This window comes from Lichenostomus cassidix, chromosome 1Ab (genome assembly GCF_008360975.1).
Source record: "Lichenostomus cassidix isolate B80296 chromosome 1Ab, HeHo_3.0, whole genome shotgun sequence".
Taxonomy (NCBI): Eukaryota; Metazoa; Chordata; class Aves; order Passeriformes; family Meliphagidae; genus Lichenostomus; species Lichenostomus cassidix.
The window spans coordinates 8186072-8244880 of record NC_139481.1 but is presented as its reverse complement, the minus strand read 5'-3'; the positions used below and the strand labels follow the sequence as shown (position 1 = coordinate 8244880).

At 42.1% G+C, this 58809-nt stretch overlaps 3 protein-coding genes and 1 pseudogene across 5 annotated transcripts; 3 read left to right on the top strand and 1 right to left on the bottom strand.

Annotated features, from left to right (window-relative positions):
- Positions 1-1541: 1541 nt before the first annotated feature.
- On the top strand, positions 1542-16072 carry LOC146442882 (bactericidal permeability-increasing protein-like; annotated as a pseudogene). The gene is made up of 12 exons (XR_014849515.1): positions 1542-1612; positions 2626-2769; positions 4597-4725; positions 5636-5791; positions 6504-6567; positions 6648-6708; positions 8174-8367; positions 9321-9374; positions 10314-10484; positions 12044-12107; positions 13143-13219; positions 13743-16072. The product of XR_014849515.1 is annotated as a bactericidal permeability-increasing protein-like (transcript).
- A 344-nt stretch (positions 16073-16416) lies between these two features.
- On the top strand, positions 16417-32138 carry BPIFC (BPI fold containing family C). The gene is made up of 16 exons (XM_085049698.1): positions 16417-16579; positions 17731-17857; positions 18249-18360; positions 18485-18613; positions 19381-19536; positions 20300-20363; positions 21219-21279; positions 22205-22296; positions 24145-24318; positions 24989-25042; positions 26372-26542; positions 27074-27141; positions 28392-28434; positions 29289-29352; positions 30111-30187; positions 31775-32138. Exons 2-16 carry the CDS (start codon positions 17752-17754, stop codon positions 31814-31816), a joined length of 1413 nt encoding a protein of 470 aa, XP_084905824.1. The 5' UTR covers positions 16417-16579; positions 17731-17751; the 3' UTR covers positions 31817-32138.
- A 1212-nt stretch (positions 32139-33350) lies between these two features.
- RTCB (RNA 2',3'-cyclic phosphate and 5'-OH ligase) lies at positions 33351-43310 on the top strand. Of its 2 annotated transcripts, XM_085049696.1 has the most exons (12): positions 33351-33565; positions 33665-33743; positions 34236-34303; positions 35451-35550; positions 36654-36810; positions 37419-37575; positions 38668-38827; positions 39133-39308; positions 39799-39987; positions 40467-40577; positions 41269-41388; positions 42258-43310. In XM_085049696.1, the coding sequence occupies exons 1-12, from the start codon at positions 33473-33475 to the stop codon at positions 42363-42365; spliced, it is 1518 nt and encodes a 505-aa protein (XP_084905822.1). In that variant the 5' UTR covers positions 33351-33472; the 3' UTR covers positions 42366-43310. The 2 variants fall into 2 exon arrangements, with proteins under 2 accessions (XP_084905822.1, XP_084905823.1); XM_085049697.1 differs by lacking the exon at positions 33665-33743 and having other exon boundaries at positions 33428-33565.
- Positions 43311-55564: 12254 nt separating this feature from the next.
- Positions 55565-58602, bottom strand: ASCL4 (achaete-scute family bHLH transcription factor 4). Its single transcript, XM_085049231.1, has 2 exons — positions 56211-58602; positions 55565-56057 (listed from the first exon to the last, which is right to left on the bottom strand). The coding sequence occupies exons 1-2, from the start codon at positions 56291-56293 to the stop codon at positions 55565-55567; spliced, it is 576 nt and encodes a 191-aa protein (XP_084905357.1). The 5' UTR covers positions 56294-58602.
- Positions 58603-58809: the final 207 nt, after the last annotated feature.

The following is a 58809-nucleotide window of genomic DNA, read 5'->3' as shown; positions in this document are numbered from 1 at the left end:
ACAACATTGCTACCTTAAAGTATTTATTTTGAGTTGCTTAAAATAGAGAAACCAAAAAGGCATGTGAACTAGAGATATCCCAATTAAAGGGCACATTTTCAGAAACTGTCACAATGTGGATTATGTTTTCAGAATGCTTTTTTCCCTGAAATTATTTTTTCATGGGTAGCATCTAGGGATAACTTTGTAAGGATTCCTCAAAGAACCAATATCAGGGCAACATTGATAATGCATTTTGTCTGTCTTATAGTGGGAAATCTACCAAAATGCAGTTTTTTATGAGGTGCTGGGTAGAACATTGATTTGCAACCACTTGGAGTCTGACCCGATAATACTAATTTCAGTACAGAAATAAGACTACCAAAGGGTGATGGGGTGTGGGGTGGAGAGGAGGGTTTGTGCTTGTTTTAAATGCATTTATGTATTTTCTGGCAGATTATGGAATAGATTGTCCAAGACAATGTGATACTTATCAGAAATCCAGGAATGACTTTAGAGACTCCAAATTACTGCGGAACTAGCAAGACCTGTTGCTACTGATTAATTGGCATGGTTTTATACACAGGCAATTATCATGATCACAGTCAGACATGTTAGAAAAGGATGTGCCACTCCCCTCCATGGTAAACCTAGTATAAAGTTACTATAGATCCCTAATAAACAATTTTCTAATGCAGCACTGGGAAGACTTGAGGTTGTCTTGAGAAACAGTGTTGTTACTTCTAGGAAATTGAGCAGTGGCTGTCTTGGTAGTGAAAATCAGGATGAATACAAGAATTTCGATTGAAGAATCTTTACTTTTGTGCTAGGAATGTGTCACAGAAAGAAACAATTTGTCTCAGCTTTTGTGAGTCTGCGTTGTGTGGTTATATCCCACCATGCAGAGACTCAGAGCCTTGCTTTGCACTCAGCCACAGCACTGCAGGTTCATGCCAGGACAGCGTTCCCTACTCCTTTGGGATCACTGTGTAATTCTCACACACACTTTGAATTTACCCTTGCATTCTCTTCTCATGTGACTTTATTTAGTCAATCTCATGTAGCAGTGTCTAAGCTACCTTATTTTACTAGACCAACAAATTTAGTTGAAAAACTTTGGGACTCTCCAATCTGGTACATCTTAGGGAGGCTGTGTGTACAAAAAGAAAGTGGTGTTATAGAGCAAGCCAGACCTGCTCCTCCTTGACTGGGATTGCTTTGTGATGCTCACTCTGCAGAGGTAGGACAGATGGTAGAATAAAACAGCCAAGACATGAGTGTGAGGAAAGGATAGAGTAGTAGAGCAGAACCATTCAGTCTCACCGACAGCTAGTGATATACTGCCAAAGTGATATCCAAGGAATCAGAAATCTGTGCCTGCTCCCACAATGATGGCTTTGTGCAATAAAATAATTAACTAAAGCTCCCTTGCCTATCCATCCTTGTCCAAATTTCATTGAGGGAAGTCATGGGTACAGATTTTTGCAACTCGTGGTATGCATAGTTTATGAAAGCATTTCTGTCATACATGTTGTTAACAGATCCGTGACAAATGTGAGAAGATGCTAAAGATATGGTATTTTTTCCTGCCGTGTTGGCTGTCCTTGAGGCTTGAGGCTAATCCTGGTCTTTTGCTTTGGAGACAGAAATTCCCAGGGAATCATAACTTACTTCTCCTTCATAAAAGATGCATTTTATAAGAAGAAAGTCCAGCATTAGTTATCACAAATTTCAATTCTTTGCTTTTTTAATACTATGGAGCCCGGTGATGAAAAAAACCAGGTATTTTGTATTCAATACAAATTGTGAGCAATTGTGAGGTCAAAAGCTAAAGACACTTGTGGTAAAAACATCTGAAAGCAGGACATCATTCAGTATTAAAGTTTTAGTTAAGCCTTAATCAAAGATAAGCAGAAAGAAGGAAGGCATGAAGAATTTGGAATTGAAAGATGCTCTGTTTGTTTTCAATAGGATCTGTGTATATTATCAATGCACAAATAGCATTGAAACATTCAGGAAAGCAGGGATTCCTTAAAGCAAGGAAAGAAGGTAAGGAAATAAGTCAGACATCTGCAGCAGGCTGTAATGGTTGAGGCGCAGCGGCAAAACATGTACTGTGAAAGAAATGGGAAGAAAACATTTTAAAGGATTGTCTTTAAAACTCAAACAACTTCCTGTACACAAGCAACAATTCAGATAGTTCTGCATTTGACATATCAGCACTTCAGATGCATATATCACACTTTTTCCATAAGTGACCACATAGAGAAGTTGCCTTGCTACTTCATAATTAGCTTTTTCATCCAACAGATAGGAGGCAGTCTGAGGTAAAGGTGATGATCAAGTGTTTCCCAAGGCCACCCACATTATGTGTGAAGTAAAGGGAGTATAAAAGAGTTGCAGAAACCTGACACAAGCTCTAGAATATGAAATACAACTCAGGGGTAAAATGATCCTGACAGATCATCTTGGTCTTGGATTAAATGGCTTATATGTGAGGCTAAGAGAAGTTGTAAATGGGTGTGTATGTAGTTGGAAGGAGATCTACGGTAAGGGTTATGGAATCAGAATGTTGCAAGAACTATGTTAAAAATTATGATTCAATTATTCAGCAGTATACCTGGACCTTCAGGTGCCTGAATCCAGTCTGCAATGTGCTTTCCTGTGTCCCCTTGTAGGCAGGAGGATTGGGATGGAGCTCCTGAAGCAAGCAGCATTGAAAGAGACCTTCCCAAGCTGGAGTGGGCAGGAGAGTTTCTCTGTTGTAAAGGTCAATTATGTCATTTCAAGGTAAGTAAAGGAAATAAATGTCAAAGTTTTAGGATGAAACAGATTATTTTTACCACCTTCTAATAATTACACAGCCACTGTTCTGTTCAGTGTAAAATTTTAGTGGTTCATCTAACTCTGCTTCCACTGCCCAAACACTGATTTGTTTTAAAAGTACTTGTTCTGCTACACTCAGAGATGATCTTTACAAAGCTTCTGGAGGAGTACCTTGCCTGTTTGGTTTTTTTTTTCAGTTGGTTTGTAACAGAGTTTGGGGAAGACAAGTATAAGCATGGCTATGATCCAGCAGGGGAAATGGGTGGGACAGAGGGCAGAATTGGTGTTGGTAACAGTCTGCTACTATGAAGGACCTGTAGCAGTGAAAATAATCTGTTTATGTTTGATGAAAAAAAGCCAGAAAAGGGATAAGATGAAAATGTGTGTGCAGGGGATGATGTATCTTGGCTGATGTGGCAGGAAGATGTTTTTGCAGAATATTTTGGATGCATTTACAATGACGAATTCAATTTGGACTGTAAAGGGCTCATCACGTGTTAACTGAAGACGAAAATCTTTGTATCAGGAGCAGCCAGTAAAAAAACAGTTTTACAGAGTTTCCTACAAGTTCTCCAAATATGGAGGCTAATATAAAAGCAGATCTTTCCACAGCCTTCAATCCCACCTTCTAATAGGCTATAAATAAAAAAACCAAGAGGATAAGGAGCCAGATTCTTTCAAGGGTACACAGTGAAACAATGATGAACAAAAAGCATAAGTCACATCAAGAAAAGCAGTAAGGTTAGGAAAAAATTCTAGGGAGCAGCAGAACAAGGGCTGAAAAGGATGGGGAGTCTGCATTCTTGGATGAGTTCAGGACTCAGGTAAGCAGAGTCTCTGAGTTGTTCCAGCTTTGAGTAGGAGGTTAAACCAGAAAACCCTCCTGAGGTCCTGTTTCAATCTAAATTAGTGCACGATTTTCACAACCCCAATTCATTCCCCCAACCACAGTTCTTGAGATTGGCAATCTTCCCAGTGTGTAATCTGATTTTAGATTCACAGTAAACAAGATACCTAAAGGCAGTTTTACCTCCTGAAACGTTATTGTAAAGTTGTGGTCATTTTAACTAAAAGTAGCTGGTGCCTTCTGCCCCAAGGAAAGCAGATTAAAGGCAATTGTTTCAAAGATCTGTGCCAGATAGCAGGGAACAATGAGGAATTTGTACTGCATGATAAGATGACATCTGATATCTTTACAATGTTCAGCGCAATTCAACACACCCATTGGCAAGACAACATCCTTGAGTTTCAAAGATTTGTTTTGGCAGGGAAATATTCAAGCAAGATTTAATTTAGAAAAGTGGATCCTCTCCAGAGCTCTCTGCTTAGGCGAGGAAGCAGAATGGGAAGACAAAAACTTGGATGGTCTTTGGCAAATGCTAGCATTCAGACAACCTGGATTTATTTATAGATGCAGCATCTGGGATTAAACATGGATTCATTCTTTCCCTGGCAAAAGGTTTCATTCTAAGGAGTACATTCTTCTCCCAATGGAAGGGTTTTGTTTTGTTTCATTTTGTTTAAAATAAATAAATAAATTTTTTAAAAAATTTTAAACCCACCCAAAAAAACCCTGGCCAAATATCAAGGACTCTTTTTCCAAGGATTCTACAAGGTGTAATGGTACAAGTGTCTTTCATTCCCAAAATATAGAAGCATCAGTAATTTATGAGAAATTCTCTTACTGAAGCATAGGCTTTGCCTTTGACAGCAGAAGGGTTTTCCGTGATCAGAGGTCCTTCTTAGTCTTTTGATGTAGACTCTAATAATTCTCCTTTCTGTATTCTGTAGGCTCAGAATTATTGCTGTAGGTTTCCCAGAAACTTCTGCTTCCTTTGTTGCTGGCACTGGCATTTCTGTGTCAGTGGCACAGGCTTCTGCTACAGTCAGTGCAGACTGAAGAGTACAGGCATGGCTGCTGTAAATATTGTGCAGAGTGCAGCTGGGAGACTCTGCAAAGATTCCAAATGAAGTTAAAAATATACTGGGAAGTCATTTTTAAGGTCAGATATGCTTCATCATTTAACAACAATCCAACAACAATCTATTTGAATAAACTTCTTAAGAAGGAAACATCTCCTGATAACTAATGTTGTTTTGTGGGGTTTCTGATTATTCTACCCCACAAGTCTCTTGGGGAAGGATCAGGTCAGACATCTGTTAGCCCAATGTGCCCAGAGTGTATATTACATGATATTGCATGAATATTCAGGACCACAGAGTCTGCAGTGGTCATATTGTTACTTTCTTTGTATAGTATAGCTGGAAGGTTGACTTTGTAGCCAATTATCTATGTGCTGGAATTTAGGTAGAAAGAGATTTCTGTTGGGATCCTAGTAGGGATTTTTACAGAAAGGAGAATGAATGGGTTTGGGGCTGGACAAAAAAAATGGAGTAATGTAAAGATTTAAAAGAGTTATTGAAAACTTTCTTACAGGAAAGAGCAAAGTGGAATCATTACAAAGTTGATAAAACTTGGGTTATATATTTATTAGCTAACTGGCTTCTGCTGTTGCAGTCCCAGAGACTTTCAGGTTGATCTGTCATGAACAACTGGAATGTCTTGTGTTTCTGTGAAATTGTGACATTTTTGTAAACTTGTCAAATCCTGCTCAACACTGGAAAATTCATGTCCTGGAAATGTCTGCATATAATCTGTTTTTGAATACCAGGCATGTCCCTAAAATACTTTAATCCCTAGAAAACCCATTCTTCATTCTAGATAATAGAAGCAAGAAGTCCTTTCAAACTTGATTTACAGGCTGTTTCTTAAATTCTTCCCTTACAGCAGATGTTTTCTTGACTGAGTTTGGGTTTTTTTCCCAAGCAGCAAAGACCAAGGAGAACTTACTGTGTCCATCTCAGGGCTGTTTATTGCAGTTATCTCTCAAGTGTCATAGGACAGCACTGGCCACTTGTCCACAATGCTACACAGTTGCCAGCTTATCATTGATAGTGTGAAAGTCAAGTTAAGTGGAGGATCTAGGTATGTATAGCAAATTTTCTAATCACTCTGCGGGAAGTGGCAGGGTTTGTACCTTAAAGGATGCTTCTCAAATGTTTATGCCTAAGGATCTAGCTACAGGATATCATGAACTACTGAAGGCTCTGGAAACAGATTTTTAGTGATCTGTTTTCAAAACCAGACTCCTTTGCTGAGTGTGTGAAGTGCAGTTAATCTACATTTCTTCCTGCAAGTGCCAGCAAATGAGCTGCCTGGATTACTGCACATGCAAGCATTGGCATTTGACCACAAGTACAAGATTGCAAATGGGGGTTGAACATATAAAGGTGATCTAGACTGATTAAGCCTTTTGACAAGCTGACCTACATTTTAAGAATAAAGCTTTCAGAAGAGAATATGAAACAATGCTTACAGCTCTTACTACGATTTTCTAGAATGTTTTTTCTTACTCATAGACAAAATGTGGCGAATTGAGCATTGATTATCAACACATTAACACAAACACTCACAACTTTGCAGATTGCCTTCTATATAGCTCTTCTGAGACTCAGACCCCCTGGATTTGTCTGAGACTCTCAAATTAATAAAATCAGTCAACTCTTCAGTCCACCATATTGCTACAATTGCTTCTTGTTAATATAAATGACACTGATATCCCAGTCTGCCAGATTTAACATTTCAAATGTTTCAATCCATGGTAGGAAAGCCACTGTGTTCATTTCCTTTCCTCCAGCTGGATCTACAGCTTTCTATCTGGTTATCTTGAGATGTCCATTCATACCAAATTGGATAAAAGTGTAAGTTTGCAAAGATGGTTTCAGTTAGCCAAGGGAGGAGTTAAAACACATTTCTGAGTTGTCTCTCTTTTTTTATATAGCTATGCCTAAATGTCAAATATAAAATCCAAATGATGGATGCACAGCTTAGAAAGCATAAGGGTGAGTTGGTGATGGCAGCTTTTTGTTAAGTAATTTTCACAGTGCCCAAATTGTAGCCATTTTTATTAGATGCCAAAAGTGCTCCTGTGGTCATGGTACCAAAAAAAGTGAAGGAAGAAAAATACAGCCATTGTTCTGTACCTTAACATATTCCATACTTCACCATAGAAATCTCTTTCATGCATCTTATATACAATATTCAAATTTCTTCTGTGCCCATAGCAAGTCACCTGCATTCTTTCAGTCTGTTATAGTTGTCCTGTGTTATTTCTTTACATTTTGGAGATGAGCACTTTCCTGCCGATCCTTTATGCTCTTGACGTGTGGACATAAGACTTGTGTTCAGTGAGGGATCAATGCTGCAGGCAGACAGAGTCACACTGCTTCTTTTCCAACCAGTAACAATTCCTGTGTCACTCTTGTAGAGACATGAATACCATAGTTGTCTATGTTGGAAAACATAGTTGAAACCCTTCAGAAGTGCTTTACAAACAGCATAAAAGTGTTTTTTAGATACACAGCTCTTGCACTGCTGCTTGTTCTTCACCTGTTGGCAGTGATATATAATCTGTAATGGCTGCTGATGGGATTGCAGTCCTAAACTGTTTGTTCTGAGATGATTCAGCATCTCGTATAAGTACAGGTCACACCCAAAAAGAAGACTCCTCTCAGACAGTCCTTGAGCAGCACATAGCAGTTCTTATCTACTTTTCACCTTTGTTGCAAGAGTTGTCTCAGCAACACCCAGTTTTTCCAGCAATTTCAACAGTGCTTGTAAGTAATATTCAAGCACTGAGAGCTCCCCGTGGCTCTCAGATCAGAGTTCAGTTAACAAAGATCTGCCAGAGCTAATTGTCTTCAAGCAACTTTTACCACAAACAGAAAAATTTGCAAGCATGATACACACAGCTTAAAAGAACTAAGTGATTGCTCATCAGCTGCTGTAGCTCTCTCGAATTTCCAGGCTAAGCTTTAACAGATGGACATCCCAGTGTGATGACTTTTCTAAGTCACTCAAGGAAGTAATTGGTCTTCAGTGCTCCTTGGAACAGTCTGGTTCTTGATGGTTATGAGTTGCCTTCTTCCAACTTTCAGCTTTTTTTCTTAGGGTTTTATAACTTTCCTGTCAATGTTTTTCCTGATAAATCTTCCTGCAACTAACCTTCACAGTGTCAAAGAAAGAAAACTGTGGTCCAGAGAATTATTTTTGTGTGTGTCTTGTAGCTGCTGTTCAGAATACTCACCTGAATGCTCAAATTCAAACTTTGAAAGTATGGCAATCAGGTTTTTTTTGATTCCTGTGTTTTTTCAAAAGAGCCAAAATTTGCTGATTTTTAGGGCATAACACAAAGTTATTTGCTTATTTCAAGGTTTCTTTGATGTCAAGCTTTTCTTCAGACTAGGAAAAATTCTCTCTGTTCATCCACTGCTAATGCATTTTAACAAATACCAATGTTTCAGCTAGAAATATCTGAAAATGACTTTTTGCAGGGCACAGTCTATCCAGTTGGAAATCATACAGACCCTCCCTTTGTGCCAGCTCCATTTGCTCTCCCAAAACAGGGTGATTCCATGGTATATCTGGGAGTCTCCAATTATTTTCTTAAGTCTGCTTCACTGGCTTACTACAGAGCCTTTAACATCACCATCTCTGAAGAAGTGAGTATGATTTGCTTTTAATAGAATTACAAATATCAGCAATATGGATAGTTAGAAGACTAACACCTTATGTTTGCCATTTCACATAGATTTGGGTCATACTTATACTACTTGTTGGAGGAATTCATGACAATCATCCTGTTTGTCATAATTTAAAATAATCAAAGTCCCCCTCAGACTTCAGTCTGAATTTCTTGGCAGCTCTAGGCAAAGAATGACAGAATGAACATCACAGAGCTGATGTGCCAGGGGTGGCAAAAAGAACCAAAAAAAAGCTTTTTGCTGCATAGATTCCATGTAGAAAAGGGCCAGACAAGAAAAAATGTGCTGAAGCCACAGTTTGCTGCATAGAGGCTCATGACAAATGTGTTGGCTATGGTGAGAACTAGAATAAACCCTTAGATTTAACAGAGCAGCAGAATGAGGCAAGAAGCAGCTACAAGGAAGCTAAGCTTTCAGCTGTGGCTGAAGAACATAAAAGGCCTCTCAGAAAGGCCAGTTTCCATGCTCAGAGTTTCCAGTAAGTTTTACTAGCTGTAAAAACTGAGGGTCTTTATGAAAACTTTGATGACTCAAATGGTTGTAGCAAATGTCATCACAGTGGTTAGCAGCCAAATGGCAAAGGAAATTTTTTTTTTTGAGTGCTTGCCTCTGACACATTCCCTGTCTTTCATCTGAGAAATTCTCAAACGCATAAGTCATGTCTGTTCTTTCAAAGAATAATGCTTGTTTACTGGCACATGCTCCTGAATTGAGTCCATGAGAAATCTCTCTCTTCTGTCCCAAAGAGCACTGTGGGTTCCTTAGAAATCAGTCTGAGGCAAGACAATACTAAATCAAAACATAGATTATCTAAAACGAAAATAAACAGGATGTATTGGGGTTTTTTTCCCCCAAGGAAAACCTAATTTTCAAGCTGATACAATGATCTAATATATTTTATTTGTTTACAGCTTGCTAGTACTTTTAATCTAAATACCTCCTTACTGAAATATTTTGTTTCTGAGGTGAGTACTTTTATTTGTACAGACCTTTTAGGAAAAAACAGTATCTAATGTTTTTTTATGGTTATTATCTGTGTACTAGCTCATTTGCAAAAGTTTGTTGGAGACAAGAAAACTGGTTTATTTCTAGTGCAAGGTTCCAACTTACATGCTTACCCCATGATAACTCTTCCTAACTACATCATACTACACTTTAGTCATTCTCTACTCCTCTAAGTGCTAGATTTGCTCTCATTCTTTGAAACAGTTCTAAAGAATAAGTGACAGCCATTGGTGAGATCAGTCTCCTTTATTCTGTTCAAGGTAATGGTATCTCCACTATTGGTAGCCTGACTTCTCTTTGCAAAGATTCCTGATTACTGGAGATTATATACAATGGGAAATAATAGTCATTAGTCTATTAATGTGATGCAAGAAATTAAGATACTGTGAAATGCTTTAAAATATGGCAATATTTACTGTAAGATGATGAAATTCAGAATCTGCATTAAAAACAGAAGTTTTGTCCTCTAGGAGTTTCCCTGCTCTTCAAAAGATTGGCTCTTTTGAAAGGCTGTCAACTTTTCCAAATTCTTTATATAGTCAAGGTAATTAGTTTTCTTTTTTTAATGGCATCACTCATCTCCTTCATTTCTTTAACATCCTAATCTTTTCCACTTGAAATACACTTTCCAGGAATAGCCTTTGAATCACTTCTCTATATGTGTTCAATATCAGTGAGTTTCAAACGTCATCATTTACTTTATCATCTCTGAAACTCAGAGTATACACAATGCTAATTCTATCATTTCAGTTGGTGTAATGAGAATGAAGTATTTTAAATACTAGTTCAGTACAAGAGGATTGGTGTATAACACCTGACTGTGATGCAGCTATAGAAACTGCAGATTAGGAAAAACTGAACTCTTCCCTCAGCAGTTTTTTCCGCCATGAACTGCACAGGTTGCTCAGAGTTCCTCAGCAGCAGGCACAGTGCTGCTGGGGCTGGTGGCCACATCACCTCCTGCAGTCACCTTAAATGCAGACACATGTGTCCTACAGATCACTGGCTGGGTGGAAGTGTTTGCTGTTCTGCCAAATTCAACCACCCAGAACATCTTTGCAGGGAATCTGGTAAGTAAAAGGAGATAGAAGGTAGCATTTTTTAACAGGAAAAGAGGACTTAGAATGATCAGAGCCTGTCAGTGTAAGTTTAAGAAGTAATGGTGCTGCTCACTTAGGGCTTTTGACACAATAATGTGTTCTCCTGTTCCTCAAAATGTTGTTTTTTCCCCAATATTATATTTAGAGTGATCTGAGGATGCATTACAGGCATCAGTGGAAAAAGTTAGCAAATCATAGTGATTAGGAATGGATATAAGTTTTTTCAAATCGTAATGAATATTTGAGGAATGTGTAGTTCAGCCATTCTAGGAAGTGACAATTCCAGAAAAATTTTATTTCCCAAGTCTTAGAGTCACAGCACCAAACTACAGGTGACCACAGGAAGAGATAAGTACCAGAAAGATCCTGGTGATTCCAGAGTTTATTTGTAGTTGTTCCAGTTTTAATTAAAGCTGTTGGGAATCAAAGAGGCTTTGACAAAGTTAAATGTGTGAATCAGTGTGAAATTAGTATGAATTTTCACAAACAAATCTTCAAGCAGTGTGCATAACTTGTGCCATCAGCCTTGCTGGAGAATCCTCTTCTTTTGCTTCTTTTCTTCAGATTCCAGTTCTCCCTGCTGCACTCCAGTCTTGGCTTCCCTGACGTCAGTTGATGGTTTCAGTGCCTAGGAAAGGTAGTCGAGCCCTGTAGAGACAAAAGAAATTCTTCTGAACTTGTTGCTGAACAATTATTAGTCTGTCTTGGGGATATCATCTGCCACTGGTCTTTCTGTTTTGAAACAGTATATTCTCTGCTTTTCTTCTTCTTTTCAGTAAGAGGAAATACCTCTAAGAGTGTTGAGATTTTTTTCTCATCAGAAGCTCAAAGTGCTGTACAGTCTACCTGGGTTCAGACAGAATTCACAGCTGGATTGAGTATGTCTAGCAGTTGGAGTGAATTAAAAGTCAGCCTTAAGCTCCTTTTCAGGAATTATCTTAAATCACTTCAACCAAATATCCTAAACATAGGAGTTTTAAAAAGGGAATAAAAGAAGCACAATGCCACTATTTAGATCACTCACTGTAGACTTTGAAATCACCAGTGAGACTCTGCAGCAGCTCAGTCCAACCCACATCTTTAAGTAAACAGAGAAGGACACTAATCACAGTGACATTCAGACAGAGCACCAGGACAGGAGAGTGCTTTCACCCAGAACAGTTCACTTCTGAGAACTGAGTCCTGCCAGCTGAAGTGAGCTTTAGCATATTTCATTCCTAAAGCTAAGGTTCATCCCAGGTACTTAACAAATAGGGAAAAAAAAAAAAAAAAACAACCAAAAAACAAACAAACCCAACTTCAATTTAACTCATTGCAAGAAACATGGACACCTCTTGGCCATGTATATTTTGCATTGTTCAGCTTCAACTTAAACCAAAAACTATCTTTTTTTGCCTGAGATTTTCTCTGCCAAGCTCTGCTCTGATCATTTTGCTTGTCACTTCACTCCTAACCCTCCATCCTCATCAAGCTGCAACCTCATAGACATCAGGCAATAATCACCAAATGTCCTTTTTCCCTCACGGCAGAAGTCAGTGGTGGAGAATTTTCTGTCTTACGCTTTACAGGGACTAGTGATTCCAGTAATCAATGGCAAGGACTTTAACCAGTTCCTGAGCACAGCTGGTGGGAAAGCAAGGCTGAAACCATAAAAGGAAGTGCCCAGCTTTAAAGACTCTGTTTCTTTAAAGAAAACCTATGGGAGGTTTTCTTTGCATTGGTGACAGCTGGACGGGTTTGCTCTGTGCTGGACTTTGATCCTGGTCATTCAGCTGTATGGATCAGGGGCTGGGACACAGCAAGTCTTTGCTCCTCTTCAAACACCAGGCTTGGTTTCCATTTTCACTGAATACAGTGTGGCAGCAGAGCTGAGACAGGTTTGAGTCTTATCCTGACAGAGTCAAACCATGACCAGAGAATTGCCCAAACTGAGGGAGTGCAGAGCACTCTTGCATCTTTGGGTTTCATGGTAACATTTCTAACTTTATTACCTCCTTCTCCCTCTGTGCTTCACCTGCTGCCACAGGCAGGACAGAGTAACAAATCAGTTCTGTGGGATGCAGGGACTAAGGGATTATGAAGAAGGGGGTGATGGTGTAAAGGAGCAGGTGGAAGAGTACAGAAGGTGCTTCTGAGATGACCAGAGATGAGAAGACTGCTGAGGAAAAAGGTGAGCTATCAAGGAGAAGAAAAGAAAGAGAATGAAAAGGTGGGATGCAAAAGTCGGGTGTTTAGAAAAGCAAATAGGAATAGAGATGGGGCTTGATTTGGGAAAATAGGAATAGATGAGGAACCAACAGGCTGAGAGGATCAAGTAGAGAAGAAAATAAAGATGGACAGGAATTCAGAATGGGAAAGAGCAGAAACCAGACCTTGAGGGGGAGATACCAGAAGAGGAACAAAGGCAGTCAGATCCCAGTGTCAGACAGCTGAGAGATTGTAAGAGGCTTATATGCAACTTTTTTGCAGGTTTTTTTGCTTTTTAGTGCATATGAATAATAGCTCCCTTGAGAGACACAAGGACTAATTAAAGGGAAATTGCAAACAAATTGAGTTCCTTGAGAAAGATGCTTCTGGAGTGCATTTTATTATTACTTTCAAATGTATTTATATCTCTCCTTTTTGAAGATAAACTAGTGAAAGGACTTCCTCTTCTTAACTTGGCCCACACTAGCCTGGATGGACCTGTAATAAAAATGAATCAGGTGAGAAGCAGAATTTCTTATAGAATATTGCTTCTGTTTCAGGCCTGTGCATTTGTGCATTTTCCAGTGGTGGGTAGCTCTGAATGTTGTTAACAGGAAAGCTTTCACTGTTCATTAGGTATAACATGCAGTCTCTGGACCCAAAATGAGCCCCCAGCCCTAGCAGCTGGAGGCTGTAAAGGGTCCATGAGCCCCTTGGGGTGCCAGCATGGGGACATGACAAGGACAGCTCTGCTATCCCCAGCAGGGCTGAGCAGCATTGAGTCCATGAGTCCTCATTACTCTGAGCATTCTCTAAGAAGGCTCATGGGCAGAGTCCCTGTGGGAAGTTTTGCTCTTTTGGATAGTTGGATTAACCTACTTCAGAGCCCATTCCTACCCTGAAGTTAACTAAAGTCCAGGAGGCACAAAGCCACTCTTGCCTCCTGCCCTGCTGAGGGTCTTACCATGGGATCAAGTCCCAGAGTACTGTACCTGAATATATCCATCTGAATTTAAAATCCATCTCTTTTTCTTTCCTCAGGGTCATATGGTTATTTGCACTGATGTTCACTATCAGCTAGAGGATGACGAGGACCTTCATAGCCACTCCTGATGTCTCTTTACTTTTAAAGAACAATAAGAGAAAAATTTAGTCTTCCTTCCATTGTCTTATAGGGAGTATATGCTGTAACATTAGAAGCATGGCTTTTCATCACTGTTTTTAATGTTTTAGTAAAGCTTCTTAAGCACTTTTCACAAAGCACATCTGTTGTTTTCTAGTACAGTGAGAGAGCTAATTGTTGTTTATGCTCTGGAAAACTTGCTGCAGCCTGATGAGGAGTGACTGGTTCTTTTCACTAGAGTTATAGACAACACATCTTAATTTTAAAAACCTGTCTTTGCATTATTCAGTTTATCTCCATTACTGTTAGCAAAACTTTGTGTATGGAGTGAGACCTTATTCTTTGTAAGAATTTCACAATTTGACCCTTTGTAACTGGATAGTAAGAGTGGGAACAGAGATATAAAATTTAGTGAATTGCCATGTAATCATAGAATCATATAATCGAGTCCAGACACTGGCTGAAAACAAGACTAATTAGATGAGGTTATTGAGCATGGGGTCCAGTCAAGTCTTGAACCCTCTCCAAGGATGAAGGTTCCACAATTTCTCAGGACAATCTGTTCAACTATTTAGCTAACTTTAGAGTAAAATATTTTTCCTAATGTCTAATCAGTATTTCCCATGTTCCAGCATGTTCTGTTGCCTTTTGTACTTTCACCACACACTTCCAAGAAGTATCTGGCTCCATTTTCTTTGCAGTCACTTAGCAAAATTTGCGGGCAACAAAATGGCCTTTCAAGCCCTCTCTTCTCCAAGCTGAACAGCCTGATCTCTTGGACTCTCCTTGTAGTTCATGTTCTCCAGCCCCCTTGGTGGCACCTGCTGGTGCAGGCCAGAGGACAAGCCTTGCTAGTAAAAGTGGCCTTTTCTATGTCTTTTGTCACTGGTCCCCCATCCTACAGAGCAAAAAGCCCACATTTGTCTTCTGCTGTCAGTTTACTCACAGAAACCTTTCCTGTTGCCCTTCAGCTCCAACTGAATTTCAGCTTTGGAGATTTCATTCCTATGTGTGCAAACTTGGTATTTGTGTTCCTTCCAAGTAGCTGGTTTCAGTTTCCATCTCCTGTATGCTTCCTTTTAGTGTTTGAGTTCACTCAGGAGCTCCATGTCCATCCATGCTGCCTTTCTGCCACAGTTACTCAGCTGTCTGAACGTTGGAATGGCCATTCTTATGGTCTGAGGCAGCTGCCCTTGAAGATCAGCCAGCTCTTCTGAGCCTCTGCTCTCCAGGGCAACTTCCCACACACCCTGCCAAGCAGGTCTCATCTGAAGTCTATGGCTGTAATTCTGTTCTTTGTCCTGCTGCTTCTCCCAGGATCTGAAACTCCACAGTCTCATGCTCACTGCAGCCAAGGCTGTCCTTGGCCTCTCTATCATACAGAAGTTGTTCCTTGTGAGGAGCTGCAGCTCTTCGAGGGTCTTAATCTCCAAATAACTCCATAGCTCCATTACCTCCATTTGTAAAATGGAAGCTGTATTTTGTCTTTTATCAGTGTCAATAGAGGCATTCAACCAGGAGACATTAAAAGTGTATGGAAAGGAAAGCTGCTCTACAAATGTCACACTACACAAAGTTCAGTTCAGGATAAAAACATGGCTTGTGTAGTTTGAGCTGAATCAGTTTATTTATCTAGCTGTCTGATAGAGTACTGAAAAAATGCATCCTGAAACCAAACAACAGTAAATCACAGCAGGGCTTCTAATTCTTTTTATTCTTTGGTAGGTGAAGAGTGACTAGAAAAAGAATGGAAGAACTCAAAAGAAATGGAGATTTTCAATTAAATTGGTGTCCCTCACTGATATCAGAAAATGTATAGAGGTTTATGTAACTGAGGGTGTGAGTTAGATTCATCATCAGCTGCCAGAGATACAAATAATGAAATTACTATGCAACTCCCTGCAATGAATGCTAAATCTGTGTAAAATGTGAGCATTTGTTGACTGACTGACAAGTGTCTCTACCTTTTCTATGCATGGATTTCACAATGAAGTGACTCAGATTGTCCAGCAAAGTGCCCATGCCTGAGGGAATTTGCTTGATACTTGCAAGCTGATTGATTAAATCACCTCCTTGCAAGTCAAGTAGTAGTGGTTAGCTAAAGTACTGGTTAATTGGATAAGAGAGCAGAAGAAATAGAAAATATTGACTGCAAGGACTTGATAGTAATATATGTACCAGATATATACACTGTAGTGTCTGTGTGTATTTATACATATGTATATGTTGTAATAAAAATACTATATCATTTATGGTTTCCTGTATCCTGAGCAATTTCAGACAGATGGAACTTGTTTTCCATCTGTTCTTCATAGCAGTGGCACATTAATTTACTTATTTCACGATACAAACCTGGCTATGAATATCTGTCCTGTGGGAATACTGGAATTCTTCCTGGGGTTTCCTCCACATGTGAAAAACCAGTGCTGAAACAGTCTGCCCCAAAGGCACCACCCCAGACTCTGCATCCTGAACCTGAACACACACACAGCCAAAAGTTTTCATTGCCCTCTGCTTATCCCTCAATGAAATTTTATTTGGGCTGGGAGACCCAAAATAGCTTGGCGTGTGTTACTCTGGTAGTAACAGAGGCCACTCCCAGAGTGCTGCTGCTGGAGATGCCAGCAGTTAGCTCTCCTCAAGCCCACAGCTCTTTCCTTTAAAAGGGTCCTGGCTGCAGAAGGTTTTCCCTGCAACATCCTCAGCCCTGCAGTCTGCTACAGCAAAGGTCTTCTGCTCAGCCTTTGGAGGAGAGGTATGGAAACAAATACCTTGTGATTATTCTTTGTGAAGAAATGGCTTTGTTGGGAAGTGATAGATGTAGCTAAATCTGGTTAAATTTTGATATTTTAAGGTTTGAGAACAATGCATATATCTAAGACACATTTCCTTCAAGTCCTTTGTTTTTGTTCCACAAAACAAAGTAGCGAAGTGTGTTTCTTTCATTTCTCAATATCTGTCAGTTAAAAAAGAAAATACTAGTCAAACTAAAAGGCGAAGGTGTTCTGCAGGATTGCGTGAAACTCTTACAAAAAATTAAGTCAATGTTCTCTCATAATTTTGCAGATCATTTAAATTTTGATCATGACTGAAAATATTCTAGTGGTTTGAGGTATATTGTTAGCTCTGGTAACGAAGCAGCTAGTGAAAGATGCAGCAATATCAAAACAATTTTTCAGGTATTAGGAAAGAGGCAATTGACTGCTTATAGACAGTTTCATTCCAGCTCTTTGACAGCCCTGTGGTAACTAAAGACATTTTATCTGTAAAAGTAGTGCTAGAAAAGACACTCCTATACTTTCAGCTGTTCATAATCTAGTGTAGTAGCTGGAAATGAGGAAAGCCATAATAATGTGACCTGTTTGGTCACCTGCCAGGTCCATCCCACATGACAAATAACTCCACAGAAGGCTGTTCCCAGCTCTTGGGAAAAACCAAAACTGTTCTCTGATTTTGTCCAGTTTTGTTTAAAAATTCTCCCTGAGGGTGGCTTCTCTCACTCTCCCAGGGAAACCTTGCTGAAAGCAAAACTTTCTGAATTTCACACTATATGCAGTCTGATTAAATCCTGTCGCAGAAGCCCCTGGGATGGGCATTTGCTTCACTCATTCACCACCCCTGTGGCAAATCCTGTAAAGACACCAAATTACAGCCTAAAAATGCAATGTTTGCCCAGATGGATGTATCCCAAGCACTTTCCCCAGTCTCTATGACATAGAATAGGCTGACTTTTCTCCTCTACCCCACAGAGCTCACTTTTTGTAACACTGTGGAGAATGGGTCTTCTTTTCCAGGGCTTTCTTCATTCTAGAGGGGAAGCTGGTGTCCAGGGTGGGGGGGAAGGGAGTACAACCACCAAGTGACACAGCACAAATTTCTGCTATCATTGTAAATATTTATTAACAGGTTCTGTAAAAAACAAGGAAGATGGTGAAGATTTGCTGTTCTCTCCTCCTCTTAAGTTTGCTCAGTGGGCAGCTGAGTGCCAATCCTGGACTCAAAGTGAGGATCACCCAGAAGGGGTTGGAGTATGGTATGTGTGATGTTTTAAAGAGCTGTCAGTGGCACTGCCTTGAATACTGATGTGACACAGGAAAGAGAGGGCAGTGGGAGCTAATGACCCAATGATAGTCTGTAAAGGACAGTTTAAGAGCACTATAGAGCAAGGTCAGTAAGCTGCTTGACAGCACTGCACATCATATCAAGGTTCATCTGATCTCAGATATTGAATGAGTTAGTTCAGCTCTTGCCATGGCTGGGAGTGAGACCTGAAATAGATAGCACTGCTGGCTCTCAGGACAGTGCCACCTTCTTGCTCATTCTTTGTCCACCACATTTTTTTAAGCCAGAAGCACTTATTTATAGACTTATTTATATATAAGGCACTATCAAAGGCAACTGAACTGATCACTGTTTTCCTGTAGCCAAGGAGGTTGGGCTGGAAATCTTGAAGCAGAATATGGAGAAGGAGCGTTTCCCTGATTTGACTGGCCATGAGAAATCTGGGCTTGGTAATGTCAAATACAACATCTCAAGGTGAGTATTCTCTCTGGGGGCAATTTGTGTTTGACTGAAATTTGAATCTTTTTTTGTGTTTATTCTGACTCACAAAATAATTTTGTTTAAATCTTTTCTCTCCCTTTTGTCTCTCATGCTCTAGAATGCATGTTACTGCTGTTGAATTACCTAGTGCTTCCATCTCCCTCCTACCAGGCTCTGGGATAAAACTGGTGATTGGAAATGCTTCTTTAACCATCAATATGAACTGGAACATAAGGACCTGGATGTTGTATGTACAGTTTTGCATGTCCTGGCATTTTCTTCTTGATGGATAATGCAAAAATGCAAATTTTAGTTTTTCTTGTGACCCTTTCATGGTAAAGGTGCTCTTTATCAGCTGGCAGTAAGCCAGGAGCACAGAGTGGTGCTTCTCACCAGGTCTGCTGGTGGGAGAAAGCCAGTGGTCCTCACACTGGAGCACTGATAAAGTGTCCATGGCTGAGAAGCACTGCTGCAAACAGTACAGGGCTGCTGCTCCAGCTGAATGCTGTTATTGTTCAGCATGCCAGCTAGTGACACAGCAAGAAAAATTGTAGTGTAGTGGATCACAGCCCAGTATAACAAACCCTCAGAGTGTAATCACACTGTTAGAAACCCTCTGCTATGCCTCCAAGAGGTACAGTTCAAAAGTTGATGGAAAATGGATGAGCAAATGGCAATATCCTTAGAGCAGTCTCTGCACCTTCCCAGTCTGAGGCTGTTTCAGAGGAAAGAAATCCCTCTTCCCTTCCCCACAACCCACATTACCATTGCTAAACTGACTGAATTACAGCAGTCTCTGCTCTGCTCTTCTGCTGCCAGGGCCAGCAGGGCTAGCTGCTGCAGGGAATGTGGGGTGCTGCTGGGGGCTGTGGGGTGGCAGAGGAGGCACAGTGCCCTCTCTGGCAAGCAAAGCAGAGCAGTGGCACTCACCAGGAGCAGCCATGGGTCCACATTGCCAGGCCATTCCACACTGAAGACATGGAGTTTTCCAGTTTTTGTTTTCCCTTTCCACAGCAAAGACAGTGGAAGAGGCACAGTGCACATTTCCAAGGTGTTTGTCACTGCAATCTTTTCCACACCCCTGGATAACTCAGGCCCTACATCAATATCCCTCACCAGCTGCAGGACAACTTCTGGGGACATTGATATCAAGTTGAATGGGAAAAGAGGGTAAGTGGAAGAGATCTGTAGAAACTCTCAGAAAATAACTGTCAGTGAATGGCAGAGAGACAACTGCACAAAACAGGGCACACAGAATTGCTTTTAGGTATCATAGGCACCACAGGTGAGAACTGGGGCTCTAATACAGCATTAAAATGAACAAATCATCAAAACACTGATATTTGCCCTTGTATTTACACAAAGTAGAAAACAAAGACAGAATAAACCCCTTGAGCTTCTTCAGCACCACTTTTTTTAAATTTCTGCTCTAATCTTAAGCTTTAGGTAGAAGTTATATGCTTGTACTATGCTTCACTCCTCCTAGTCACTGTGCTATCAAAATTGAGCAGAACTGATGCTGTCTGTTTAGCCTCTGGGTACAGCCCTGTGAAACAATATTTCATTGTTTTCTTGTATTTCTCTCACTGTCTGAATACCACTCTTGTCACCTGTTTGGGAGTTTGTTTTTGCTTGTTTATTTTTATGTTTTGGAAGTTCCTTGTGCAGAGACTATTTTGTACATATATGATGGTGGTACTATGAAGAATTCGCTTCTCATAAATACGAATTAACCCTGGCTGAGATGCTTAGTGCTGTAATTATCATCTTTTAAATGGTGGCTCTTTGACAGTTTTTACATATCAAAACTCTCCCTTTCTGTACTAGAATATCACACTCAGAGGCCATTAAATTCATGTTCTGCAGAGATATCTGATCTCCTGTTAATGACCATAGAACTTGACCCATTAATTGCTTTCTTCCTTCCCTCTAGCTTCCTGCATAACTTCTTTATCAAGTATCTGAAGAAACCCATTCACAGGAGCTTGGTCACTAATGTAAGCCTTTCACATTGTGTAGGGGAGGGGTGTGAGGGTTATGGCATTCACAAGTCAGTGCTGTGAACTTGGCAAAGGAAGAACTAGAAAAATAATCCTGTCATAGTCCTATTCTGGTCTGATAGCACAGTCATCATTTTGGCAGCCAGAAATGATTCCAGATAAATTGCCAGGTTCATGGCCAAAAATACTGACTCAGCTAAGGCTCAACCAAGGCAGCAGTAGGAATGGAAAATGTAGTTATTTTTCCATTCCAATGCAAAATAAGTCTCTGCCTACCTACAGGCATTTTGGGGTTTGGGTCATTTTTATGCTTGGCAGACAAAACATATACTGGGCAATGCACAGAGAAATTACAGTGTATCAACAGATAGTGTGACATATTTCAACTTGATGATATCAAAGAGGCAAGTAGTTCTGATGACAACCTGCCCAGGGCCACTGAGAGGAGACAGAGCTTGAGATGGCTGTCATTCTGTCCAGGGATTTATGGTTGGACTCGATGATCTTAAGAGTCTTTTCCAGCCTAAATGATTCCATGCGTCTGAGATCTCTCCCGTGACACCAATATGAGATCTGTCCTTGCACTGTTTAAGGCTGTGCTTTTGTCAGCCCCACCAGGCTGCCTCTGGAAACTTCCCTCTCTTTGCAGCTCTGGCACAGGACATGCTTACATTGCACTGAGCAGAAATCTGGGGGATCCAGCTAGCTGAAGACAAGCCAGATTAGGTGTTTGATAAACAAGTGCTGCAATGTGTGTCATGCAGCAGAAAGATCTGCTAGCACACATGTCAGAGGTGCTTTCACACCCATGCTAATCAGGCCATCACTTGCTGTGGTGTGCTTTAATTGCAGTCATGTCCCAATATCAGAGCTGGGATCCAGCTGATAGATGAAGCTCTCCAATCACTGAATGGTGAGTCATGAGTGATGTCTTTTCCTTCTGTTTTCTTTCTTCTCTCAGTGAAATTCTGCAGCTTCCTTAATGACAGCTGCTTAGCAATGCCTGCAGGAGTGCCATCAGTCCCTCTGCTCCATCTGCTCCCTTGCATACAGAACCACAGTTAAATACAGGCTGGGCTACCTGGGCAAGACATTTGTGTTTCTTATGGTAATGATTCTCAATTTGCAAATGTGGCAGTGTGCACTTCTGTCGTGAGAAATGCCACTTAGAGGCCACACAGGACTGATGCTGAGGCAGTTTTCCCTTACCATGCTCCCAGTCCTCCACACACACAGCACTTTACAAGCTGAAGCCTTGTAAAGCCTTGTAAATCCTCTCCTAGCCTGCCAGGAAATTAAGTTTTCCTTGCTTATTTATCAGACTTGCCAGAAGCAAAATGAAAAAGCTCCTTTGCAAAAAAACTTCTCTCTTGAACCACTTTGGGTTAGATTTGCAGGTATTTAAGAAGCCCAAAGTGTTGGTCAGATATCATGTGCAAAACACATGTATCTAAACAGATCAGCCACCCTCCTTCTGGGAAAGTATTTGCAATTTGCACGCACTCTGGATGCTCTTAGAACTGCTTGACAAGAAATCCCAACATCCCCTTATGCCCTGAAGCACTGATATGGCCATCTCCTTTTGTGGATTAGACCAAACTTACTATCTACGATGAGAAAACAATAGACAAACTAGAGAAGGTGCTTTACAGAAGGTGTCAGTAGAAACATCATGTTTTAGGTTAGAATGCGTGTTAGGAGGTCCCTGGTTGTGTTTTTCCCTACTACCTGGAACAATTTGTGTCATTCTCCTTTGGAAACTGACTTAGTTTTAGGTATACATAAAATTATTTCTGTGAGTCTTGTAATATTCTCTGTCTTATCTACCACCCTTACAGTTGCAATGCAGATTGATGATTTGGCTGAAGTAGACTACTCCTTGAACAGCTTGCCAGCAGTGTTCCAACCATTCATTGACCTGGACTTAAAGGTATTTGCCTGTAGTGCTGTTTGCCAAGATTGCTGTGGGTTCCTTTATTGTATGAGACACTTTCTAAAGTCACCATGATTGTTGTTCTGAACATAAAGACTCACTATCTGAGAAGACAGACATTTCAAAGCATTATTGCATTTGTTACAGTAATGATTTGAAACAATCCTGATGTGAAATGAATTATTTAAAAGCCACATCCTTTTCTTTAAACTGCTATTGAGTTGGTTGTAGAAAACAGAGAGTAGTTAAAGTTCATTAAGAGAGGTAGAAAAGAAGAGGGAAAGAAATTAAAAAAGGTATTCATCTTTCTCTCACTCTTGACTAATATCTGGGACTTCATTGTTCAGTCAGTCAGGGTAATGTTTCTACACATGGCACTAACTAGATGTGTCTGCTTGTCAGAGGAGAGAGGAAAAGAAAGAGGAAGACTATCAGAGCAATAATTAAGCCTCTGCTTTCTTGAATGGGAAGACAGAAGACTCTTTAAAAAGCATGGGAGGCCAAGGAGTGCTGCTGAGTCTGAAGGCCTGAAAGTTTCTTTTTGAGGAAAAAGTCTATGTACTGAAACCAAAATCTGACTTGTTCCTAATTCTAAAACGACTTCATTGTCATTCTGTATAAGGTGATTTGATTGAGTGTAGTTGTCATCATGATAGTACCTGAGATCCTTAATTTAGTTTAAGCCACCTTGTGCTAGGTGCTCTACAAAGGCAGAATGAAAAGACAGTCTTGACACAAAGATCCTATAAATTAGGTATTGAAAAAAAAAGGCAACAGGGAAATAAGAGAGCTGGAAACACAAAGGAACAAAACATTAGTATCGGTTTGTATGGTAGACACCAGTCTACCAGCTCTGCAGCTGCTGTCAAACTCTTCTGAGTACTGCAGCAATTAGATTTTAAGCAAGGACTTGAGTCAGACTAAAGAGGTAAAATCACGGCTGTTCCAAGAGCTATTCTCCCACATAAGTTACATGGGGGAAATGGACAAAGCAAGTGACTGGCAAATCCAGCAAGTGAGTGTTGAATGGGGAGGTCACCAGCTGTGCTTGAGCACTTTGTAAGCATTTTGATAATCCTTAAAAGCCAACAGGAACTTTGGAGCTAGATGAGAAAATAAAGACACACAAAATACATTTGAGATTAAACAGAAACAGGATAACTAATAAAAAACTTTAACCTTTAAATGCCTTCATCACTTTAAATCAGTTTTACGTTTTTGTTTCATCTGGGTGCATTTGGAAGTATTAGATCTGTAAGTCTTGGCTAATATGATGGGTAATGCAGAAGACAACATAAGCATTTTAGGTTTGTCTGACATAACTTTCTTTTCTCTCATGAGCCTTTTGTCTGCACAAGTTATCAACTTGATTCTGGGCAGAGTACAGTGCTGATTTTGACCAAGAAAGACCTCTGGTTTTAGAGGTCAATTTTGTAATTGAGACCATTGGATAGCTCTTAAGCAGCAGCTCTCAGATTTAAATTCCTGGAGATCAGGAAAGGAGAAAGTAAGGCTTTTCAAAAAGGAGGACCACTGGTCATGTTCTTCATGCAATATGTAGACCCTTAATTTAGAGGGTGATCTGAGGTGGCAGACTGTCCTCAGTGGGTGATCAATATCCCAAAAGACAGATCTCAGGCATCATCTGTGAAAATGCTGGAACTTGCCTTCACCACCTGCTTGAAAGCACCAAGCCTTCAGGGTGTACTGCAAAACCTGCATACTCATTTATATACCAAATGAATAGCCTGGGCAAAGTAAAGGAAAATAGCATTCATTATCTGCAGCCACGGTAAAATTACATTTTAACTATCTTTTTTTTTTATCTCTGACAATAACTTTTAGGGTGCAGTCTTCCCAGCTGGAAACTCCACTGACTCTCCCTACATGGCAGCTTCCTTCACAATCCCAGACCAAAGTGACTCCATGCTCTACCTTGCCTTCTCCAAGTATTTCTTTCAGACCACCTCATTCACTTACTACACGGCAGGGGCTTTCAACATGACCATTGCAGAGAAGGTGAGTGGGACACAGGAATGGGTCAGCGTGGCTCACATAGGGCTTTGACCCACCAGATGTCAGTATGTGGCTGTATAAAGCTTATAAATACTAGGGGAATTTAATTCTCTTTTATTTAGGCTCTATATAGATGCCTCAGGCCACCCAAGTGCCACTGAGCAAAGTACAAAATACTCGCAAGTTTGTTACAGAAAATAAGGGTTTGTAGACCTGAGGCATAGACTTCTCTATGGATCACAGATCCCTTCTCTAACAAGGGATCAGCTCTGGAGAGTTTTGCAGCCTCAGTGGCAGATTTCTGAGGGATCTTCATCAAATGAAAGTACTGCAGGGGCCATGTAAGCAAAGTATCTGTAAAAGCACAGTATCTGTGGCTTGGAGGCTGCCTGACTTGGCTAACCTGACTGCAGGAGGTTCAGTAAGTCCCAAAACCTATAGATTGCAGCCCAAACTATAATGACATTAAGCATTTGCTTTCTGAGGGATTATTTTTGGCATGCATTATTGGGAAGCTGCTTTAAGTATACTGAGTCTCTTAGGAATATTTCTAAGATGTACAAAATCAAAGATTCATTGAAATGACAGTAATAATGCATTTAGAGAAAAGCTGACCATGAAGGTCAAATTTCGTAACACATTTGTTTTCCCTCTGTTTTATTTTTCCCTTCAGACTTGCAGTTATTTCAATATAAACACAGAGATATTTGGCAGCATCATTCCTGAGGTGAGTATCATTACTTTCACAAAGGCTTAGGGAAGCCACCCAGAGTGGCTCTCAAGACACCTCCCTCCTGGGGTATCCCAAAGGCTTGTAGGGCCAGCAGGGCTCCTGTGCTGGAGAAGCAGGGACATGTGTGCCTTGTCACAGCAGAGCAGATGGCCCTTGTCACTTCCCACCCCCAGCATGAGTTGAATGACTTGCACTGTTACCAAACATGATCTTGGCCCATAACCTTGCACATCAATCTTTTCTCTGGGCACTGTGCCCAAGCCACAGCTGTTCCTACCTAAACCCAGACCTATGCAGGAAAAAGCTTTCAGGCATGAGCCTTGCTTTGAGAGACCTCCAAGAGGGCCTCAGCTGAGAGAAAAACACCCTTCTCCTGCCCAGACCTGCATAATTGTCTTTGCTTTGCTGCTGGCCTGTGACTGATGAGCAGAAAGACCTGGAAAGGGACCACGTGTGGGAAAATGAGCTAACAGATGGGCAGGAAGCATTACATCCTATGGAACAGACAAGGCAGATGCACAGGATTTCCTTTTATTTTAGGTGGAGGAGATGAATATAACAGGACAGAGAATATGAGCATGCATGGCTTCCACCAGCCTTCTGAGACAGAAGGAGCAACCAGAAATGAGCATAAGAATCCCTAGGCTATGAATGCCAGGGATGGGTGAAATCAGACTAATGGTTCAAATAACTTTACATTCTTGTTTGCTTCGTAGCTGTTATTAAGTTCCTCCCTCAGAAATATTAGAATTCTCCAAGGGCAGTCATGTATGGTGTTCTCCATAAAATGCTGTGAGCATTGATGCTGATATTCCACCCCCAGTGTATCAAATACTGACCTTGCTGAGCTTATTCACTCTCCAGGCAATGAACAGTGAGGCTCTTCTGAGGACAGTCCAGAGGAGGAACCCATCTCCTGAGATATTCAATATCCTGAATTTCAAAGTGAATGACTCCGAATGAGTCATTTTCTTTCATGAGTGAATTTCTTTTACTGTGTGACTTTAAATACCACATTCCTGCTCCATTTATCTCCTCTGTTCACAGCCAAGTATTTAATTTCTCTTGAAATGATATGGAAAAAATTGGATTCCTCAAGTAGAAGGAACTTTCCACTGCATTCCTGTGTCGCCAATGTGGTTAATTTAGCAACACAGAAAACCTTTATTTCTGCTTATGTTAGCAGCTATCCTAAACCTTGTCATAAGGAACTGCTTCAAAATGATTGCTTCAAGAATAAGAAAATGCAATATTCTGATCTGTTTTACGAGAAAAGTGTTTTTCTGTCTTTTTTTTTCTTCTTTTTGTTTTCAAATCTTACAGGTAGCTAAATATTCAGTTACACCCTACCCAGTGATGTTGAAGCTAATGGCTACTGAAATCCCTGTCATCAGCTTAGAGCAGGATTCCTTCACAGTGAAGATTCAGGGCTCCATGGAGGTGTTGGCTGTTCTGCCAGACTCAACCACTCAGTCTCTGTTCACCATGAACATTGTAAGTACAACAAACAAGTTGATGTTTTACTTGGGGTTAAATATGTTTGTTCCGTCCTTCTGTTAAAACTCTGGACAAGAAACAAATAAAATGCCAAATTTCTAGTATTTAAACATGCAAGTTCCCCTTAGTCACAGGTGGTGTAAGGTGTAACTTCACCTAACCTACAGAATGTTTCTATGGCAAAGAACAATTTCCGATAGGTGGACAAAAATCCAAACATATATTGACTCTGATTAACCAAGGTTTTGTTCTCTGGAATGACAGTTCTGCAAGTCCAAGTCATGGCTCTTGACAACTTGTTCATGTCTCTGATTAGTGAAATCTCCTTACCCCTATTTCAGCTCTTCTCAGTGCCACCTATACAAACAGACATTTACTATGTGCAGCCTTGCAACGACAAAGTTGTATTTATCTGAAACAGCTTCCAAACATAACTGAAAAATGGTATTTATCTATTTGTGACTAATTCACAGGAAGGGTCCTGGGGTTTTTTAATCTCTGGTGACCTATGATTTCTTTATTCTGCAGGCAATCAACACCAGCATTTCCCTGAATATATTTGATCAGAAATTGATGGGCTCGCTGTGTTTGAACAGGTAATCCAACCTGGGATGAAAAAGATTTCCAGCCCTTTGGAAAACAATGTTAGCAATCCCAGCATCAGTAGTTTAGACACATGATCAAATAACTATGAATATGTTTTGCTGGTAAATTCATCTGCATTAGATTCTTTAAATCTAGCACTGCTTGTACAGTTTAAAGGAGGCAACTGCCACATCCCCAGGGAGCTGCCCACCAGCTGTGGATTGCTGCAGGGCAGTGATCTCACTGAACTTCTCTGCTTTTTACATCTACTCTCCCCTCTGAGCTAGATAAACTGAGTGTGCAGGGCAGTTTTGATGACCATGAATCATCTGAGAGTTTCCCTCATCACTTTCCAGCTGGCAAGATGTCATGGCTTTCTAAAGCATATCAGAGCAGTCAAGGGCACAGTAAAGAACCTGGGTCCCTGCAGGTCCCCTCTGCTGATAGTCTTACAGCAGACATTCACCAGCTAAAGTCCTGTAACTTCCAAGGGTCAGAAAGCTGGAGATCAGAGGCTTGGGCATTTTGACATCCAGCATGTCACATTTTATAGAGAAGCAGCTCTGTATACCAGAGCCTCACAACTGGGAATTTGAATCCCAATTTCATAAAAGTCCCTTGGAAAATCATCTACAGGGTTAAGAACGGGCAGAGTCTGTCAGGGCAGAGGGATGTTAGGAATTTAAGGAGGATAGTGTTGTTAGCATTTTTGCAGTAATTTTCAAAGAGGAAAATCTAGAATGTGCTGGAAGCTGGCCTTGAGAGCCCAGGTGCTAGTGCTGTGGGAACACAGAAATCTTATGCTGGATACAAGAGTAACATAGGGAATAAGTATTTCAATTTGGAAACAGAGACAGTAGCAACACAGCCAGCAGCATACCATGAACAGATTTTTTCTTCCTGTTAAGACTCACACAAAAGCATTATGCAGATGTACCAAAATCCTTGCAAAATTCCTGACAGCCTGTGAGTCCTTGGTAAAATTAATTGTCAGCAGGACTTCCAAAACAGCACAGAGAGAGAAGCACACTCACATTGCTGGCTACAGCCCTTCTAGCACACTCTTGCATGGATGCTCAGCAAAGCTCCAAGAAAACCATGTTTTCTCTATGAAGCAGTATGCAGTGTGTGAAATTGCTTCAAAAATCTATTTTCAGATGGTTCTTAAGGCCTGGAGTTCTACAGCAATGACTGTACATGATTAGAGTAACTGTGTTTATCCTCTCTTAGTGACTCATCTTGTTTCACTTCTTTCCCTCAGGATCCAGCTCTTCCTAGCCCACTCCAATGTTGGCTCTTTTGAGGTAAGTGGGTAGTTGAAGCACATAGGAAATGTAAACCAAGAATATCAATGATACCAAGGCTAAAGAGTAAGCAGCTAAATTTTATCTGTATTTCTAAATCATTTGGCTTCATTCCCCGACGGCTCTTTTCCTGTCTTCTGGCAGCCACCTCTCTGTTCTGGACTTAAAAGGATACTCTTTGGGCAAGTCAGTGCTCTGTAAATGAGACACTCTGTAGTTTCCCTGGCTGCAGTGAGCAGAGCTCTCTGGAATCACAGTGAGACAGAGAGCAGGGATCTGAGCTGTAGCAGCACAGCAGAGCACTGTCTGATGGTGACAGGGATGGCTGAGGCTCAGGCACTCCATGGGCTGCAGGGATGCTCATCAAGGTGCTCGGAATTACAGCAACAAGTGGGAGGCAAGATGCTTCCCTCAGATGCCTGGAATAGTGCAGTTGTAGCCTTGCAGGGGAAAACCCTGCCTCTGCAGAGTCATTTCATTCTCAGTGTAATCAATCCGTTCCAAATATTGTGGAGAAAGGATTAAAACTGTTCTGGTCCTGCTCTGCTGGTGGTAATAAATTATCTGACAATAAATAAAGGAAATACACTGTTTTAAATCAAGATGTTGGCCAAGCATAATAAAATCCGTTTGCATTTTGCATCTCACTTCCTTTCATGGAAGGCGGCATTCCAAAGGCATGATGAAGGCATCGTTCCAAAGCCTTAAATCCAGGATTCACTTGAGCTTATGACTTTGAGGCCAAAGGAGTGGTAAAGGTTGAATAAGAGCCAACCAACTCCACCCAGGATTAGGGAACAACAGTTCTACTACCATCAGGAAATGACGGCTGACTCAATTTTCTTGTCTGGCAGGTCTTGCTTCTGGAGAACATCCTATCTTATATTTTACAGACTGAAGTAATTCCATCAGCTAATGGTAAGGCTGTATTTCAAAGTGTGATTCTAGGAACTTCTACTGCCTTTCTGGTTAAGTTTTCAGCTCCCATTAACTTGAGTGGAAAATGACCATCAGCCAGTAAGCAGTGGAAGGGGGAGGTTGATCTGTAGGGCTGTAAGTGCTCCTTCTCACTGGCACTGTTCTGCAAAAAGGGCAAAAATTACCTGGAAAGTGAAAATTCATCTGCCTTCATCTCACTCTAGGTGGCCCTGATGCATCAGGGAGAAAAGCATGTCTCTGTCATCTGCACACCTGCCTGAGGCCACCATGAGTGAAATGTATTCCTTTTTATTAGACCAGCACAGAGCTTTTGCCTCTCATAAATCTTATTTAAGGCCCTGGAGGGAGACCTAGCTTTGTGTCAGCCCTCTGTACTGGGATGAACATCACCTTCTTTATTTAATGGATACGAATGGGAACAGGTTCTAATGATGGTAGAGCTGAATTAACAATCCCTCAGGGCTCATTAGGGACAAATCACTGAGGATGTAATGTGTTGAACAGGAAATGCCTTGGTTTGCCTGCAACACTCTGCCAAGAGAGAAGCACCTGTAATTCTGTATTCCCATTGGTAAAGGAGCATCTTAGCTACCTCCCAGGGCTGCTTGTGAAGACTAAAAGGCTAATTGTTATAAATTATCTACAACTCCCTGGATAAACAGTGTTGTTGAAGGGCAGGTGTTTATTATCTTTCTAAGGCATACCTAAATCATTGTTTGTCTTTTTTTTTTTTTAAGCTAAACTGTCAAAAGGATTCCCTCTTCCCAATCTGGCCAATGTTACCTTGACAAGACCTCACATTACTATTGTACAGGTGAGATTTTGATACTTCTGAAAGAATTTCCTTTACAAACGGCTATCCCTCTTTTTCCTTTTTTTTTTTCTTTTTTTTTGCTAGGCACTTATTCAGCTTCTATTGTGCCAGAAGTTTGCTGCATTTGAGCTACACAAGTAGTACAAAGCCCTGAGTTTAAAATGAGATCTGTAATAATGGTAAAATCCTAGAAACAAGTGTATCTTTCTTTCAGAGGAAAAGTTAGAACTGAATATGTAACTCTGAAGTGATCAAATGCACAACTTGTTCAGCCTTGCAAGTTGCAATTCAGTGTAAAAACAGGTTTAACATATTGCTCAAGTTTGGCCAATCACATCAAATTAGAGTTATCACTATCTCACAGTCCTGTTGAATACTTGAAATATGACATGGAGGAGAATTTAACTTTGTGCACCTAGGATGCCCAGATTTTGTTAATACTTGGTGACAATGACTGAGGCTAGTAGCCAAAAGTAGTTAGCGAGCTCTCAGAAAATATTTTTTTTGCCTTCTGGTTACCCTTCTCCAAATTTACCCCTTAGTTTGAGCATACAGAATGTTGCTAGGCAATCAGTCAATACAAGGGCACTGCTGACAAATGAACGCCCAGAAAATGAGCAAGCCTGTTACATTTCTCCACTTGTTTATCAACTTCTCAAAGTTATTTTCAGCTTTGCAGAGACTCCTAAATCTTTTTTTGCAGCTAAACACAAAACACAACTCAGGAGAGGAAATGCAAAGGTTGTTTTTAATTGTTCTTTGCCTCCTACATACCTGGTTCCCTACAAAATGTAATTGCTTGGAGATTGCTTTCAGTTGCACTCATTGCCAACAGCCTTATAGGCTAATTGGGAATGAAGGATTTTAGTGATTCCCCTCTCACTTTCTCTAACCAACATCCTCATCAGTAACTAGGAATGAGAGACAACACAGAATGGTGCCCTATGAACGTGAATGAGATTCCCATTTAAAGTTTCCACTTCCAGTCCCGGTCTGTTGGCTATGGCCAATAAATAGGAAGAAAGACAATTCTTCCCACTTTTCAGACAGCCAGGCTGGATGGTGCTTTGAGCAACCTGCTCTAGTGGAAGGTGTTCCTGCCCATGGCAGGGGAGCTGGAACTGGATGGTCTGTAAGGTCACTGCCAACCCCAACCATTCTGTGATTCTGTGATGCTCTCTGCAGGCTCATTGCTCTGTATGTGCTCACAATGAGGGAAGATTAAGCACAAGTTTAGATTAAATGGCTAATTCCTAGGTGGTGCACATTAGGTAAAAAATAATCCCACTTTGTGATGATTGCCTGGTTGCCTCAAGGCTCAGATGAACCTTCCTGGATAGGCTGTATGATCTTTAGATTCCCTTCTGTCACTAAGAGTGTACAAAGGGATAGCACCCAGGGACAGATGGGACCCTTTTGCAAAGTTCAAAGGACAGAGTTGAATAAAACTTGTCACTTCCAAGGCACAGCTCTTCTCAGTAGATTTTTGGACCCTAAACACCAAGATCAATTTGAAATTAAAAAACCTCAAAATAACACGTTCATTTTTAATTCATTGTGTGTCCATGACTGTTCTTCTCTCCACAGGGATACGTGTTGATTTCGACTGATGTCCACTACAAACACTAAAGGAGAAGAGACACCACTTTGTTAAGCATGAACTTTAAATCAAGTCAATAATGAGACTCTGAAGACTAAACACTCTCCAGTTCTGCTGAAATGTTTAACTTGAGCTCTGAAAACCCCCATCCTGGTTGTGGACAAGAGGGGGTGCCAGGAATCAAAAATACCTGATGGAATGGTTATATATATTGGTGGCAACAAGCAGACCCAAGGGAGAACATGTAACACATGCTTGACCTTTATTTATTCTATAGTTTAAATGATGCAAAAATGTTTTTAAGATTAATGACTCTTTTGAAATACAGTTTTGTCTATACACTTCCAGAAAGATGCTGCAATCTCTTAAAATTAGGAAAAGTACATTGTCAAAATGCTGCTGGGGCAGATAGAGCTGCTAATATATTTCTGCTGTAATGATCTTAGACACCTCCCTTCTGTATACCATGCATGAAGTATGGAGTGAGCCCTCTCTAGAACCATGGAACCATCAGACTGGAAAGTCCCAATTACAATGGGAACTCAAATCTCTGAGCATTTTAACATAAATCTTAAGATGCAGAAGCAAAAACAAAGTGACTCTCCTACTGCCTTTGATAGTCCCTCTCTCCCTGTGACTCTTCAAATTCTTGTCCTGTTTAGTGCTTCTCAGCCAGGTTATTTACATTTAATTCCTTCACTGTTTCTGGGTCAGTCTTCTAAGTCTAATTCTCCAACATCTTTGTCAATATTTCTCTGCATTGAGAATTAGATACTTTTCTTACTTCATTTGGGTATGTTTGTCCTTTCCTTTCCTTTCCTTTCCTTTCCTTTCCTTTCCTTTCCTTTCCTTTCCTTCCCTTCCCTTCCCTTCCCTTCCCTTCCCTTCCCTTCCCTTCCCTTCCCTTCCCTTCCCTTCCCTTCCCTTCCCTTCCCTTCCCTTCCCTTCCTCTCTTTCTCCTCCTTTTTTCCCAATACTTTATTAGTGTGCAAACATGAACACAGCTCTGCAGAGGGCCATGCCTGCCCTGCACCATGTCAGTGTTTGTGCTTTGGCCAAACCTGGACAGGACTTTGGCTCTGACTCCCCAAACACCTGTTTCCTTCATGCTGACAATTGCTGCCAATGAATGATGGGGTGCAGGCAGCTTTTGCCTGTCTGGAGCTGAGCGAGCTCATCCCACCCGCTGCAGCGCGGTGCCTAAATTCCCCACGGGCCAAAACTCCTCTGCCCCGGGGCTCAGCTCGCACAGACACTTGAAGAAAACTTTTGGGGTTTTTTCACGCAAACCAGCCGCAAAAGCCGTATGTGGTGTGAGGGAGGAGGCAGCCAGGTACAATCCGCGCGTACCGCGCTGCCCTAGCACCAGCATGGGCTTCACCGGGGCGGGCCAGCCTCGGCACGGCTGAGGGAGGGACGGAGGCAGCGCGTAGGAAGGAGGCAGGGCTGAGGGAGGAGTGGAGGCAGGGCTGAGGGACGGGCGGAGGAGGGAGGGAGGAGGCAGCGCTGAGGGAGGAGGGAGGCAGCGCTGAGGGACGGGCAGGGGAGGGAGGCAGGGCTGAGGGAGGGAGGCAGGGCTGAGGGAGGAGGATTGAGCCTCGGCGGCTCCTGTTCGCTGCTGCCGCGAAGGGACGTCAGTTCCTGCCGCCGGCCCGCCGCCAGCATCGCCCGGCAGCGCCGCCGCCATGAGCCGCAGCTACAACGATGAGCTGCAGTACCTGGACAAGATCGACAAGAACTGCTGGCGGATCAAGAAGGGCTTCGTGCCGAACATGCGTGTGCGTGGGGACGGGGCTGGGTGCCCGGTTGGGTCGGGGGAAGGGGCGGGGGTCGGGGCGGCCCGGCCGGAGCTGGCCGGCTGACGGCTCTCCCCGCAGGTGGAGGGCGTTTTCTACGTGAACGATCCGCTGGAGAAGCTGATGTTCGAGGAGCTGCGCAATGCCTGCCGCGGCGGAGGTGGGTCCGGCGGGGAGCGGGGTGTGACCCCCTGACCCAGGGGTGTCACAGTCAGTCGGTTTGGAAAAGTCCTCTGAGACCATCGAGTCTGGCCCGGGACCGAGCAGCGCCGTGTCCGCTAGGCCATGGCAGCGAGAGCCACGGCCAGCCTTCCCTGAGCTCCTCAGGCAGTGACTGCACCACCTCCCCGGCAGCCCATTCCAGTGTGTAATCACCTTTTCTGCCAAGAAATTCCTCCTAATGTCCAACCTAAACCTCTCCCGGCACAATTTAGGGCTGTCCCCTTGCCCTGTCAGCGGTGCCTGGGGGAAGAGGCCGAGTGCTCTGGCCTCTTTATAACAGATTAGAGGGTGCTTTATAACGGGTTGATTCATAGCAGGTTAGAAGGTTTGTCGGTGGATGACTTCTCCTTTGCCGGTGTTTTAAACAGGCTCTTTAGAAAGTGTTTCATTGTGATTATCAGATTACTTTTTTTTCTTTAATCTTTTTCAGGTGCGGGTGGCTTCTTGCCTGCTATGAAACAGATTGGGAATGTGGCTGCACTACCTGGCATTGTTCATGTGAGTAACTGCTCTGAAAATCTGCTCTTTTTCTGTTCCCTTTTGCCCAAGATTATTGCTTTCCAAATGGGAACTCCATTATGAGAAGAGGTGTGGACTGAAGTTCTCAAGACAGTTTGTGTGTTAGGAACCTGTCTCTAAGTAAGGAGTGCTTGCAAGGGCAGGCTGCAAAACTAAGTTGTCAGAAAGGGAAGTATCCACTTCATTGCTTGTCTTTTGACGTGAAGCTTTTCATGCTGTTTCAGTTTTCTTGAGCCACCTTTCCCCACCGTTCATACTACCTGCATGTTGGTTTTGAATTGCTTCTGCTCTGGAATGCCTGGAGAAGTGTGGAGAGAGCAGGAGGTGTTGTTGTCTGTATTATTGTTGCTGGCGTGATGTGAGTCATGAGCCTTCCCATGCACTCAACACTCCTTTCCCTCATCCTGTGCCTTTCTGGAAGCAAGGCATCAGATATAATGATGCAGGAGGAAAATGCTTACCTGTGACTCTTTTCAAGAAGTGCTAAGTACAATGTGTAAATGATGCTTCTTGTGTTCAATATTGCATACATTAAGTAACAACAGAATTTTTTTTAATTGTCTCTTGTGGCAGAAGTTTTGAATTTATGGATGCAGTAAAAGGCCAACTGTCAGGCTGTTAAAATGCCTTAGGGGTCAGCCTAAAATGGAGTAAAGTAGAATAGTAACAACCTGCTAAAATAGGAATTTTGGCTGGTAGTTTGTAGAAGAGATGCTACAATCATCTGCATATTCAAATCTTCACTTTTCATTTCCAAACCAAGGATTTTTTTTGTGATGGCAAGGAGAGGCAGAAGAAGCAACTAATCGTATTCAAAAGTACTGTTCCCTTCAGTGTGTGGTAGCAGTTTAACAGATGTTGAAAAGTTCAATTTTCTGACAGCTTTTTGGGTGTCATGGGGTGTTTGCTTCGAGTGAGATCTGCTCTTTGCTTTCTTTGACTGTCCTGTAAGTGCAGGAGATTAGATCCTCACCTGAGTTGATGTGTTCACTCCACCTGCATCTGAACTTCCATTCTCTTTTTGGAATATTTGTTTGCAAATGTGACAATCACTGCCACACAGCAAAGTATAAACAAGGTGACTCTGCAGCATCGAGTTTCACAGAGCTTTAAAATTGCCTTTCAGAGATCAATAGGACTTCCAGATGTCCATTCTGGCTATGGATTTGCTATTGGCAACATGGCTGCCTTTGATATGAGTGATCCTGAAGCAGTGGTTTCACCAGGTAAGGATGACTGACCTCACCTGCTCTGAGAAATATCTGGGATGGCATAAAAATACTTTGCAAAATGGCAGGACTTTGCAGTACTTTACATACAGAACCAAAGCAGAAAATAGGAGAATTACAGGGAGTTAAGGGGTACTTAATTCTTGCACTTAGAATTATTATGGAGCAGGTAGTTACACTGAGAACATCTAAGCAGTGCAGGGAGAATTGCCCTTGTGTTTATGGCTTGGACTCATGATATCCCTCAGTATTTAAGAGAGAGCACAAGCCTGTGACTTTGGGTTTCATCAGACTGATGAAGAACTGGCTAGTTTCTTTAAACAGTCTTTGTAAACATCTTCTGAGGATATCTCTACACTTTTACTGGAAATGTGATCTTAAGATATGTCTGTCTTTTTAGTAAACACTCCAGATCTTTAGTTACTAATAGTCTGAATCTTTTGTGATTGTCATCAAACATGATACTTGTTTCAGTTTTGCTTTGATCAGTTTAAGTGTTCCTGATTGATTGAGACCCAAGGTCTCTTAGTTTGCTATCTCCCCTCTAACTTTAGTAATACCAGAATCTTCATAGTAAAGGTTGATGATGATCTTTCAGTATTATCTTTCACATTAGGCCGTGCTTTGTAGTGTTTATAAATAGTAAGAGTTAAGCAAAACAGCAAAAACTGAAGTTTAATATTCCTAGTAAGTATTTATTGCTTCTAAAACTATTATTTATTCCAATAAAGATTAAAAAAGACCTTGCTTTCAGGTACTTGCTTACATCAGGGAGCCCTTCTAAGATCTGTCACTTTTCTTTTGACCTTAGGCAGAACAGGAACATTCTCTCTACTTTTTGTGGGCAGTGTGTTTTATAATTTTATAATTGTGAGAAGTCTCTACTTCTCTTTGTCAGGTTGCTGGAGTAGCTTTGTAAACATAGAGCTCTGCAGGCAGTCATACAGCTATGTCTCAAGGTCTGAGGCTTCATGTAAATTTATTAAAATGAAGCTTAATGCAGTTCTGCTTTTTTTCTCCCAGTACTGTGTCACAAAAAAAGGAGTGAGATTACGTAATTCAGTACATGCTCTCTCTCATGGCTTTTTCTCCACTTGCAGGTGGTGTCGGATTTGACATCAACTGTGGTGTTCGCCTGCTGAGGACAAATTTGGATGAAAGTGATGTGCAGCCAGTGAAAGAACAGCTTGCCCAGGCTATGTTTGACCACATTCCTGTTGGTGTTGGTTCCAAAGGTGTCATCCCCATGAATGCCAAGTAAGAACTACTTTGTGCATACACCACTAGAGGGGACATCTCTCTGTTTTGTTAGGATGCAAGATTCATCAGCAGGAGACTTTTAAGAGAGAAAAAGTAATTTTAAAATGCTTTCTGTTCTTTCTGCATATGTGCTTTACCAGGACTGACATAATCATCAATGCACAGTCAGTTCTTTCTTCCCCCATTTAAACCCCTCAAAAGTTCTTGCTGGGTTCTCATTTCCTCTGACAGAAAACTTCCATGAACATAAAAGGATTTTTTGAAAGAGATGAGAGATAGGATAATAGATAGAAAATAAGATATTTCCCACCCAGCAAAGAGGAAAAGTGATGATCTATCAGAAGTTAATATATTTGTAGAGCTTGATTTTCATGAAGTATTAAGAAGTTGGACTTCTTGTTAGGACAGTCGGGGGCTAACCATAACATCATAGAGTAGTTTAGGTCGGATGGGATCTCTTGAGGACATCTCATCCAAATCCGTGCACAAAGGATGGCTAAATCTGAAGGTAGATCTAACAATAAAAAGGCATCAAGTTGCTCCAGGCCATATTCAGTGGAGTTTTCCAAGGATAATGATCTCATGTGGGTGTTTGGTAATTGCAGGGATTTGGAAGAGGCACTGGAGATGGGTGTGGACTGGTCTCTCCGGGAGGGCTATGCCTGGGCAGAGGACAAGGAGCACTGTGAGGAATATGGAAGAATGCTGCAGGCTGACCCCAACAAAGTCTCTTCAAGAGCAAAGAAGAGGGGCTTGCCTCAGGTAGTTATGTTTCAGCAGGGCTGTGCATGCTCCCAGGGTTTGAATGTAATGGTTAGAGATTAGTTCTCTAACTTCGTGTGTTTTCTTGAAACTCCATCTAGCATCTCTGGGTGGAGGCAGAGGTGAGATGGTGAGGCTGGTTCTGAATCATTCTTGACAGAACTGTCACAGAGGGGAATAATACTGGGCATGGCCAAGCTCCCTGTGGACATCAGGTTTTCATCTGTTAACACCTGGTACTGGAATTTATATTGGGTAGCATTTTCATGTCCAGATGTATTTTGTTTTGAAGAGATAGGCAAGTTACTGTTCAACTTCTGTCCTTGTTTGCTCAGCAAGTTAATAGGGGCAAGAAAAGATACAATAATAAATGGAACTAGCTCAAGAATCACAGCTCAAGAGTTGGATTTAATGTCTATATTTTATATCTCATTGCTCCTTGTGGAACAATTTGAGGTGACTGTACTAATGATACATTTGTAAAGCTTTCTTGTATGTTCTGGAACTTTATTAATTGGGGTGGTGAAAAATTACAGCATTTTAACTTCAGAATAATGTTATGTCCCAAATTTTCACATTTGCCTTGCAAATAAGTAATTATCTGTTACTGAGTTGAAAAAATTTGGTCTTGGAAACAGAATATCTTGTTTTAATCTACTGGAAAGTTTTAAGTACCTAATTAACAAGATGATGTAATTTCTTTGTGGGGTTATAACCAAGCATAAGACTATGTCTGCCTTGTCTATGCAAACTGAAGTCTCGATACTCTGTACTCTTCCCATCCTTCAACCAGGCCAAAGTGAGTTGGAAGAAAGTGGCAGCACAGTCTGTATCTGGATCGTAATCCTTTTGTTGAATCACAGTCTTGGTCCAGCAGCATAGGTAGTTACAAATTTAAACAAAGATGAAAATGATGATGCTACTGTGTTCTACTTCGTTCAGTTTACATGGGGATATTTTTTCCTCAAAAAAAACTAAACCAAAAAAACCTTGCTGTAGCAATTTGCCCAATTGCCTGTTCCCATAGCTCCCCCCTGTGCACCCAGAAGCTACATTCCCTGCCCTGTCTGATCAGTGTGCTGTGATTGGCAGCTGGGGACCCTGGGAGCTGGAAATCATTACGCCGAGATCCAGGTGGTGGATGAGATTTACAACGAGTATGCTGCCAAGAAAATGGGCATCGACCACAAAGGGCAGGTGTGCGTGATGATCCACAGTGGGAGCAGAGGGCTGGGCCACCAGGTTGCCACAGGTATGGTGTCACTGGAGTAGGTACCTGGAGTGAAGCAAACTTACAGTTTTCACAAAATTTTTCAAAATTTCTTGCAGTGCAGTTGTTGAGTGCATCCTGAATTGCCTGGTCAGGTGTTAATCTGTTTGCCAACAATTGATAACCTTCTGCCACTGATTTGCTTTTGCATTTGAGAAGCAGCCATAGGTTTGACCATTGAACAGATGAGTTCAGTTTTAGAATACAAAAGATAGACACCCATGTTAATCTCAAAAGACTGAAACAAAATTAAGAGGTCACTTGGATTTGCTGTGTTTATTTCCCAGATGCACTGGTGGCTATGGAAAAAGCTATGAAAAGGGACAAAATCATAGTGAATGATCGCCAGCTGGCATGTGCCAGGATTGCCTCTGCAGAGGGCCAGGATTACCTGAAGGGCATGGCAGCTGCTGGCAACTATGCCTGGGTTAACCGCTCTTCCATGACTTTCCTAACTCGGCAGGTAGGAGCAGAGTTGTCTCTCATGCAGATATTTTTGCTGCTCATCTGCTTTATCCTAGACATAGAGAACAAAGGCTAGTTGCAGTATTTAACTTAATTTCACTTTTGTGCTTCTTTAACTGTTTTTTTCGGGAGAGATTTGCACAAAGCTGCAGTCATGACAATCCATCTAAAACCTCAATATCACTGGATTGTACTTGACAGAAGCCACTTATGCAATATTTTTGAAAATGCCTTGAACTGGAAGAACAGGATACAAGAAAATTGGGGGGTTTGCAAAAATTGGGGGTTTTTTGTTGCTAAAGCAAATTTTTCAGAGTTGCAAGAATTTGTCTAGTTGATATCTGACTGAATTACAGCAGTAAGCTGCCAGTGGGCAGAGAAGCAATCTAGACAGTCCAATTCTATCATTCTCAGCACTGCTCTATTCAGTTCCACTGTGGCTGAATTATGATCTTGGTGTATCTCACATCCTGATTTGCTTTTTTTAGGCCTTTGCCAAAGTCTTCAACACAACCCCAGATGACCTTGACATGCATGTTATCTATGATGTGTCTCACAACATTGCCAAAGTGGAACAACACGTAGTGGATGGCAAGGAGAGGACTCTGCTGGTGCACAGAAAGGGATCAACCAGGGCCTTCCCTCCTCACCATCCTCTTATTGCTGTTGATTATCAAGTAAGTTGGGCTTTAGGAGGAGGAAATAGAAAGAGAATTCCGGATTAATCAGACAATTTTAGAGTCCCTAATAGGTACCTAAAGGCTGTGAGTTCATTTTTTAAGGTAACAGCACTGGAACCCTGTGGGATAGCAGTATTCTGCTTGTCTGTGTGTTAGATCTTTGGCACACTAAGCTCCTGCTTTTGCTCCACACCCACAATGGCTGGAAGATCATGAAAGGAAAGAAGTCCTTTATAGCTAGGGCAGGCTTCAGTGGTTTGCCTTGTCTGTCTGTTGGACACAAGGCTTTTGATCTACTGGTCTGCATCTTTCAGTGCAGTTAGTTTTCTAGAATCCTTGATTCCAAGCACCTGAGACAACCAGGGATGCCCTGAGGGAATGTTAATCTGACCTCTTTTTCTGGAGACATGGTTTCTCTCCAATTTCTATTGAGTTTTTCCAGGTTTTTCTAATGAATGAATACTTTGCATCCACAGCTGACTGGACAGCCTGTTTTGATTGGTGGCACAATGGGCACCTGCAGCTATGTCCTTACTGGCACAGAGCAAGGCATGACTGAGACCTTTGGAACTACTTGTCATGGAGCTGTAAGTCAAGAAGTTATTTCAGGAGGGGGTTGGAATGGGAATGTCATCCAGAGAACAAAGGTGTTCAAGGGTCATCCAATGTGTGATTCTTCTGTTGGTCATACAAGCAGAGAGTAGCCTTGCCTGTAGTCCCTGCCCAGGAGGTCTGCAAGGTAGAGGTCCTCTTTGTCCCTCACTGAGTAGTTTTGACTACTTCTGCAGGAAGTCTAGGGGATAATGGTTTTTATAAGGCAGATGTTAGGATGAAGATGTGGAGAATGAGCTCCTTTTACCAAATTGTGATGTCTCTGAGCTAATGGGAGGGGTTAACTGTGCTGAGGCTGTCTACATAAAGCTCCTCAGTAGTTAGAAGGTATTTCCTCCCCTGTTATTCCTAATGTGAGACAATGACTGAGGAAGAGAAGTATCTTCCAGTAAATTCCAAGTCCTGAACACTGTTTGGTTTGGGTAAAAAGACATTTGCAGACTGGTATATTATACTCATGGAACTTCCCTAGCCATCATAGCAGAGGTGTGATTTTGCAGGAGCCCATGACCTGTAGTCTAAATTAATTTCCTGTATAGAGGTTCACTGTGCTCTGTGCTCTGTCATTCTGTGTTTGTTATAATGTAATAATGTTTTTCTTTGATAAGAAAGAGTTGTGTTTTTCCAAAGTGCTACAAAAAATAGAATAACAAAACTGTTGCCTAGGGTCGTGCACTGTCTCGAGCCAAATCTCGACGTAACTTGGACTTCCAGGATGTACTGGACAAGCTGGCTGACATGGGCATTGCCATCCGTGTTGCTTCTCCCAAACTGGTCATGGAAGAAGTGAGTTTCTTCATTATCTGAGAAGGAAAAGGGGGTCTTGCTCCTTGGCTGAATGACCCTTCCTGACCTGATTTTTTGCAGTGCGAAGCGATTGCCAGTACTCTAAATATGCAACTTGTGTGATTTGTGATAGAGCTGTCAAATTCTTTGGAAAATAATGTGAAGTGTTCTCTATTATAAAAGCATGCTGAAAGGGGAGATGCCTGATTGACAGGTTTCAGGGGGTATGTCTTTTGCTCTTCTGTCTGGTGATGGGGATAATTGCTATCTTCATGTGAGCATTTACAAAAGTAGTTATGTTTTATGGATTTTCTCCTTGAATGATGTTCTCCCTGCTTTAAGTTTACCTTACACTGCAGCTTTCATGTAGATTAGTAGCAGGTTGAAAGATCCTCTTTTAAGATGAACTCCTATATGTGCTCAGGAAGAGAACTCTGAATGGTCAGAAAACTTTGAATATTATGACTTCGAGTTCCTCTGCATTAACATGAGCTTGCTGTCACTAAGGGGCAGTGAAGATAAAACTTAAAAGGCTATCTGTGAAGAAGAAGTTGGAGTCACTTCCTACTAGATAATGAGGCTTGACATTCTCACATGCAGGGGCACTTATTATCTGAAAAACTGAAGTAAAATAGCTAACATTTTATCTGAAATATTATGAGACCTTATTTGGAAAGCTGAGTGTCTTACTTACAAATGAGATTTCTTAGATACATAAGGTGGCCAGATTCTCAGTGTTCACCTACTTCTACACCCTCTATTTATATGTTTATTTTTCTGAAGAATGGATTTCAAAAGCCTATATCTTACTTCCTGCGACTATGGATTGTTTATAGTTTTGTCTTTTTTTCTTCTTTTTTCCCCTCCAGGCACCAGAGTCTTACAAGAACGTGACTGATGTGGTTAACACCTGCCACGAAGCTGGCATCAGCAAGAAAGCCATTAAACTGAGACCTATTGCTGTTATAAAAGGCTAGGAACCCACAAGGCCTTACACAAACTGACTAGAATTATCATCTTCCCACACCTCTTGGACTCTGTAGGATGTTCAAATACCACATTCCTGTTCTGGACCCAGTTAAACATACACCTATTTTTAACCACTCCTAGCCATAATTCATGCCCCTCCTCCTCGTTATATGGCGTTCTTTTCTTGTGAGGAAGGGGAAAGAAATAAGTAAGTCTTGGTTTTTATATGCAGTTCCTCCTCCATTTCCCTGCTCAGGCAGGACTTCAGACTTGCCTGAGTTGTCACTTCACTGCTGTGCTGCAAGACCACCTCCATCAGTGAAGATGGGCTCTGAACCAGACCTGCTGTCCCCACACCTGAGTGCCTGGAGCTCTTGCTGCATATGGAAGTACTCTGACAGACAGGGTATTGCACTCGTGGGCAGGGAGAGGCTGCCCTGTTTGCAGGTCCCTTTGTGCATAGTCCCTGCTGCTGCATGTTTTGTGGCAACTGGGTGAGAAGGCTTGAGCTGGGAATGCTCTCCCACTCGGGTTGAGAGGGACTAGCTAGACTTGAAGATACAGTCTTACCCCAGCCTCTTCCTTTAACACAGCACCTGGTGTACTTGGCTCAGGACAAGCAGATATCTCACAGGTTTATGGAAAAGCTGAGTAGAACTGAGTATGTTGCCTTGAGAGGTTTTGTTTGCCTAGTTAAAGTTGTAACTTAATAATTTAGAGATGTGCTAATCCAACATTTTAAGAAGCTTTAAGCATGTAAAAGTTGGGTTGGATAATGCTGCTCACTGTGTCCCGTAGCTCTGATTTACAGGAGCCCAATTTCAGGGTCAGGCCCAATACGATGGGACTTACAATGTTTTCTTTATCTTCATTACCCAAGGCTGGAGGGGAAGCTGACCATCCCCACTGGATCATTTTGGGGATTTCAATAAAATGGGAAGATGGACATGGCAGTGTACCTGTGTCGTGTTTGTTCTGTGCACTTGACATTTTAGCCACATACGAGCTTGAAACGCGTTTTGTGACTTGCCGTGATGGATCTTGCAAAGGAATGTGCAGAATTTTTGCAGGACACAGGAAGGGCAATGCAGAGCTGCTTTCCCAAGTTATGACAGCAGTGGGATGGCTGTGACTTGTCACCTGGCTGAGCAGGGGACAGCGCCTGCCTGCAGGGCTGCATGGCAGCACAAGAGGGCAGCTGCAGGGAAATCACAGCCCAGAGCAGCAGTGGAGCCCTGCCAAGGACTCGTGTAAGGAGAGCACACAGTGATTGATGGCTGCAGTGCCTTTTGATGAGACATCCCTTCAAGTTCAGGATCTTAGAAGGCATAATGGGATTTCAGTGTCGTAATCACTTTGTTCTTACTGGTTTCTTAGGTTCAAATACTGTGTTTGAGCAGGTTCAGAAGCAGCACATGTACTTACAGTCACTGCTGTGAGTTCTTGTGGGTCTGATCTTACAGTTTCTTGTTTTCCCCTGCTTCCTCCAGTGCAACAGGTCCAGATTGCCATTTCAGAGGTCTGAGACACACTTGCTGAATTTAAAACAAAAATAATTTCACCCCCAAATGTGAATTAGCCTCCAGTGACTGAAAGACAGATTGGTCTCAAATCTTCTGCAGAAGTGTATGTTCCATGCAGAGGTTTCTGTATAAATACTTTATCTTCTTTGATGTGGAATATAAGGGAACCTTTTAAAAATTCATATTTAAAAATAAGAAGTGTTTCACAAACAGAGTTCTCCTTTCAACTTTTATGAATCCTTCCTATTAAAGGACAAATTGAAGTTTTTTACAAGCAGAAATCATGAGTACCATGGAGGTGCTGTCATATGGATGGGATGTATGCCTAAAGTCCTCTGATCATCAGTGTTTATGCTTCAGCATTCAAGACTGCAAGAAGTGCTGTCAATTTTGGTTTCCTGTTGCAAAGCTATTGCTAGTTTGGGTCGTACACTGTGCTGTACGGAGTAGAGTGCTGATTTCCTAACCACCTAAAAACAAGGAAAAATGTAAGATGTCTCTTACTTCTTTGTTTGAAACTGGATTTTTTTTTCCAATTCAGGTCTTTTTTTTTTTTTTTTTTGTTTTGCAAACAGGGCTGTCCACCAGCATTTTTTGTTTTGCATTTTAAAAAATAAATTATACAAAGTGTTAGGTAGGGAAGGCATTCACATTTAGGTGTTGACATACAGGTGGATTTTGGCAATGCCAAAGAGCCTGTGTGATTATTGAACCATCTCTGCTTCATTGAAGATTGCTGGGAGCTCAGAAGTATCTCTTCATGATGCACTTTCCCAAGGGAAAGCAGAGCCCAGCAAGGTGAGCACCTGCTGTGCTCTCTGCTGTGGTCTATTTGCACTGCACTGCACCCCTCCCTGCTTGGGAGCCTGGTGGCTGACGTTTCTCACCTGATGTCACGTTTGGCACCATCCTAAGTCTCTTGGGATTTCTCTTCCCTCTGCTCTTTCCTCTCCCTGCTTTAAGCACAGCTCTGCACACACTGCTTCCCCCTACGCTGGTGGTCCCAGGCTGGTGTTGTGGCCCAGGAGGAACAAGTGATCTCTGACACATCTCTGGCATCCCCACTCTCTCCTCCATTCCCCTTTGTTCCTCTCAAATATAAACACACTTAGCTGGCCTCTTCTCCCTCCACCTCCCCAGTCTTCAAAGCGATCAGACAGAGCAACATCCCTCCTGCAGCGTGTGCCAGCATGCTCCCTGCTTGCAGTAAAGCTTCAGTGGAGCAGCAGGCCCTGCCTGTACCTGGCATTAGCCTTGCTCTCCTGAGCCCTGTCCTAGCCCCAGGGGTTTTGATCAGCAGCACCTCTGGTTTCCTGTCTGGAAGGAGGGCAGTGGGAGGTGTATGGTAGAAAAGCAGGAGCTCTGCAGGTCCACAGCCAGGGAGGTACTGGGCACAGTGCTTTGTCCCCTGCACCAGGGCAGAATGAAGAGGATGATAACCTCCTGGCACTCACAAACACCAAGAATGATGTGGTTTCTGGTGGGGCTTTTGTTTGCAATATGGAGCAGGAGGGTGGGGGTCATGCTGAGTGTGAGGTTGGTACAGAAATGCCTCTGCTCTCCCCAGGCAGGTGTGCAGCTTGGTGTCCTCAGGCAGCCAACCCTCGTGGTGCTGAGCACATCCCCAGCTTGCTGCACCCTCCTTCCCAAACCCCAGGAGACTGCTTTGGGTCATGTTGTATGTATAAATTCAAAAGCCAAAATAATCACAAGTCTTAATTGCAGAGATTGTGACCAGGAAAGGGAAATGGAATCATCTGCCAGCATTTAATTTAACATTTACTAGCTTAGTAAGAGACGCAGGGGCTGGGCTACCCTCACATGCTGAGGTGTTTGAGTCAGCCTTGTTTTGGAGTCTGTTCCAGCAAATCACCTGGTTACCCAGCTCTTAGCTCTTAAGAATTATAACCTGTTGGTGCTTTTAACCTTAAAAAGAAAAAAAAATTTAAAATCTTGGTTGTTTTATTTTTGACTCATGCTTGTTATTGTGGTGCTTTATGTGTCATTCACAGACAAGTTACCAACCTCTAAAATCATAGGCAGGCTGATGAATTCCTCCACTGTTTCCCTGCCAAATGTTTAACCACATCTTGGATGAAGAAGAAAAAGGTATCATTGTAAATTATTCTTTCCCTGGAAGGTATTTATACTGTAGCTGTCGCTAAAGGGATTTTCTCCACCTTTCATAGGAGTGTTTTTGTCAGGCAAATACAGAAAGGACCACGACAAGCACTTCCTCCTCCATTTTGAGCTTCTGTGTATTTTGAGTCCAGCCCAGAAAGGACTTTGTCCATCTTCTTCCTGACACAAAGCTGTGAAGCCCTTTTGTGGTGGAAGAACTGAGCCCTTCAGAGGAGGGGAAAATTCCATGCAGAGAGCCCTGTTTGCCCAGCCCAGGCCGTGGGGCTGTGCTGGCAGGAGGGCACATTCAGGTGGGTGACATGGGCATGGCCTTCCCAAATCCTGTTAGGTTAGCTCAGAGACATGCAGGCTGCTGGCTGCTCTTCCTGCCAGACCCATGAGCTCTTCCATTAATGGTCAGTGGATGAGGCAGAAGTTTTACCTTGATAGAGAAACATGAAGTCTTGTTTGTGCCAATATTGATTTCCTTGTCTCTCAGGCAGAAATTCCAACAATCTGATAATTATCAATAGCAGCCAAGAGCACCATTGCTGTCTCCTTTCCCCCCTGCTTTTCTGGCAGAAAGTGAATCCTCAATCACAGACGGGTCTCAGAAAAAAAGGTTCAGCTTAAGGCTTAGACATTCAAGTACCTCATAGATTTGTCCAGCCTGTACCAAGTCACTTCATCTTCCTATGTTTTGGTGCCCTATCTGCAAATGGGAATAAAACCCACTTCCTTTAACCTCACTTTTTATTGGTCTTTCCTATTTAAATACAAATCTGTGATGCAGGGACCAGGTCCTTCTGCACCTGCAAGTGCTGCTGCTCATAGCAATACCTCTCAGTGGAGCACAGCCTTGGCTGGGCCATGCTCTGGGTAAGCTCTCTGCTCCCGAGGCTTCAGTGCTGCTGGAGGAATGGATGAGTTCATTCCTGTCACTATCTGCACTGCAAGTAGGAGAGGCTGTAAGCTGTTCAGAGTTTCAAGTAGTCACTGCAAAATTTAGAGTAACTTTTTCATTGTCTTCTGGCCAGAACACAGAGCCTCTGAGCCAGAGTGTAGAGTTCAGTGTTTGTGATTGCCTAAATTCCTCTGTGCTGATGTGAAGTGCTGAACATGCCAGCTTGATTTTGCCACTTTTGTGCTAAGGGACAGAAGCTGAGAGAGCATCCAGTTTCTCTCTCAGGGTGGACCAAGGACAGGGACAGTGTTAGCCTGGTACTTTCAGTCAGGAAATATTCAGCAATGCATGTCAGCACGTGGGGTTTCATTTCACTTTACTTCACACTTCACAGTCCTACCCGAAGAACTTCAAAAATCTGAAGATCAAACCAAAATACTGCATGTCAGGGAAGGAAACATTTAAGGGAGGCCTTTGGTTCCAAACAAAACCAAACAAAACCCTTATGGATCAACCAGAAATTATTTTGTCCTTCGGCTCCTCATGTTTGCCATGGAAAGAAGCCATTAGTGTTGTGCCATGGGATGAAAGGCTGCATTCACCTGGGTTTGTGTTCAACCCACCTTTCCCAGCCCCTGGTGGATCCCTCTCCCCCTCCCCATCTTTGGTGACTCAGCCAAAGAATTTTAATCTCTGTGGTCTGTCTGTAGTTGTAAAATATAATAGCAACGGAGTTGGGCTTTTTTATCCCCAAGCCACGAAACTGTTGTCAGAAGAAATTGATATACACCAGTGAGGGGAACAAAGTGCTGCTGGGGAGGATTTGACTCAAGACAGCACTTCAAATGGAAATTTCCCTGTTTGAAGTGGATACATCCTTCATCCCCACACCTTTCATTTCTGCTCTGCTGCGGGAGCAAGGGAGGCTCTGCTCCTGCTCTGGCTCTGGGCTGCAGAAGGTTCCCATCCCCTGGATGTCCTCACAAATGGCTCCTTGGGGTGAAGGACTCCTTGGGACACACCTGAGCTCCTGCCCTGCTGCCCCAGGGCTGCCAGCTGGGAGCTCTCCAGCCTGACTGAGACACGGGGCTCTGTCCACAGAAACACCGAGCCTGTCCCAGGCACTGCAGATCAAATCACAGCCTCTTCCCCTTCCTTCAAAAACATCTGAAGCCTAAAGGAAATAGATCAAACATGTAAATTTGAACTGAGATTAATTATACATTTGTAACTGGAGGGGGAAGGAAAAAAAAGCCATTAAGGTTTGTCTGCATGAACTGTGCCTGTGGGGGTGTTTCTTTGTCTTTGCATGTGATGATACTCCATGAGATATCAGGCCTGGTTCCACCAGATCTCTGGAAAAGCCTTAGAGGCTTCAGGAGACTCTGCAAATGTGTTTCAGCAGGAGGCAGACAAGGAGAAGGGAAGTGTCTGCATTGCCTCCTGAGAGCACTGGAGGAGCCTTTGTTGAGTGGCTGGAGGCTACTGCTCAGCTCCCCCCTTTCAAACAAGTATAATTATCACTTGGATAGGCTTCAGGACACAGAGGGAGCTGCCAGATCTTTCATGAGGAGGTAAGTTTGTCCCACTGAATCTAGGATAAAAAAAATTGGGAAAGAGGGATATAATTTAACCGTCTAAGTGTTGTGTTACATCCATAATATACCAGGTGGAATATACTCCCAGTTCAGTCTGGTAGCCTGGTTTGTACACCCCTTCCCTTTGGAGCATTTGTGTTATAATATTTTTATGTAAAACCTGGCTGAAATGAAGAGGCACTGGAAATTTCTCTATGAAACCTATTCTCCAAAGAGCTCCATCCCAACGAGTCTTATTCAAAATTAGCACCTGATCTTCAGGAATCTCAGCAACTCTTCAAACCTTTTGAACCTTTTTTACCCTGCCCTACAAACTCTCTTTCCTTAAACCTCTCCAAGTAAATTTTAAGTAAGTCTAATGAATTTCTTCTCACACATTTAATGGTGTGAATGCCTTAAGCCTTCATATCTGCTAAGTCACTTTCCTAATTGTTGCAGTGAAGTCACTGTCAAAATTGGAGCATATGCTGTTGAACTTTGCTCTCAGTATTAAACGTTAGGGCTAGCTGAAAAAAAGGGAATGCTTGCAGAAAAAACAAACAAAATCTGCCTCTGTTTTGTGGGCATGGCTCAATACAAATATATTTTTTACATTAATTCCAATTATATTCTTTCAAACTGAAAATGGCCTCATTTACAGATTTACATAATAAAATTTTTCTTATCTCTAAAACTTGCTCCAAGTATAAAATAAAATACTTCCTCCTGATGATTCCTGGACACAGATTGCTGCTGCCATGGTCACACCTGAGTCACAGGTGATCTGTTTGCCCCACACAGATCTGTGCTCAGCCCTGCATGCCAGGCTTCATTGCTGAACTCTTAATTTATCTCTTGCAATGAAGAACCATGTAGGAAACTCACCCATGGCTTTCCTAGAGGTGCTGTTCTTACCCCATGCCTCAGCCATGGAAAGTCTGGCCAGAGACCCCACTTTAGACTTTGTTCTTGGGAAAAAATAATCCTGAGACTGTGAATGTGCTCTTAGTGCCACCTTCCCAGTCAGCCTGTGGGGATGAAGCCTTGGGATCCTTTCCCAACATGTCAATAGGCATCTCCTCTAACTCAACCTAAACCCTTTTTCCCAGCTGTTCCTGTTCAGCTTTGCTCTGCAAATACCTGCTCTGCACGATGCCACACTGGCTGTGCTGCTCTCACCTGATCCTCACTCTGCTCGACTCTCTCCTGCCCAAACAGCTTCTGACACCCACAGACACAACAACTGTGTGAGGTTTTGTGGTGATTATTGTGATGAAATAACCTAAACTGCAACTTTTTCACCAAAGATGCAAATGTTCAATGTACTCTTTAATCTCAGTAAAGATTTAGTAACCTAACTATGATTTCAGTAAAGTTAGCAGAATGCTGAAAGGGTTTTGTCATAAGTAAATTTAAAATGTCTAAATGCAACATGTTTTTCAATCACAGAGCCAATTAACTTCACTTGCCTCTGAAGGCACTGACCACTTGTACTGCAGAGCAATTCTGTTTCAATTCAGAGCTGTTTCATGGCATTGCTGCTGTTTTGTCCTTTCAAAACAAGCTCCCCCAACATGTGTAGCTCCATCTCAGTGCCCTCATGAAACTTGCTTTTAGTGAAAATCAAATCAGCTCCTAACTGAATGAGCTTCTCAGACAGGATAATATAAACACCATTTAATAACCTTATGCTTTATGGGCTTGTTAAGGCAAATGGAAATTTTAAAGCTTTCCTAGTGCTGCAGAATGCAAAGCTATGGAGCACACTGCACATAAACAGAGGCAGATTCCTTGCATTTGTCCTGCTTGTCATGCTGGCAGCTTTGATCTGTTCTAACAGGGCCTTGGGATCTGCACCACCACTGGCACTGGGGCATTGTCCCTGCAAACCAGGGCTGCAGCACTGCCCAGCTGGGCTGGGAGCAAACTGCTGGGCTTGGGGGGATCAGGGAGGAGAGAGTGGAGCAGGGCAAGGCTTTTCCTGGCTTTTTTCCTGGCTTCATCAATGGCCTGTGTTAGCAGGGGGATGCTCATGGCAAGGAGGATGCCAGTGAGATTGCTGTTGTGAGAGACTGGCAGAGAGATTTATTTGTTCCTTTTGTCCCTGCCACCCTCCCTGTAACTGTAATATAAGGGAATGGAATGGAATGGAATGGAATGGAATAGAATAGAATAGAATAGAATAGAATAGAATAGAATAGAATAGCAGAGCTGGGTAATTTGCAAGGGAATGTTTATCTATAAGCACAGGGGTGCTTCCACTCATTCAGGGGACAAGAACTGCAGTGAGCTCCTGGCAGCACCACAGCTGCAAACAAATCCTTTAAAAGCATTACAGAGCAGTCTGGTGGTATTTTCTGGTGGGACAGGATCTCCTGGTGTTCCCAGCACAGAGGCAGGAGGAGGGGCCATGCTGTTGTTGAAACAGGGGCAAAACCCAGTGCTGAAGAAATCTGGGTTTATCCCCTGGCTCCTGACAGCAGGTGGGGTGAGCACTGCAATCCTCCCCTCGCTGCCCAGACAGAGCACAGCCTGCTCAGCACTTTGATAAGAAATACACTTGGAGGTATTGTGCAGTGATGAACATGAATAGGTGAATAAGAAGTGATGGGAGGCAAATAAATATGTGTCTGAGGTGCAGGCAGATATATTTAGTTGGATGGGGGAAAGTTGGGGTTTTTTTCTTCCAGGAATTAATGCTCCCCAAAGATGTCATGCCTAATTAGATCCTGTTTCCCTTGTTTCAGCCATGCAGCTGATATGGTATCAGAGTGTTGCACCTCAAAACCACTTTCTTGTCTCCCTTCCCTCTTCCACTCCTGTGTTTCTACCTCTGGCTTATTTCATTTCTGCATTTCACAGTTTATTATCAGTTTCATTCATGAAGCCCCAGTGTGCTTCAACACCTCTGGGTGTGGGGATGCACACATCACCTCTGCATGAGTGATCCCTTGGGATAAACCCTCTGCAGCTGAGCCTGGAACTTCTTCAGTGCTTTTTGCATTTAAAAAGCTACAGCAAGGGAGCAGCCTAGCATAGCAGAATGCTGCAGTAAAGAGAACACATGAAAAGATGTGGAAATTCCATTTATTTGTAACTACTTGTTCTCCTTGTGATCTCAGTGCAGATGGAAGAGATTGATTAGGATTCAGTGCTGACATCTTATAGCCCTGGAACACAAAAATCTGCTAGGTATGCCCAGAACCACACCAGATCAGAATAAAATCAAGGGGACAAGCAAGCTGCTTTGTGAGCAGCACAGTAGATGCAGCTTGGCTTGGCTTTGTCCTATATGAGCTCCAAGGCTTCACTGCCCACTACCTTCCCCATATTTTCAATTCTTCAGCCTCCCACAGACCATTCATGTAGCTTTACCCTCCCAAATAATAATTTTTTAAAAATCCTTCAAAATACTTATTTTTCCTACCTGGTCCCAGCAGAAGAGGCAAGAGGCACACATGTGCTCACAGCACTCTGGTGCCCAAGGCTGGCTGACCATACCATGGGTCAGTGTTGGCTTTCCCCTCTGGAAGGACTCCAAATTGGCACATTTTAGAGTCTATTTATCTACTCTGGAGCCACCAGTGCTCATGGACTGTGTAAGAATTTCATGTCTTCGAGACCTCTGTCTCCAGTTGTACCAGAAGTGAGCTGAGGTGTCTCTAAAATTTTCAAGGAGGTCTTCACTGCTCTCATTTGCTCTCTCAGCAAGGACAACTCTACCACTGCTCTGTCAGTGGATATATTTACAATAAGGTAGAAAGGAATCATGTAAGAATCACATGGGAAATATATGAGTGAGCATTTCTAGTGGATTTTTACTTACAAGCACACGCTCAGGCTGATGGACAATGGTGCTCCTCTTGCATTTTCAGAGCTTCCAGGTGTGGAGCAGGACAGCCTCACAGAAGATCTGGGTGCAGCTGCAGTCTTACCATTTTGCTGCTCCAAATTTGCCTAGAACAAATTTATTTCTACTCTAGCCATCTCTCTATATTCTGAGGGTTACTGTTGGTACCACTGCAGAGTCTCCAAAATGTTTTGGATCTTGTTTTGCCTACTGCTTAAGTATGCTAGAGACAAATGTTTTCAAAGATACTTTTCTTTTTTCCTTTTTTTTTTTTTTTGTCTCTGTGTGTGTGTGGACATTCCCTGCTCATTTATTCCAGTGAGATAAATCAGCCCTGATTGCTTTACTGTCTGAACATGACTTTTCTCTAGTGCCTCCTGCTTTTCTTTGGCCACATTATTGACACTGGGTAATATAACATGAAAGGACTGTGGATGGGCTTTTACAAAGAAATCAGCTAAATAGCTATTAGAGGATTAAAAGCAAAACCATGGCCGGGATAACACATCTTTAAAATGCTGATAATATCAAGGAGCAAATGGATTTGTAATTTAATGGCAGAAGAGGGAAGACTTCAGATGTCTGGTTTTTTCAGATTTGATAGAAAGATTAAAGTGTTTGCTTTTGGTGTGCAAGAGTTGGATAAAGCTGCAGCATGGTTGCCTACAGATAGCAGCAGTCATTTTTCCTTTAAATAGTAATTGTCCCATGTGGAGGGAGCTCTTCTGGTCAACATTTTTATTAAAACTCCAATTTTCATAGTGACAAGTTGGATCACTGTCTGCTTTAAAAGTCTGATAATGATACACTTTAGAGGCTTTGAAAAAAACCCTTTGTCTAGACAGAAACAGCTTAAAAAAGCTTTTGAAATGTGTCATTCACTTTAAAATTTGCTGATGCCTGGACAGAAACACTGATCCTTATTTGGGAAATCTTCTTTTCTACTTCCTTGTGCTAAAACTGTGCAAGAGGTTTGTGTAATAACAGGAACTGTGAGATATAAAAATGTACAATTTTCCTCAGGAGAGTGGTTTGGTCTGTGACAGATTTTTCCCACAGAAAGAATTTCCTTTTCATCCAGAAATTAATTTTTTAAAAGAAAATTAAATTACAATACATGTAGCATTCTGGAACGTACCTGTCATGCCCAGAAAGTAATGGTCATTCTGGCAATTCTTATTTTTAGTGGTTTGGTTTGATTTGGCTATTTATTGTCATTATATGGATATTAACTGCTTTTTCATCTTCAGAGTGCTTTCCAAACAAGTATGTTTCACAGAATTTGCCTCTGGTACTCTGAGGGAGTGTATGTTTTTTATAGATAACAAAGATTTAATCTCTGCTTTGAGGGAGAAATGCAATTCAGGCTTACTCACAGAATTACCAGCAGCAATACCACATTTCCAGAAATCTCAAAAGTGAGTCAAAGAGAAAGAAAGGTTGAATCTCTTGCCAGAGAAGCACAAAGGAAAGAAGAAAAGCCAAGAAACAATAGAACCCAATCAGACATTTGGACCTCTACCTTGCTGTCCTCTTCTTTCTTTATTTTCTAAATAAAAAAATTAGTTATATAGGTGGCAGTTCATATTTACTTCCTTTCCATTTTCTCTGTTTTTTCCTGAAAATCTATTATTCCTGCAACCAGAGCTGTCCTGTTTGTTATCAATTACAAGTGACAAAGACACAGCCAGGATTAATTACATTTTTTATTTAAAGGAAATTTATGGACACATTTTGAGGTATTTGATGAGTATTTGTTCTTATTAATATATGAGTATTTTTTCAGGTGTTCAGTCAGCATGATATGAAGGAAAGACAAAAAGATACAAAACCATTTCATCAACATAAGGCCAAAAAAGCAAAAGTTTGAAAGGTGTGTGGAAAGTGGGTGGGTAAGAAGTTTATCCCATATTCAGAATGGGATTTAAGCACATAGCTAAATGTTATTTAAATCTGGCCTTGGAGAAAGGCAGATTTTAGAGCACATTGGAGAAAAATTCTCATTTTAAGTAGATGCAATCCAAACTAAAATATTCCACAGATTTTGAGGTATTAATTTTAAAAGCTGCATGCTTTGAAAAAGTAATACAATATCCTAAACAAAAGGAGAAATACCTACATTTTCAAGCAGATGTAAGCTGATATATTCAACATTTTCCTTTTTGTACACTCCAGTGTCTAACCACTAAAGGTTATATTTCTAAGCATATCATTTCTGACCTGCCAAAAAGACACAGTCAAACTATTTTGTCCATAAACTCAGATTTCAGAAAAGTAGGGAAAAGGCTGGCAGCATTTTTGCAGTATCTTGAGAGAAGCTTTGCTTTTTGAATGTGTAGTTTTACAGAACTCTGTTTCCCTCTTCCTAGCATCGACTGGAATGAAAGTGTCCAGCTTCATTTCCCTAAAAATTATCCTTAGGCTAATCACCAAAATACCAGAGTCCAATGTATGAGCTATTTCTTTCACTTTAGAAGATGCTGTAAAATAAATTAATTTCCAAATATAGCCTTGTTTTTATTTGAAAAATTGTTGTTTCATAAATAGAAGCATTTCTGTGAGTTTTCTGAAACATTTAGGGAAAGACATTTTATCTAAACCTTACCTTCCCCAGTGTTTCCAATGCAGTGCATCTCAGGTTAGCAGTCAGGAAAAACAGACAATAAAACTCACTGGACAAAGCAGGAGAAAGGGCAGGGAAGGAATGGATAAATCCATTTCCTGAAATGGATTTATCTGGTTTTACTGTCTTGAGTGAAAGGCAAAAGAAAATAGAACAGAATAAAGTAGAATGAAAAGTAGAATTAATGAAAAGCAGAATGAATGAGAAGTAGAATGAATGAAAAGTAGAATGAATGAAAAGTAGAATGAATGAAAAGTAGAATGCAAATGTTGCTTCAGTTTAACAGTCCAAAAGAAGCTCAGTAACACAGCTGAAGCAACCTGAGAGATACCTCTTTGCTTACAAATCACATCTAAGTTTTATACAGTAAACATTTAAAATCCTTTGACAGATTGAAAATACCTTTTTCCCCCAATCCATTTTCCTCTCCCTGATATTAATTTCCATCCGTAGAAAAGGTTTTAAACTGTTTTAAACTGTTTTCCAGCCCAACTAGAAGCTGCCTGCCTGCAGAGAGAACCCCTAGCTGCCTGTGTCCCCAAGCTCAGGACACCTAGCAGCCTGTGTCCCCAGAGAGGACACCTAGCTGTGTGTCCCCAAAGAGGACACCTAGCTGCCTGTGTCCCCAAACTCGCTGTAGGGTGAAGATGCTGGCGAAGCTCTGGACTCTCCATCGCTGTTGCACTCCCGCAGGCCAGCAGCGCCAGGAGCTGCAGGAATTTCCTTGGCACAGAGCGTTCCCTCCCTGTCAGAGCCCACGGGCTGGCAGTCCAGCAGGCCCTGCAGGTGCTTGATGTAGCTAATGGCAGCTCGCAGGGTCTCCACCTTGCTGAGGCGCCGGTCGCTGGCCTCCCGGGGCAGGTGCTCCCTGAGGCGCGCGTAGGCCTCGTTGACACAGCGCACCCGCTGCCGCTCCCGCTCGTTCCTCTTCCTGATGAACGCCGGCTCCAGGCAGTAGTCATAGATGCCCAGGTACCCAGGAAATGGGATGTAGGAGATGCCAGCTGCGTGCCCGCTGTGGGCTTGCTCCCAGTAGGATGGGTCCAGGGGGAAGGGAACCCCGAAGGGCTCTCTCAGGGGTGTCCCATGGGGCTGCAGGCAGCTGTTGGCCAGGGACTGAGCTCCTGGGAATGCAATCCTCTTCAATGGTTTACCATCATTAGCCAGGGACTGAGCTCCTGGGAATGCAATCCTCTTCAATGGTTTACCATCATTAGCCAGGGACTGAGCTCCTGGGAATGCAATCCTCTTCAACAGTTTATCGTCGTTAGGCAGGGACAGAGCTCCTGGGAATGCAATCCTCTTCAAGAGTTTATCATCGTCCTTACTGCTGTCCATGCTTCTTTTTCTCCTCACCAGTGGAGTTCTGGTTTCTGAATTTGACTTCAAAGTTATTAATCCAACATTTGTGTAGGTACTCTGCCCCACAGGCTGCAGTTTCCTCCTGTGGTGTATAAAAACTCAGATCTCAAAGCAAGGATAACAACTCATGAGGTCCGCAGTGTGCCTGGAAAGCCTTGTTTTTAGAGGTGTAGGATGCCAGTTAATGTACAGACAGGTTTTGAGGACCATCACTCCACAATTTAAACCCTTCTTTTCCTGTGATCTTCATATTTCAAAAGATAATAAGAGGGTTCCTGTGTATTCCTTTTCTCTCCACTTGAAATTATGACCAGAAGAGTTGATGCCAAACATAAATAATCTTCCAGGCTCTAAACACTTCTCATGTATTGTAATCCATGATATCGTTTGATATAATTGTCTCCAAAAGATGGGTAATTTGCAAAGTTTACAGGGATCTTCAAAGTTTTGGCAGAACTCCTCACTTTCAGGAACCAAGGATCTTCTGTCATCTGAAAACTACCCAAAGGCTTTTCACAATGAAATCCAAAAGACAACTGCAAGCTTTGTTGTTTCGCCTGCTCTGGTCTAACTGAACCAGCTCACAAGCAGTTTGCAAAACTTATATGGCATATCTGTAGCTTTCTGGGGAAGCTGAGACATCTTCAAAGCAAAGAGTGCTCTCTTGTGGTTGCAAGTCATGTCAGATCAAGAATGTACTGCGTGCAAGCATAAGAGGAAAACTGCTTTCTTCGCCCTAGGAGAGGTTTTTTTTAAGAAGTGTGAGTTTCACAAGCTGAACATCAGCATTTTCAGAAAGTTTGCAACGTTTTGTGTGTTTCTGCTCATTGTAGGAATGTGCTGGTCATCACTAGGAGCACCAGCCTCAGATAAACAAACACAAAGGTGATGCCCCGATAGCCCCATAGCTATTACTAGATGTTTACACAGAAATTGGCTTACCTGATGGACTCTACACACTGCTTCAATGGGGGAGCTGAAAACCCCTCTTGACCCTGCCAGGTCTGTGCTGTGTCCTTCAGTTTGCCTGCAGCTTGCCAAAGGACAGAGGTAGAAAAAGACAAGTACTTTTGGCAGTGTAACATCATAATGTCCTTGTCTGTGCCTTTCCTCTAAGATACCCTGCTGTGTTAGGACCTTCTGCACCAACTCAATGGTCTTTGACTTTTCCCACATTGTTGTTCAAGAGCTCCGTAGTTACAGTTTTTTGTTGAAACCAGGTTTTCACAGTTAACTGAATTTCCTTTTCCTGGCCACCATCAGTTTGGGGAGTTGAAGGTTTGGTCTGGGAGATTTGCAGGAAGGGACAGACATGAAAAGGTACAGGTATGTAGGCTCTACTAAAACTGTTCTTTTGCTCAAAGTGAAAGTTTCCACCCTGTTCATAGTTTCGTGCCAAACTGCCTCAGAAGTGTGAGTAACTGAAACACAACATTCTTCACTGTGAGAAACACATCTATGTCTCTGCTGAGTTAGTAACTAGCAGCTATGATGTGAGTAGCATGTATTTTCCAGTCAGCCTTTGTCTCTGCTGGCCTGTTCTGCAGCTTCAAAAAAACAGTGGTAATCTTCAAAGTATGATCAATGTACCATTCCAAACATGAGTGAGAACAACCCTGGACTTCAGTTTATGTCAGGGGTAGAATCAACACCAAAATCACTCATAATCCAGAGAAAAATTTACTGGGGAATGCCCCATGGTATGTACAGCTTATTTCAGATCAAATAAGTGAGAGTATTTCTGCCTTTTAAAAAATCTTTGGGAACAGCTGACCAGGACTGACTTTTCAATATCACCTGCACTCCATTGTCCATTGTCCAGAAATGTTTTCAGAAATGAATGCTTAAAGGAAAATAGCTCCTTCACTATAGCACTAGGGTAGGCCAGGACTTCCAGTTTTCTTAAAACAAGGAGGATGTTGACCTCTGAGCAATACCTGAAGTAGGAAAAGGCCATTTGATCTGTGTTATCATTAGATTTAAAACGCTGCTCTCTGGCAGTATTGCTGTGAGGAAATGGAAGCATGCCTCTTGGGGGGCTCAGCTGCCAGATCACTTCACAGCTCTCCATGACCTTGCCAGCAGGCTGGCCATGTTCAAAAGGCAGGGTCACGTTTCAATTCTGTCATGCAAATAGCCTGTGCCCTGCTAGCAGACCTCTTTTCCATGTTTACTGTAAATGCAGGCCACCAGCACTTCCCAGAGTGACAGAATTGCACCTGTGCTAAAGATGTCTGCTCTTCTGACAGAAAAATCCACGTTGCTAATCCTTTAGAGAAACACATGAAGAAAAATTACAGGTAAATGTTAATTGTTGACCTGCATTATTGAAGCTGATCTCATATCAAACGGATTCTGAAGTCTGAATTTATTTGTGTGCAAGAGAACCAAGAAAACATGCCACAGGCTTTTGATGAATGTGGTATCTTGTTGACAACCTAATGTCACTTGCTGGGAAAGGGATTTGCCCCTGGGCAGAGAGCCAGAGCAAG

What these genes read in the sequence shown, in the direction of transcription:
- RTCB (XM_085049696.1), top strand. Translation starts at nt 33,473, where the DNA reads ATGAGCCGCAGCTACAACGATGAGCTGCAGTACCTGGACAAGATCGAC. An exon ending in GGGCCACCAGGTTGCCACAG is followed by an intron (nt 38,828 to 39,132) that starts GTATGGTGTCAC and finishes TTTATTTCCCAG; the next exon opens with ATGCACTGGTGGCTATGGAA. An exon ending in GAACTACTTGTCATGGAGCT is followed by an intron (nt 40,578 to 41,268) that starts GTAAGTCAAGAA and finishes ACTGTTGCCTAG; the next exon opens with GGTCGTGCACTGTCTCGAGC.
- ASCL4 (XM_085049231.1), bottom strand. Translation starts at nt 56,293, where the DNA reads ATGGACAGCAGTAAGGACGATGATAAACTCTTGAAGAGGATTGCATTC. An exon ending in CTGCCTAACGACGATAAACT is followed by an intron (nt 56,058 to 56,210) that starts GTTGAAGAGGAT and finishes CCTGGCCAACAG; the next exon opens with CTGCCTGCAGCCCCATGGGA.
- BPIFC (XM_085049698.1), top strand. Translation starts at nt 17,752, where the DNA reads ATGGTGAAGATTTGCTGTTCTCTCCTCCTCTTAAGTTTGCTCAGTGGG. An exon ending in CCAGAAGGGGTTGGAGTATG is followed by an intron (nt 17,858 to 18,248) that starts GTATGTGTGATG and finishes GTTTTCCTGTAG; the next exon opens with CCAAGGAGGTTGGGCTGGAA. An exon ending in CTCACATTACTATTGTACAG is followed by an intron (nt 30,188 to 31,774) that starts GTGAGATTTTGA and finishes TTCTCTCCACAG; the next exon opens with GGATACGTGTTGATTTCGAC.